General features: G+C 35.3%; 1 protein-coding gene across 1 annotated transcript; it reads right to left on the bottom strand.

The window, feature by feature from the left end:
* Positions 1 to 24,242: 24,242 nt before the first annotated feature.
* On the bottom strand, positions 24,243 to 65,543 carry LOC126808749 (synaptotagmin-5). Its single transcript, XM_050533685.2, has 5 exons — positions 64,991 to 65,543; positions 43,228 to 43,436; positions 34,712 to 35,143; positions 34,317 to 34,437; positions 24,243 to 27,908 (listed from the first exon to the last, which is right to left on the bottom strand). Exons 1-5 carry the CDS (start codon positions 65,385 to 65,387, stop codon positions 27,610 to 27,612), a joined length of 1,458 nt encoding a protein of 485 aa, XP_050389642.1. The 5' UTR covers positions 65,388 to 65,543; the 3' UTR covers positions 24,243 to 27,609.
* Between the last annotated feature and the right edge of the window lie 6,546 nt (positions 65,544 to 72,089).

Here is a 72,089-nt window from a genome sequence, read left to right as displayed (position 1 = left end):
AAACCCCATTTCATTTCATTTCTTTTCATTGTCTATTTTTATATGCCCACATTTTCATGTAGACGTGGACACTCTACAGGTCATAATTTTTATCAGATTTTGACGAAACTGGAAATAAAAGGTTCCTTTCGAAATTGGCATGTATCGGACGGTAACGTCCTTTATTATGGCCCCTGATTGTATGTCCATAGCATCTGGTCATGATTATTATCCGATTTAAAACAAAAAGTTTGAATATATTACCGTTACACCATAATGGCGGTTGAGTTCGAAATTCCTGAAAATCGGACCTAAACTGCTCGACAAAATGGCCGCTCCCGGTACGCAAATAGTGTCAAAGTATGGTATATCAAGTTTGTGGGGCCTCTAGAGGTCACGATGTTGATGAAACTTTTAAAAATATGTTTATATCACAAAGATCTCTGTTCATTCCATAATCCCACATATCGGAACGTAATTTTCGGCCCCTGATTTTTCGAAATACCGCGTTTTTAGATTCAATTTTAAAAACCGTTTAAGTATATCACTGTTACACCCTGATGATAGTTGAATTCAAATTTCGTGAAAATCCGACCGAAACTGTGCGTCAAAATGGCTGCTACTTGCAAGCAAATAGTGTAAAAGGATGTAATACCAAGGTTGTGGACCCCCTAGAAATCAATTTTTTTATCCGATTTTGATGAAACTATATGTATGTTCATAACCCAAAGATCTTGGTACTTTCGATATTCGCGCATATCGGACCGTATCTTCCTGGATTATGACCCTAGATTGTAGGAAAAACGCGTTTTTAGCTACTGGTCCTTCTAAAGGTCACAATTTTTACCCGATTTAGAAAAAAAACGCTCGAATATATCATCGTTATACCATAATGACGGTTGAGTTCGAAATTCGTGAAAATCGGACCAAAACTCCCCGACGAAATGGCGACTCCTCGTACACAAATAATGTAAAATTATGGTATTTCAGGGTTTTGGACCCTCTAGAAGTCACAATTTTTATCCGATTTTGATTAATATCTCGATTCCTGTCGATACTCGCGCATATCGGATTTTAACGTCCTGGATTATGGCCTCTGAGTGTAAGAAAAATCATGTTTTTATCTTGTGGTACCTCTAGAGGTCACAATTTTTTTCCGATTTATATATAAAAAAACGTTTAAATATATCACCGTTGCACACTAATGATCGTGAAAACCGGACCGAAACTGGCCAACATAATGGCTGCTCCTTGTACGCAAATAGTGTAAAAGTATTAATACTAAGGTTGTGTGCCCCTAGAAGTCACAATTTGTATCCGATTTTGATGAAACTTAAAATGTATGTTTACATGTATATCTAAATGATCTCGATTCCTTTTGATATTCGTAATCTCTTGCAAAATGTGGGCGTATCTTGCAACTCAACCGCTTGTTATCTTGTCGATCGTCTAGAGGTCACAACTTTTATACGATTTAAGAAAACATTTAAATATATCACTGTTAAAAATACTGACAGTTGAGTTTTTATTTCGTGAAAATCGGAGTGAAACTACCAGACAAAATGGCCGCTACATGTACGCCAACAGTGTAAAAGAGAGAGACAGGCGACCATACCCATAGTCACGTACATCCGGGGGAATCGAAACCACGCCAGTTGACTCAATGACAGACCTAATGATACAGCGCAAACGCGCTACCCCCCCCCCCCTAAAAAAACCCACTAGTATATAATGACAAGGTTGTGGAGCCTCTAGAGGTAACAATTTTGACCAGGTTTTGATGAAACTTAAAATATATTATGTTTAAATCCTAAAGATCTGGGTTCCTTTCGATATTCACGCATATCAGACTACAGCATTCAGGATTATGGTCCCTGATTGTACAAAAAATCGTTTGTTTTTTTTAAGTTTGTTCTGTCCACCTCTTGCAAATTGTGGGCATATCTTGCATGGCAACCGCTTGTTAACTATTATAGCGAGAACTGTCAACTCTTTATCTAATCTTACTTAATGCCGCTGCACCACATAGAAAATAAATATCCGCATTCAATTCCTTGTAAAATATACTGGTATTTATGATGTTATTTTAATGACCCAATATTGCAATCTGCAGTTTTCTCCCTATGACATCTTGCCATGCCGTACACAATTGACAATAATCAATTACATCTCCAAATGCAAATTAAATAATACCATTAAATTCCTTTTAAAACTGGTTAATAATTACGTTGTTTTAAAAGTTATAAGTAAAACGACAGAAAGGAAGAAACAGGCTACATTTTTTAGATTAAGGAAGGATTCACAAAAATTGTATTTAATACCAGGTCGAACTATGAAATAATATTCTTCTGTATGTAAATGTGTACTCACATCTTGACCTTTGCGTGTATTTCAAAATAAGTGTAATAAATACGAAGATCCAATGACTTTCAATCTGTCTGGCCATCTCAGAAAGTAGTTTCCTGTTGTATGACATGTTATTCATGTTTATCATGAAATCAGAGGAGTACATTTGCGCCATCTTGTCATTGCTTTCTGGCAGGGCCTGAATAGTTTGCCACCCACGGACGTGCACGTGTATCAATGTATTCCAGACTAGTAGCGGAAACGACTTTTGGAACCAGAAAATACACTGACATAGGCCATAAAAGATATATTCTATTTGTTTTTTACTATCGTTGTGGAATTGTAGAAATGATGCTTTTTTTTTTCCAAACTCCTCTTTTCGAAGAGAAACCTGAATAATTATGCCTCACCTCCTCCGCCACCATTCCTAATTATTTAGAAATTTACAAAATAATTGTGGCATTTCGTATCGCTGTTATCATTTTGAACAAATGAGAAAAAATGAAAAACAAAAAGAACTGTGCTATTTATTGTCATCATCCGTAGTAGAATTAATGTTCACAATAAAAGTGTCAAATTGTCAGGTGGTTTGGGTATTTAGAGGCAGCTGGTATTTTATGCACTTCCGGTAGCGCTGTTGAAACTTGCTGTACATTTTGTATAACGATATCCAATTATTCCTTTACAGTTTATTAAATTATCCATCGGAAAATTGCAAACCCGAGAATGGTGCAGAATAAACCCCAACGAAAACCGAACAGGGATCCTATATAACTTTGATTGGGTGGACCCGAGGTGTTACCGATATTCTTGCATGTTGGTGACAAAATAATTATACTCATTCCATTAACTAAAAAAATGAAGGGCCTGGGAGAAATGCCTGCAATGATCAGAATTAATATGACCGAAAATAAGCGATTCTAAAAATAAGTGACATTCGATCATCACTAATTTAGATACGAATAAATATTCGAGTATTTAAAGATGTCTTTCCACGTACAATCTGTGTAACTTTATGATATATTTGGACTAAATACATCTCATATTCAAATTATTTTATCTGTCAAACGTTTGATTCAAATCATCTTGCAAAACATTTTTAGCAGCCATGTTTCTCGCGTGACTTGATTTAGGGAGAATTCAATTCAAGCGTGCATTTGTCGTTACTCGCTGTCCATGTACCGTAAATATCGAAGTAAATACTTGGAATATCCTCTGCCAGATTATTTTTCCGCCGTTCAATCGCAGTGTCTGCTTCACGTTTAAGTCTGTAACATCCACTAGCCATTCAATGATAAATGCCAACTTCTTTTCCGCCGTCGAATAGCAGAGTCTGTTCTACGTTTGTCACACCCACTAGCCATTATATCACCACATACGCAGCGTCCCTGGCGTCACTCGAGCAGACAAGAAACGGACAGGTTGCTAGTCAGTGATATCATTACATTTTGTCCTGTAGGTTCCCCAGTATTTTTCTAGTAAGAGTGGGTGCCTCCAGTTTCCATATATAATTTTATCGGAAGTACTTTCGTGGGAATGCAACTTTATATCGATCGATTTGACCCAGTTTCTTGCCAGGCCCTCCGTCCAACACCACTAACAAGGGATAACAGTGTGACCTCCTGCTTAATAAGCCAACTCCTATAACTTACTGAGCCACCATGGTGCTATGCCCATTTGCTGTTTACATTATTTTTTATGGATTTAATAACCCCATGATGTTTCTTTGAGACTGAAAGCCAACTGTTTGCCTTATTTTACAAACCATTTAAATTGTTTATTTGTTAAAGGGTGCTGAATAACTTAAATAGACCCTAGGCGTGAATATATGCGGTGTAGCGAACCAAGACCTGATATTCCAAGACATCAGTATAATTTATGTGTTGACTACGTTATCTATAAACTGAAGGGATCTTGGATGGCTAATTACCATTTTTGAAACTAAAAATAGCCGTGAGCTGTATGTGTTTTCTTACTGTGCAGTGAATCAAATTTAAGATGGGGTTGATCTCCCTTAATTCAAATGACACAACTGCGCCTACAGACTGAAAATGTTCCCGATATTCTTAAACCAATCGTTGTAAAGCCACATTCAATTAACGTGGAATAGCCATTGTCTATTGCCAAACTGTATCATAATTAAAATCTCCGAAAAAAAAATAATTGTAAAAATAACTTGTCTTATCATTTAAATAATTTAAATCTAAGAGGTAACTAAGTTTACTTACAGATCTTCGCATAATAAAGGACCGTTGATCGGCGGAGGAGATAGGGGCACCCAATTCGGCATAGCACATTGATCGTATTGCAACACCAGATCCCCATCCCCTAAAGATTTTGGTTTTACGTAATATTAATGCTAAAGATGCTTAAAATTAAATTCATTGGAAATTATTATATGGCCTGTAGTACAGTGGTTGTTTAATTTTAATTTAAATCTTTGACACATCTAAGAAGTGTGTTGATTTCGGTAATAATGGTTTGTTAATTTTCCATCATCTTTAAGTCACAGGATTATATCATATAGCTTGTAATACAGGTTTATCCTACACTCATGCTTCTCCAACTATCTCCTTGAAAAAACTAAAGAATATGTATAAGGTCATTTAATGTATTTTAATGGATTGGTCAGCTATGTTATTTCAATTAGCGGTGATGCAAGCAAGCATAGGAGTGCAGAATCCGAAATGCCCTAAAAAAAAATTCGGGTTACAGACGGCGGCACCGGTCTTCTGACGGCCGCAAAGCGTTTTCCTGCTATTCCAATACAGCAACTTCAAGTTGGTCTAATTTAGACTAATTAAGATGGCCGACTCGAATTCCAATCAACCAATCAATCGTTTAGTCCACGGAAACGGGACCGTCGGGAGAAAATTTTGAAAATTTAACTGCTGCAAACGCTTTTTCCTGCTATTTCAGTCTGTGAATACAACAACTTCAGTGTGGTCCAATATAGCCTCTAAAGTTCTCTAATGGTTTTGTAATCGAAATCCCACTCTATGCCGACCTGAATTCCAACCATCCAATCACATTGTTGCAGATGCATTCACAAATAATAATCGATGCCCGAAAAATGTAGAGTGGCTGTAGACAAAATGTTTTAATCCATAGTCAATTCAGTACAAAATCGTGGTATTCAATTAAAAGAAAAGTAAAATTAGTGTTTTATTAGATTTCGGGCACTTTATTTTGTCACAACTGCCCTCCTCTGCCTCGCACGCCTATGGGTGCAAGCTCTATACGAATACATCTGTTATTCAAAAGTCACTTTGTTTACTTTGTCGAGATTGTAACATGCAAATACAAACTGTTGGTTTTATTTTAACACTAGATTATCCAACCCCCCCCCCAAAAAAAAACAAAACAAACAAACCCCAAACCAAACAGATTGCCATTCCACAACATATAAAATCCAATGAAATTGACAATTGTATTTTGCTCTACAAATCAGCGAAGTCTAGGTATTTCGATCTTCTAATAAGATCTTGACTCGCTTTCTAACGATTCACATAGCCCCACTGACAGAACTAAGCCCGTGTCTACCACAACTCATCCTTTTTAAATAACGTAAAATCAAGAATGACTAGCTATTGTGGATATTAATTGGTGATAAAATTTAGAAAATATTAATATCTAGAAATTGTGTCTAGTCGATTATAATTTTGACAATCGGGGACTTTACCTTCATTCTGGATTTCCTATGTAACAACATTACCTTTAAACCATTTAGCAAGATATATGTACATGTAACTTTCACCTTACAAATAATAGTTTTGTTTGAAACTTTCTTCGACCCTTTTGAATAATTTACGAGTCCCAATAAATGTTTACAAGCATAATCGATTTTGGGGTTCATTTGGCATGTCGTCCTTACATGCTCTATCTAAATCTAGTATCCTCGAATTCCAGATTATTTCACCATTACGCTGTTTCGCTGGGGAATTCGCTACCTTTCCCGTTAAATGCCCCATTCAAATTAAAAATACAGTTTGTCCTAATCGTAAGCCAAAACACAGCTGTGTTATTTATTGTATTATTCTGACTTAACACATGACTATCGTTAAAATCATAGTTAATAAGTTCATGAATGAAATATTTTGTGTTGTCCATACCAAAGAAGTAAACAAATGCAATTAAGTTCACATAATTTTGGTGGTGTTACATGTAACGTGTACCATGGTATAACAAGATTAATGTAAATCACGAAGATTTTTAACTCCTGGAGAGGGACAGGAACGTTCGTTGTCAACGGGATATTGTTAGTGATTCGGTTTTATTGTTATACGAAATTAAAGATGGCGGTTCTGGCTGTATCATGTTTCAAATCCTGATTGAAGACGTACATTTTCACCACAGATTAATTTCGATATTTGCAATATGATGAACTGACCCAGCACTGATGAGTAAAAACGTTTAATCATAACTAATTTTATAAAAAAAAAACAATTTCATTTGGGGTGGGGTGGAAGTTGGCATAGCACGAGCTTGTATTTTGAGAAAACAGTTTTACTCTTCGATTTTATCAGACACATAACACATGCTACCCCTTAATTGGAAAATTCAATTTACATTATTTAGTAGTATGGGAAAATAGCCCGGAGCTAAGCCCATGGTAACAGAATAGTCAGCTTTCTTATTTTCCTTCTGAAATGGAACCTTTTGTCCGAAAGTCTGCTTAAAGAAAACATAATACGTTTTGGTCGCGTTCGATAGAGGAACGTGCGATATCTTTATCCTTAAAAGCTAATGTTGTTAAGAGGGTGGATCGTTGGTCTGGTTGTTGTTTTTTAACATTGATTATTCAATTGTGGCTTGCGTCATATGCAGTCGTATAGACAGCAAGATATTTCAGAAAATATTTTGTGAATTTAATGGAATCAGTTTTAAGCCGCCCCAAACGCCACTGCGGTTATTTTGAGCAAACGAAGGCAGTCTTTCTGTAGTCTCTGAGCTAAATAAACAGGTAAAATAAAGTCCGACACCATAGTGCCAGTATTAATTAACAGGAAAAGATGCGAAGGGGTAACGGGCAAAACCGACACGATTGGACATGCGATCAAAAATGGAATTGGACACATAACGTGCAATTATGATATACCTTATACCTCACAGCGCTCGCGTTAGGCTACTGGCCCACCGAGCATACCAGCTAACGTTGGTCTAAATATGTAAGAAAAAAAAATGGGCAGTAAAAATATGTTGTTATCCGGTATGTGCTTGTGCTTTGTGCTTAAGAAGTTTTACGACGTTTCTAAACTTTAAAATAGAATTTAACCTTGTACAAGTGAACTACGTTTCTCACATATAAAGAACACATCCCTAAATATCAAGCGTTTTTATGTTTTGAAGTTAAGATTATTATCTTCATCTCAAACAAGTTATTTTATTTTTCTTATACAAATTGTTTCACGGGGGGTACTTCGCCCATTTATAGATTTAAATCTATAAACTGCACTATTAACGTACACTTGTACTAAATATCTGATTTTATTTCATTGAAAATACATTATGTTAGATTTAGTTCTTTCTATACTAGATAATAAATAGATCATGAAGCAAATGAATATATTGAAAATCTCAGTCACATTACCTTATTCTGTGCGAATTTGTTATTGTTTGATTATCAGTTTTATCTTTAAATTCTTAAATGACAGTGGTGTTCCAATCTACTTAAAATCGGGACCACCCGATGGCCTAGGGAGTTGGTTATAGGCTTCTCAAGTTAATGAATGTTTAAATAATAATTATTTAACATTTGAAGCCAGATAAAAGATCTACACTAGACAGATTTAGGTTTTACATAATTCATCTTTAATATATTATAAGATGGCGGCGTATTAAGGCTCTTCGGTCTTAAATCTTGTGTCAATATTTTGTTTAAAGGGGCTATCCCGATTTCAAGAGAGTCAGAAAAATAAAAGTCGGAGTACGTATGAAATTTAACCGTCAAAATATAGAGGAATGATGTATTTACCTTCTCTCAAAATCCCAGCTCAAAATATTGAGTCGTTTGGACGTGAACGTCAAAACTGCTTATCCGGACACGTAACCCTTTTAAGATTTCGGGTCAGTTTTTTCGTTGGTGATCTGATAATCGAGTTCCGTTCCTTGAGAGGTCTATATAGTGAATGACCCATGTGCTGTACTTGATAACGAAAGGTAAATTTCACCTACACATTATTTTTTATAAAATATTATTTTATCCAGACACCGCATAATACATCTTGGGACACTGGTCTCCATTTCCAGATGAAGACTGACGGGTTTAAGTTGTTTTAAAACGTATCACAAATATTGAGTTAGTTGCTCGGCCCTAAGGTAGAGTATTTTAAGGGATTTTAACACAAAATTAAGCAGTTTTATTCTCCAAGAAATATCGGGATTAGCCCTTTAAACAATTTGGCTTCAACCTTGTTATTGTAATTTTGTCTATATGTTGCTTCAAATTTTGTTATATTGTAATAACTTGAAAACGTTGAGAGAATACTCTTCGAAACGTCGCCTAAATACATCAGTAGCTGTTTTCCATAAGTATGTTTACAGTTTATTTATCTGCCCAGTTACTAAATGCCACTTAAAGAATATTTTAGATAAGGATTTATAAAACCGGAACTTAGTAGCCCACGATCGTGGCATCGTACTGTTCCCGTTGAGTGAATCCGAAACCCCAGCAACGACCAACGGTGTAGAATTAAATTGGGAAAAAAGCGTTTGCACGTCACTCCCATATTGGTAGGAGAGATATTTGTTGGGGGTGGGGATGGTGTTCTCTTTCAACTTTAGCATATCTTATTAAAGTTTGCAGTCATAACAAATGGGGTCGATGCCTAGATGTTTCTAATAGGCAGATAATTTCAATGTTTCCAGTCCTATAACTTTTGAGTCAATACATACGTATCAATAATGTTTCACATGACTGCGTATAAATTAACAAGACTAAAAAAACTCGGAAAACATGATGCCACTTCTTATTCGAAGATTTAAGCTAGCGAACTAGTTTTTGTTCTACTGCTGTATTTCGAGATTACTTGAGTAATATCAAGAATAACTTACTTTTGTAAGCAAAGACACTTAGGCTATAAGGCGATGATAACACCATTTTACAACAACTATCATGCGATAATACCCAAGTCTACTTTGGTCGTATGCTCTCACTAATACTGTCGTTATGTCATGTTATCGGGTTATGAGAATGGCGAAAATTACATGGCCACTTTCGGCTACCATTGTGTTGAGAAATTCTGCGTTAGAAAATCGTGAGTAGAAAATCTGAAGTAGAAAGTCGAAAGTCAAAAGCTGACAGTAGAAAGTAAAAAAAAGGGCAAAAATTGATAATAGAAAATAGAAATTTATGTTTTTGCAGATTAAGAGCATAAAGTTACAGGTTTTCACCATTAAAATACCTATTTAGATAAGAAGTTTCCCATTTACTTCAGATTTCTACTTTTGACTTTCTGCTTTTGACTTTCTGCTTTTTACTCCAGATTGCATTTTGAACACAATACCACGTCATATTCTAAAGCTACAAGTTAATAGTAATCTAGGAACACATGACCGTCATTCGTGTTGTAAAAACAAGTAAAGTATACAAAGACGTATGCATGGTTCGCAGCTTGGTATATCTACTCTTAACAATATTTGAAGTGGTCATCGTATGCTTTGATCTTGACACCAAATCCCAACAAAGTCAAGACGTTGCCCACCTTTCCTTAATAGTTTTTCGATAAAACCACTTTCGTTAAAAGGTCAAGCTAAGCTTTGTCTCATCGCGAATAGCGAATATTGACTATATAATAACAGTTTAAGAACTGGGAAACCCGGGAACGTATGTGAAATGAGGTGTAACTAATAAAAGCACCAATGACAGTAAGGGATTTTTAGTCGATAGTACAACACTGCAAAAAAAAAAAAAAAAAAAAAATCAAAAAAATCAAAAAAATCAAAAAAAAAAAAAAAAAAAAAAATCGTGGAGGTTTAAAAACCTGTTTGAACAAAAAAAAACCCTGTTAATATTTTATCGAGCGTTATCACAAATGACATCATGTGAACATACACACAATAAAACGGCTTTATCCAAAAATCTTGGTTTTCAAAAAAGAGTGATCTATCGGTATACATGAAATGAATAAAAATATAGGAGTATCATTAAATGTTATATTCTAAAACCCAAAATTGTGCATCAAAGCTTTGATGTGAAACTACAAAACAGTAGTCTTTTTTATTAATTTGAATGGTAATAGTCAGATTTACCCTGATGAAACGCACACTACACCCTTAGAGTACAAAGAGTATATATCCAAAAATTGTTCTACCTTATTTACCTTCCGATAGTGTATACGTATTTGTATTAAAATTGTCAATAGTAAAGTAAAATAAAAATTTATAACCCATGGGTAGTCTTCGAGTACGTAGTCGTATTAAGGGTAAGCATACAAGGTCTAGTGCACAACTCGTTCCATTACTTACTCTGGACAGAAGGTAACTTGTACAGAAAAACCCTTGTTTAAACAAGCGTATAGTTCATAAAATCGACTCAACTGAAGCAACGTGAAAAGAAAAAGAACCCAACGAAGCATATTGGTTTATAGGGAAATGCTTATTTATCCTAAATCAGCCTTCTTTGGTAATAAAAAAAACCGTTGTCACTATAATGAATAGCATGACTGACACCACATTTTATACAGCAAACATCTGTAACATCGTTCCTTACCAGTCGCTCAACTACCGTTTCAATGTATCTACACGTGCTATTCTTGATCCTGACAGTTTCCGATACAGCGAGAGTACAATCAAAGTCATGCCTTCAAGGTGACTCTCACAACACGCAAATCAATTTCCGTACCTTAATAACTTCCTTAAGAGAAATGGAAGTTTTGCGAGGAAGATTATTTTATTTCTCGAGTTGACATGTTGGCTTTTAGCTCAACCTGCAAGACTCTGACCCACTATCGTTAACCCATTTACATCTTTCAAAACATCTATAGCGTAGCGGTAAATCTAATTTTCTTTTCTCTTAGAAACGACGTTAACTTAAGGACAAATGGTTGCTGTTTTAAGAGTCAACGCTTTATATCACATTCTCTATATTTAATCCAAATTTGGTATGAAAATGGCACTTAGCTTCTTATTTTAGTGGAAAATTGATAAATCAATATAAAATTTCATTAAGATTTTTTATGCGTCCTATTTGTTTAACCTTTTTGTTTGAATCTATTTTTAAATAGACCCCAACAGAAGTAGGTCGGTCTATTCACATAGTAGGACCCATTGTCATATATTTTGTAGCTGGTGCCTTTGACCCACGGAAACTTCGGCTTACTAAATCATGATCCAAAACGATTGTCCAGTCAACATAGCGAAGAGTGGCATACATGAAGCTATATGCACTAACTCTTTTTAAAATACATGATACCGAATGTTGGACTAAAACCACTGAGAGATGCCCAGAATGACATTAAATATTTACTCTTTCATAGTGGAAGCTTGAAAACGGGTTGTCAGTTGTTATTGTTCTACTGAAGGTAAACTGATCTATGCTCTATAATATATACAATATTTAATAAATGTAATGAACTGATAGTAGGACGGATCTTAGTGCACTAGAATGCAAATTAATGTTTGTGAAATACCCACTTTCAAGTTCCCTTTCAATTTACACGACATAATTCAATCCCCACAATAACCCTTTCGCTTTAGTTAAAACCAGACAGGATTATCAAATCATTAAACCATAACAATATTGTCTGACAGCTTTTCATGTCATTATCGACGTTAATATTTTCTCATAAACAACTAACAGTAAATCTGACTTGTGAAAAGATGCGATAGGTCATAAAAATCAACTGCCGTGACGTTGTATTAATGGACATAGTTATAATCAAAAACGTTATGGAAGTTTTCAAAGATATGAACTATATTTCGTAACTTCAGAGGCAATGCAAATATCACCGTTAAAAGACTTAGGAATTATCTCCGGATATGACTTATAAAACTGGGGCATACTTTGGATGAAAAGGGTCAGCGGACCTGGAGTACTTCAATAGTGGTTTGTTGATTTAAAGATGAATTTCCTGAAAATCACACCCTTACAATTACCGTGAAAAATATAGCATTAACGACTAATGGAAATCATGCTGATTAGGCCCGATTCAATACACGATAGGCTTTAAAGTCAATTACTGGTTGTAACGTATAATTAGCTTTCATTAGATGATCTCTAATTTATTGTCCCTTAAACCACATAAAATTATGCAACGAGTACATGAGTCTTTCGAGGGGTGGAGTTCCCAATCATTGGCATGATTGCACTAATCAGAATAAATAGCGTCAAATTTCTCTTTAGGTTATTGTATGTACATGTAGAAACCGGTAAATACCCTCTCGCCTTCGTGTTATCGAGATGCGAAGGCGAAGTCAAGAAACCGCGAAAAATGGTCCTAATCAATGCGAAGCCAAGAAGTCGATTCACTTTTTAGCCTCGCCTTGTTCATTCCTTGCCTTCTTAACAACTGTTAACTCAAAGGAAGTGAAACCGCGACAGAGCGAGATTTTCTGCCTTCTTGCCTTCGCTATATCTATAACCGGAAGGCGACGTCACACGCCTTCATGCGACTGCGCATGACAGCGAAGTGAATTCACTTCGCGGCTTATTGTCGTCGCCTTCGGATTTATAGCGAAGCGAAGGCAAGAAATCTTGTCCCGTCCCGGTTTTAGTTCGCTACGAGTAACAGCGCGAAGTCAAGAACACAAGACATAATCACGTGCGAAGCCAGGAAATCGAGTCACATCTAAACTTTACCTTGTAGTGGGATTCGTACCATTTGTACAGAGTGATTACCTCTGACATCATGTTGTATTGAGAATTGTGCTATTGAAACAAAACAGTTTATTAGGAAGTCATGATCGAAAGAGTAAACAATATTAATATCAATTTTAAAGTGGCGATAACACTACATGATAGTTGCATATGATCAAGGGTTTACTTTATTGTCGACCGATCTGTATAAATCTGTAAATGGCAAGGGAAATGAAGAGGTCCCCGTAATCTCTTTCTTTGTAGAGCTTTCCCGTGCGATTCCAGGTACAGCAACAGAACTACTAAAACCATTGAGATATTCTACAGCTTGCTTGACACGAGTGTTTATAAGACTCTCAACTGACAATTGATACAATTTAACTAAATGAAAAATAAAAAAAAAGATCTGACACGATGCGTAATAATATTTTGTGTGAGCGTTTGCTGCGTGCGACGAATGCGTGTGCTCGTTACTGCAGTTTGATCATTCGAGCATTTGCCTTTTGCAATATTCACATAAGTAGGTTATATTTTTATTGGCACATATATTTGAGTCTTTGGACCACCCTCTAACATTAGCATTTCTAGCTTGGAGCACAATCCTTTGGGTTGATCGATCATAATCGTCCTGGTCAAAGACTTCAGAAGATGAAACTTCTGAGAACGTAAACCGAAGGCCATCAGTATCGTCATATTTCTTATCGTCAAGATATCATAGATACTTGTGATCCTAAATACATAACCATCGACTGTAAAAATATATCCAAACTGCCGGGGAAATATACTTGCTGCCAAAAACATTTTTAAGTTTTTAATAATCGTTGTGGGCATATAAGACAATTTGAGTCTGTAATACTAAGTTTCGTTTTCATTACCAATATCTTACTTTCAGATAGATAAACTCTCCGTATCGCGTTCGAAATACACGGTTTTTTTTTTTTTTAATCTAGACAAGATTAAACCAATCAATTAGACCGGATGTGATTGGGGAGATAAATCTGAAGTTTGTGGTCGAATAAATGCGAATTTTGATATGGGTATCAGTAACCCGTCGACCCGAACAGAAATGAAATGAAATGGGGTTTAACGTCCTACTGTTCTGCTCCTAACCTGGGCTAATGAAGACGGGCATACGCCATACAGTGTGCTATGAGGGAAATTTTGCCCGGACAGCGGCACTACGGCCTACTCTTATATCGAATTCCAACTGCCAAGGGATCTTTTACGTGCACGCCAATGTGTATACGGGACCTCGGTTTTTCGTCCCATCCGAACGACTAGACAGCTTTCCTTGTCAGCCCCTCCGTCCTGCATCACTGACAAGGGAGAACCACGCCGGAAAATCTGGATGAACTTTCTCGGCCAATGCAGGGATCGAACACCCGACCTCCAGGCTAGCGAGCTAGCGTCTTACCCACTTAGCCACGTGATCCCCGACCCGAACAGTTTAGGGTTTGTTCAAAATGCTTGTTTGGACTATTGGACATTTAGACACAAATACTACAATACTGTTACCACTGATACAGACACAAAACTATGAGCTTTGTCCTTGACCATTAATTTCAAAGCCAGGTCAATTTGTTGTTTTCCTGGATAAAAACTGCCAGTTGATTTGAGATTCCTTCAATTCATGGTGGTACTCGTGTAGATTTACTAAAGCCCCTAATGTGTATCGCTAACAGAAAACATAGTCTGTGACCTTTTTTCAACAGACAGTCCCATGTTGATCTAATAATATCATTCAGTGTCGGGTTTATAACCATTTTACGTCATAGAAGATGATGTTTCTTTGATTGTGTTCCCAATCTAGCAATATTTCAAGGTTAAACTTCGAAGGATGCATTGATATGGTCAATGTTTACATGTTTAGTTTATTTATAACCTTGAACAATCGATGTGAATTTTATTTTGGGAATAAGACAAACTTTAAAGCAAATCTCTTTTCTCGCAATTCAAAAGCGATATTGCACGCAGCCAGCCAATCGTTTAGAACTGAAATTCCATGCAGTATTTCACAAATGAACATTCATTTTAAAAATTTGTTAATTGTTCACGAGTAAAGCCCCTGATCTGTAAATAACAAATAAAGCACGACACGCAACCATTCCTTTAAGAGAAAAAGCACAGAAACTGTGACGACCTATAGAACGATTACAAGATTTCAATGACGGGCGATAACAAAATAGAAATACAAATGAAATAGATTTTACAGTTCAATGAATAATTTTATTTAGTTAATTACTTAAAGCTGAGAGTAACTTGGGCACCTTCTTTTAGTGATTCAGATGCATTATGTTAAGTACACAGAGTCAAATATTTTCAAGGTCCAGTTACGGTATCCTCGCTAACATTTCAGTTCAGCGGTATCCGTTTACAAAAATATGCCTACTCGCGTTGCAAATCTTTCTCGTGTGCAATACTAAGTAATAGAAAATATGACTATAAAAGTATTTATATTACTACAGAATATTTGCTATTGCCATTCTAATAATGTTATGAATTTGAACTTATAAATTAGGTCAGAACATTATCCCAAGGACACAGCTATCGGATATTCAAACCATGATTCTGTTATAGTCTGCAGATGTTATACTTCCGACGCCTTTAATAAGCGGTATTTATTTGTTGGGCAGCTCACTGTGCTTTCTTATATCCCTACTTATTAATATCACATTTCATGGTCCATTACCGAACACTTTTCGAAACAGAGTAAGCCAATACCTTCATGAAAGGGTAATTGGATCAAATAACAATTTGATAAATAGCATGAAATGGATAGAGAAATGGCATTGTTGGGCGGGGGATGTAGTGAGCTTTAATACCAGATATTGATGTCATTCAGGCTTATGATCAGACTGCCATAGTAATTGTCTCAATAGCTGTAATATCCCTTACAATTTATTTCATGAAATTATTGATGGGTGACTTATTCTTACTCATGGCTGCTTCAGTGCCATCAAAAGAATCCAAAGCTGTCCTATGATTATTTAATGCTTACTTATGCATAAAAATAATGAACAGCTTCTCCATTAACGTTTCTTTGAAGCAACACCCGATTCAATCAACGATTTTGTATGAAATCTGAAAGCTTAGAAAGATTAAAATATCAAACTAGAACTGCGATGCAGTGATGACGGGTTTCACTGGAGCCACGTCACTCTTGAATTGACGTCACTTCGCGTATTAATTGAAAACATTAAACAGATTTGCACGCGTGATATAAAATGAATGCAGAATTAGTCAATAAACCCCAGCAATATGAGGTCAATATAAACAACGCAGACTCGACAAGATGTCATCACTTCTGTTATCTACAAAATATTTAAATTGGATTATAGAAATTACCACTTCGCGTGTTCTTTGCATGACAGAAGATTGATTAAAATTTGAACAGAATAACCCTTTTTAAAGCATTCATCTTGATCTATTAGATCAACGCGTCAAATTTGAAGTTTTGGGCAAAATTACGTTAATTCCGGTACCGACAGAAAGCTTTTTAGATATGAAAAAAAAGTTGAGAATTTACACCACGGAGCACAAAGTCCAGCTTAACCGGAGAGGGGCCCTGGGCCTGACTACAATCGCGGGGCCCCTTTTGAATTGCACGCATGCGTAACACACAATTAAACGGTCTGTAATACAAGAATAATTACATAATATCTTATCACATGCGACATCTATTCAGTTCCCAATGGCATACAAGTCTAGAAGCCTAGACCGATCACGGAGTGGAACTTCACAGAGAAGGTTGAGGGATAGCTCAGTCTCCGTCCTCGGGCCGCTAAATCGATTACCGTGAAACTTTATCTGGAATTTGAATTTTTTTCGCTTTTTGCCATCGAACCGCGGGCCCCAAAACCCATGCCTAAGCTGGGCTTTGACGGGGCATATTAGCTTTTTTTATTATACAAATCAGGCAATAAATAATTAAACTAGAACCCATAAACTGAAATTAAAATGCGAAAAATCTTAAAAAGTCATCCTGAAAAAATTAGTTATTTCTCGACAGGGGAAATTGTTAGAAACACGTTTTCGATATCTTTTTGATCGTATTAAATCATTCTATTTGTTCACTAGAATAAAATTTCAAAATTTTATACGAAAAATGAATATCATTCACTTAAAAAATATTTGTTTTGGAGGTTAAAAATACAGTTTTTGCCAAAATAGCACTACTTCGGGTGATAATGAAAATGATAAATTAGTTTTATGAAATCATCAAAAGGCATTGGACATCACATGGTAAATATTTGATGAAAATCGAATAATAATTCACACTTTTATGGATCAACCTTGAAAAGTGACTTGTAGAAAATCGTCTATTTCCCCGCAACTGAACAAGTTAGAAACCATTTTGTGATATCTATATGACCGTATTTTTCTTATCTATCTGTTGATCTAAACTAAAAGTTAAAATTTTTAAAATGTGGTAATTATCAGTTGAAACAAATATCGATTTTAAACAATTAAAAAACAGTTTTATGAAAATCCAATAATAATTGTCTCTTTTGAAAGCAAAATAATATGAAGAGTGATTTATGCAAAATTGCATATTTCTCAGCAACCGCCTATATTACAAACTAATTTTGACATACATTCTCTTCGTATGGATTAATGCAACAAGTTTAAGAAAGTTTCAAAGGAATATTTTAAAATATGAAAAGTCTAAGTGGGTTGTAAATAGCGCAAATAAAAAACCGAAACTAGCAAAAATAATATTTGCTTTCGAAAAGAGGTACAGAAATGTCAGATTGGTTTTTATTTGGTAAAATTACGTCACTTCCGGTGCCGACAGGAAACTTGATCGGCATCAAAAAATTAATCTAGGACCGAAAAACTGAATTCGCCAATGGCTGCTAACACAAATTACTGACCCTTTAATCCTGTGTAAAATACCATAAAAAACTATTAATAAATAAAAAAGTTTTTTGTAAAAAATTAAACATACATTATGCAAGATATGCAAGAACTAAATATGCCTATTACAGGTATAATCAACTCTGGATGGCACCGGATAATCGAGATTTTAACTAGATAAGAACAGTTCGCCATTTAAAATTTTTATTTAAAAATGGGAAAGCGAGGCTAAGTATTGAATATAACAGTGCGCTGGTTACCACAATGCACACATCAATACACACTACAAACAGTGATAACGTGGTTCAGAATGAAGTAGTTTGAACGAAATTTTCAATATTTTCATTTTAGATTATCTACATTTTTGAGCTATTATATCTCGCCTTATATCTACGAAGATTTGCCGAAAATCAAACATTAAAATTACGGCAATATTTTTAAAAACGACAACTTCGGTGATATCGAACATTTCGAATACATGGCGGTCTACTCGTATTACGAATTAAAATGCCAAGGATTCCTTTTGTTGCACGCTAAACAGTGTGAAACCCTAATAAGATACTGTGGTAAAATGCACATTAACATCCGTTCGTCCCCGATTAAGGTTTACTTCGCTAAACTAATACATATTAAAAGTTTATACCAAGTTAAAAATATAAAATATATCGTTATCATGTTCATGTAAGGGGTGCAAAGATGCATTCGATGTAATGATAACTATACAGGTCGTTTCCTACAAAAACTGTTCTTGGTTAAAGAGAGATTTTCCCCTTGGGTCGATTTAATAACAAGAGATATAATACCATTAGCATTTCTACTGAAACAACATGTACAAAGGTTCTCAGACCCAACCAAGCTTCATGCTGATACAAGGAAATGTTTTATTTGGATGGACCTAATTTATGCCTTATGTACTTTCGAAATAAATTTTAGATTTGTTATTTAAGTTGTTTATGGTTTAGGAACCGCGCTAGAAAACGTGTTCATTTCTTTTTTCTGAATTGTTGGCTGCACATACACAAATGTTTTGGCTGTTTCTTCGTTTGTTGATAATTGTATTTGACAAATATCGGACAAGGGGGTAGGTCACGCTGCTACCTAAGGATTTTTAGCCCTACGCTTGGACAGAAAGCTGTATATTTTTGTAAATGAATAATAAAATGCTTATGTTACGTTATAATATAGAGAACTCTGCCAACACATTCAAATTATAAAACAACGTATATATTTAGTTGATTTGCAGCACTAATGAATAGCAATAATAAAATCAGAACATCGTTAGCCATTGTCACATGACATACGTAAGTCGGTTCTGTTCGTGTTCTTGTTATTCCGGCGCGGTTTCCCCTGGTCATTGGGGAAGGACTGTTTCGTTCGGGTGGGACCAAAAACCGAGACCCTTTGTGTAGACATTGACCTACACATAAAAAACCGGTTGACAAGCCCGTCCACATTATCCCAGTCGGTGCAGAAAAGTGGGATGTTAAATGCTATTTCATTTCATTTCTTGGTATTCATTTGGGTGTCATCTTTAATGTTCATGGTAGGGTGACCAAAATCACATAAATATGTGGTACAAAATATGTGTCAATAAAACACATTCATGAACCATTGTTGCAAGTTTTCACTTGTGTAGCGACTTAATAAACTGGTTGGCCTACATGATGTGAGACCACATTGGCTGTTTTCGTTTACTCTAGCCGCCCACGCTGAGATTTGGAAATGGGGGGTGTTTTCGAAACTATAATGTGGCGAAGACCGCCAACTCGCGTCGTCAAGAACGAACTTTCATCAACTATATCCACTCCCTGGCAACAGTTGGTAACAAGAGTTTATCTTCGATAAGTCGATCCGGGTTTGATAATCATATATTATTGACTTACACCGTTATCTTCTGATATAAGTGTTCAATATTTACTGTGGCAAAACGGTCCGTTTCTTTAAAACATGGTGTGCCTTGAAACCAACCTGGCAAATGGCGTATCTGACTACTTATACGACTAGCCTAACTTTTGATTGTTATTTATTTGTAAATTTTCAGAACAAGTAGTTTTTTGCTAAATTTTCCATCGAGAATATACACCTGTGTAACGAAGAGTATGGAGACTCTGCCTCCTGCATAACTATAATAAAACAACTTACAATTTTACAGTCGAAGACAAGGGGCAATTTGTAATTAAAGTACAAATTTAATATAAATTCCATTCAAATGATGTGTCAGATGTTCAAAGCAATCAGACTTAATTTACACAAAACGTAGAATGGTAGTCTGCGCATAGAGATCAACTTACAGAACTAAAGAACAACAAGGCGTTAGACAAACTACAGTAAATTCATTTATGCAAACAGTCCTTTTTACATTTGCTTGCATTTATTCGGCTACAGTTGTAGATTTTAAGAATAACACCCAATAATAGATATTTGTATTAAACTAAACACTGTCTGCATTCTATCGAGTACATTCTGGAATTGCATTAAGATTATTATTTTGACATCGATTTTTGATAGCTCTATAATCCTTTGTTATGACTATCAAGACCTTGACTCAGATGGCACTAATATAAATAAAACCACCAAATATTTCATTATTATGTCTTGAAAGATGTAAGACGATAAAAAATGATCATTTTAAATTTCAAGATATTATCATATAGATCGGATCATAACAATCCAGTCGTACATAGCTGGGAAGCCACGGTCGTATGGAAGACCAAATGGGACAATATTCATGATTCTTGTTTCTACATTCTAGTTTGAACATTTTAGACACGAACGCAACATTCTAAACTAATGATTCTTGTTTCTACATTCTTATGTCAACATTTCATGCACAAAATCAACATTTTAAACAAAAAATTGACTTTTATGTTTCATTTTCGGCGTTTTATCGGTAACTTTTATATATCATTAAATATTAAAATTAAAAAATAATTTCTTAATTTTACACCACAAAGAAATCAATTCATTGGTTTCTGAAAGTATCTAAAAAAAATCTGGAATTTTAACTCTTATGAAAATATTTTCTACGTTTCAAAAAGAAAGGCCTTTGTCCTAAATTTTTTAGCTGTTTAAATTATAGAAGTTATTTGTATTGTTATTATATCTCGGGCTTAATTTCTGTTTCAAGCAACTAATTACTGTAAACACAACAGGGGCCCACTTCCACTCGTGGAAAAGTCTACTTTTGATTTCTAATCTATAGTCTGTATCAAAGTTGTACACATACGCTAACGCCCTCTGGTGTAATAATGTTGATAATTCATTATATTATTTTTCTGGACATTTTCATTTCAAGATTTTAACTTCAAGACTTTTTGAAATGTATAAAATATTTTCATAAGAGTTCAAATTCCAGATTTTTTTTTAGATACTTTCAGAAACCAATGAATTGATTTCTTTGTCGTGTATTAAGAAATTATTTTTTAATTTTAATATTTAATGATGTATAAACATTTCTGATAAAACGCCGAAAATGAAACATAAAGTCAATTTTTTGTTTAAAATGTTGATTTTGTGCATGAAATGTTGACATAAGAATGTAGAAACAAGAATCATTAGTTTAGAATGTTGCGTTCATGTCTAAAATATTCAAACTGGAATGTAGAAACAAAAATCATGAATATTGTCCAATTTGGTCTTCCATACGGTCGCTCTGTGACTAGTGCGTTAGCCTAGAAAGTTCACCAGAATTTTCCGGCCTGGTTCCCCCTTGTCAGTGATGTAAGATGGGACGCATGGTAAGAGACAACGTATAGTCTTTCGGATGGGACGTGCACGTAAAAGGAACCTGGGCAGCTGTCCTTGGCAAAATGTTCCGCATAGCACACTGCATGGCGTATTCCCGTTTGCATTACAGTCGGAGCAGAACAGTAGGACGCTAAACCCCATTTCATTTCATTTCGTACATGAGTGTTATATTTATCAAACGAAAATTGCTACTAGTTAAGCTAGGTACAGCGCGTTTGGAGAGATCAGTTTTAACCAGAAAAGAAACTAACGTGGCAATTCCCAAGCTGGACGGAATCGTGTCAAACAATATGTTAATTTCACCTTATTTCAGTTTGTTAAATAATGAATTCCGTGACAGAGGTAATTATGTACGGACAGACGCGCTTGCTTCCAATGGAACTGTTCATAACAACCGTTATAGTTCTTGATTTCGGGGATGATTATTATACCCACTTTCCATTTCTACAGACAGCTTTAGTTCATGTCGGGAAAATACTGATTTATGTTATTTCAGGCCAAGGTTTTAGGCAGTCCGAAATATTTGACATTCTGGGCTTCTGACATATTTTAGGCCATTAATATGGGGAATATTTTCTGGTCTACATCTGTAATAAATAGCTATCATAGGCTCGAGAAAGGTTGGGCATTTCGAACTTTACGTTGATCAATTTAGGAATGGGGCATTCTAAAAATTGTTAAGCGAATCGAATCATATAAAATAATTGGTTACTGTTCAAATTCCTCTCCGTACATGGGTTCGAACACTGTGTTTGCCGAGTAAGTTTCCTGGGATTTTTCCAGCGTGGTTTCGCCCCCCCCCCACCCACCCACCGTCACTCCCCTTCTTGTAAGTGGTGCAGGGGGAGGGCCAGGTAAGGAACGGCGTCTAGTTGTTCGGATTGTATGAAAACCGAGGCCTCGTGTACACGTTGGCGTGCAAGTAAAAGGACCCTTGATACTAGAAATTCAACTTGAGTCCGGGCACGATTTCCTTCATATCACACTGTATGGCGTATGCCCGTCTTGATCAGCCCTATCTTAACATAATTCAATGTAAGACGGATAACCCCCTACTTTACAATATTCGTTCCATCCATATCACACTCTATGTCAACTTTTCGGCTAGTTTTATAAACCATCATAATCGGGTTTTTTATAGGGCACGGATTATATAATCGCCCCAACATCTAATCGCATATATATGATAGTTTCCACACTTATACGAACACGGTAGTAGTCTATTTCTTGGTGGATAACAAACAACTTTGCTAGGTTCGTGATCCACAACAAGATGACATCATTAGTTAAAGCTATTATTATTCTATTGATATAAATTAAACAGCTCATCCTGTCTTTGAGCAACTTGGCTGAATTTTCTCTTTAGTGCCCTCAGTAACGGCCAACCAAAGTGTGTTAATATAATACTCTAGCCGTTGGGACACCATATCCATCCAGTAAAATAATACAAAAGAACGACTAACATGTTTTAGCTGTGCGTTCCTCAAATGAAAATGGTGATTAGGCGTTCTAGAAGATGTAAGCATACTCCACAGCGTGCATGATAATGTGTTACTACTTGGGGGAATATTTTTTACCTGTATTTAAAGGGTTCTTCAACAGTTTCCAGACCCATTTAGAATAAATATTCCACAACCGCATATGCTAACAATAATGTCTTGCAGAAGGCCTATGATATCTTTTCTTCGGATAACAACCAACGTCTATATGGATTAGTTATATATATACGATTGGCTTCTGGAAAAATTATGTAGTCATTTTCGAATGTCAGACCCACAGCATTATTACAGACCAGTAACAGGATTTAATGTCAGTAGAAATGACAAACATTACGCCTTTTATGACTTGTAAAAAGTCTGGAAGTACCAAAAATCCTTGAACTAACAACATTAATTTTTTTTTATCATTTTTCCCTCTAGACAATCCAATTATAAATCTTTTAGTTCTAGTTTTCACTATTTAACCTTTGTTATAAAAGATATTTTCTTATGTCTAGACAAATTTAGAATTGATAAGGGTATAATTTTAATAATATTCACTATGGAATTTTATTTTTTCAAATGAATGCCACCCCAATGTTTTGAGTTTCTGAATACAATGTTAAACCATCACTCCGTTTAGCTATGGGAAGTGGTATTGGATATTCTGGCAGGAGTAAGCATACGCTGATTCGTGTCCAAATATGGGTAGACTAGATACAACTAACAATTCAATGAATTCAATGAATAGCGAAAATAAATAACAAGCACAGTTTAAAAAAAATGAAAGCCAAACATTAAACTTTATTTTACAGTCTTAGAGAATAAAACAAATGTAACAATTAATAAAATAAGAAGTATTGTTCACTGGCTATTCCATATTACGAAAATCGTGGAGATATTTAATTAAATAACACAACACCGTGAAATGATTTGCCAAATTTTATTTAACTTGACATTTGACATAATACAGATAATAGCTATTTCACAGATTAGAAAGAATAATACGCAAATATAAAATCTGGAAAAGACCCAAACTAAGGAAACATGTAATTATAATTTCAGAAAATCATTTAGGACAGATTCGATTAGCTGTATAGGTATTAAAGGAATTAAAAATAATCCCCATCGATTCACCCACAGCGTTAAGCACTTACCCTAGTGTAAGAAGTCGGAAGATAGGAATTATATATTTAATAAATGTTGACTCAAGTTGACAATTTCAAACAAATAAAATAATGCGAGGTGTTTTTTTATATAAAAATATTATTTTTTTATTGGATGAAGACAACGCGCCATTTTAAAACTGTTCGTATATATTTTTGTTTAAAGAGAAACATTCCAAAGTGTAATGAGAATAAGAACAAGCTAAACCATATCAAAGTTATTTCTTCTGTAAAGAATAATCCGTTGTAATATGCAATTAACGGCTGGAATAAAACAACAAATCCCACAGTGTTAAAATGTCGTAACCCTCACTAAAATAAACCTCCCAATTTAATGGCACTAAAACGTTATAATCTAAAATAAATGATGCCAAAGCGTTATAATCTAAAACAAATTCCCTCCTAATGTTGTTCAAGCGTTATGATATAAAACAAATTCCCTCCAAATGGTGCTAAAGAGTAATGATTTTAAATTCCCTCAAATGATGGTGTTAAAGCGTCGAATCCATTAACAAAAAACCCTCCAAATGATGCATACCTAAATAACAAAAAAAGGTTATTAAAGAACACACATGTATAGAAAATATAACAATAAAATATATTCGTGCACGTTTTGGGGTTGTTTATACAATATATTATCTACATATAAAAAATCCATAATTCACAGATATGACAAAGGGGGTCAATGTTGTACTTAGATTAACAATGTTCAATATACAACTATACATATACAAAATATATATCCTTGTTAATTATATATCTACAAATAATTACATGTATGTCTTTATATAATTACGTGTGGTCAGTGGTGCCACAATGCAAACCAAACAGTTAAATGGAATGGTGTTTAACGCTTTGTCGACACTTTCCTTTGGTCATTTTGAGACTGATATGAAGTAATTTTATTTCTGTGATATGCACAATGCGACGAAAAGAGTTGCCAGACCGCTGCCATCTCTTCTTCGAATTCGAACAATGATTGAGAAATCCAACGCGGCTTCTCCAAATCAATGGTCACTTAAGTAAAAATCTTTGATGGAATCAACTTTAAATGTCGGCACAGCTCTACAATCCTAATAAAATTTGCATTTGCTTTAATTTTATCAATATGAATATATTAATTGCTTTGGCGTTCAAGTGTTGCTCTTTAATTTTGAAACCCAAAGATGAGCACTTATGACCAGTATTTAGGAAAATCAAAACTGAAATCATATATATTTCTATTGTAATTGGTGTCTCTAGCCAAGTAGCTCTATTATCAAACTTGTTATGATGTTTCAGAACGCGAAAGGCATCTCCCTTATTTAATATAAAAAGTACACCACAACAGATTATGAGATGGAATGAAATGTGTTTAACGTCCTTATTTTCTACACCAACCGCAATATTGAAGATTGACATACGCCATGCGGTGTGCTATGAGGACAATTTTGCTTGGACAGCGACGCCACCGCCTACTCTTATATCGATTTCCAACTGCCAGTGCACACAAACGTTTTAACCCAATAGGTGCGCCCACTTATATAAAGACAATTTATCACTTATTTAGGGTTTCCATACACGAAAATATACCGTGCGAAATATACAGAGAGGACAAAATATATTACAATGATTAGTTATCTTAATTAATAAGTGATTCAACGTCCCGGTAGTGGACAGCTTTTAGTCGTATTTGGATGTCGTATTTGATGGATATCAGACTACCTGATTATACAAATTATCGATGCTCTATATTATTCACTTCAAAGTGAATAGTTCTCAAATAATTGACGGTTGAAGTATAATATTATTCCGTACTGTTTATATCAACAGCCTTTCCCATACTATTTGTATCAACAGCTTATTCGGTGATGTTTATATCATCGGCTTATTCCGTGCCATTTATATCATCAACAGTTTGTTCCGTACTGTTTATGTCAATACTTATTCTGTAAACAGAACAGGCTTAAATTACACAATATATTTGTATACGACTTTCCACCATATTTACAGATCTGTGAGTAGTGTTTCCCATTAAAAATAAGGAACCCGTGTACACTGGGTTCAAAAAAAGTATTAAAAATAAATCTAGTGACTGCGACACAAAACTTGTTAATAGAGTTTCCAGACAATCCAGGATCTAACATCCACGCACAACCCAAAGCCCTGTTATTGATGCTCTTGATCTCTAGGACTGGGATACTTTCAGGAGTGCTTTTAAACTAACTACTTTGATTAGCCAAGTTCCTGAAAACCCCGGTTTCTCTTTCTAAATAATCTCTAGTTAAATCTAATAAACAAACCCACAAACTTTTAAAGTTTATTAAACGGGTTAATCCTCGATCTCTTTTTCAAGTTTTCGAGAATTAGCGAATAAATTATATACGAAAGCTGCATTACTAGTGCTGTATTCGTATATCAGACATTATCGACTGCCAGTTTGATTTTGGCACTTCTTTTCAGATTTATGAACAAAATTAAGTGATCAATTATTGGTATTAGTTTTCATAAATCTAGAAGCCACGGTTGTTTAGCTTTTGGAGATATATAATATGATTATGGTGTCCGATAATTTAGTGAGATAATTCAGGGGAAATATGTGCTCGCAGGTCCTCTTAATAACGGAAGTCTAATTATCTTTAATTGGCTTCTGTGGCTATTATCGTAATATAGATAAGAATATGGATAATAACTTACGACCATATGAAACATATCCATTAGGAATTGCACGACCCAATAATTTTTCTAACTACTTGTTTATAGAGACGATACCATCAATCCCTAGTGTAATCAAAATGGGAAAAAAATCAAACTTACAAAATGTTAAATTATTAGTGTTCTTGTAGCTCTCTGAATACATTAACTAAGATATCTTAGGTATTTATCAACTTACCATTGATATCACCTTATTATTAGGGTACATAGGGTTGACGTTGTCGAAAATTAAAAGATCAATTTCTAGAATTGCCAATGTTCACAAAGCTATTTACGCACGGTTCTTCAACGGCCCGTGGGTTATTTTAATACAATCTTTTTAATCTAATCCCTCATTCATTAACCTGATAATCACTTATCGTGTCGATTATAAGTTTACTACGTTTTGTGTGTTTGTGTTACCTTACTTTATCATACAGCTTTGTGTGAAACAAGTGCTTATTTTGAGAGAGAATGACCAAGGTGCCCAGGAACTTATGTTTCCACTGACGAAACTTTACCAACACATAGGTGTATCAGATTTGTCGTCACAGTCACCAACCTTATGTCAGGACAGATGGTGCCATCGCGCCATAGCACATTTAGAATCCACCAAATCCTGCCAATGAGCTTTCTCATCCCCGTCTGATTCAGATGTTAATTTCACTCGCCCAAGTAACTCATCATTGCCTATTTTATTATCGTGAAACACGGCAATATCAATGCATATAGTGTCTAGTGATTCGTTCGGTAAATTAAAAACAAGTGCTTCATTCCACTCCGGGTTACAATTGATATGTGATGTGCTCGTTTTCTTCTTCTTTGCCTTTTTATTGGGTAAAATTAATGTAACTTTGGTATATGGATCTGTAAAGATAAAAGAATCAATAAGTTAATCAATCTACATCGTCAAAATTAAGAATTGTCATAGTTTGGGTGCATTGTGAAAGATGTGTTACTAGACAACCATAGATTAAATAGGTTTTCATTCCTTACATGATGCAAAATCTGATTTTTTTTTACGGAACAAATGGTGCAATAGTCATTGTGACATTTGTCAGTTTGACTTGTTCCGATGCTTATGCCATTGAACTCCAACACTGATTATCTATTTTGGAAGGAGACTTTATTTTTCGCCGAATTTCCCATAGGGATATAGTTATATCGAGTAAAATTAAAATTAAAGCTACAACGAATATAACTTCGCTATGCCACCATACACCATGACCATGTCGTACTCTAACAAATATCTGTCTTATAAGAAATTGAATTATGTTTTTGGGAGGATTCGTTTGAATGGATGGTACCGTACTTATTCAATTACATGTAGGAAATTAAAGATATTCCGTGTTCACTTGCTACTTATAACATGTTCATATAGCAGGCATTTTACTTTATCATTACTTCGATCGTTGAAGAGATGTGAACGGTAAAGAAAACCGATTGATTAATTCAAATTCAACACACATAATTAAAATAGTAATCATTCCCACCCAAAGTTCTTTCCTGTATCTGTCAACGGTTGCACCTTTGCAGTTAGCATAACCATGATGCCATTTATAAGCTTTTTGTAAACAGAGAAAATTGATTTAACTTGGGCGATTTAATCACGAGTTTACAATGGAGTGGATATGGATTACAAATCATATTCAATTTTATTTCGTTTTCTGTAAATGTCAAAGAGATAACGTCCATCCACAGAACAAACCAATCAGTGAATTGAGAATATGTATTATTGATATATTTAATAGATATACATGTACATCTATGTACTAATTAATTTTATTAATATGATTACTCCTTCAGCAGCGTGTGACATGTGACACTACTCTCTAATGAAATCAGTGCCACCATCAATAAATGTCAACTTGTCAATCAAAGGTCATCTAGCGGGGTTTTATTTGACTAAAATCATAAAACAATGATAAGTTTAATTGGTGAATCGTGTTTCATAGATTTTATAGATGCTGTTCGTGCGCCGATAAAAGTTTAAGTAATTAACTAAGTCAAGTATCGTGACTTGACAGTAATGTATTCTTTCCGCCACTCGATTATCTAATATTTCTTTTGGTACAAAACTATCTGATTTTTAGCAAAATATATGTTCCATAGCATAAATATCGAAACATAGAATTAACTCAATAGGCCGTAACATTTTTGGCATGGAACAAGAAAAGGAACCGAGCTGAATGCATCTTTAACGAAATACTTATATCATTTTGAGGTCAATAAAAGATTGTGTTTTTTTTCATTGTTACGTTTGCAATGTCACTGATTTCACTGCATTGCAATATGGCTCGTGTGGCCTTGCACACTTTTGAAATAAATTATTTTTACAACTTATGTATCCGTGATCCTATAATGACCAGAAGTCAAAGATACTAACATGACATCAAGGAAATCGTATGTGTGATATAAATATCATCTATGCCAAGTTATACAGTTTTTCTAATTTAAAAATTATTTTCGATTTTCTACTTACTATATAAAGTCAAAATATAGTTTAATATAGCTGAATCTGGAAGAACATTGAAAATTAGCGAAGAAAAATCGTGACTAAAAATTGTGGCAACATCGAATGTATACTAAGAGAAGAAGCATCATCGGTCCTCTGCAAACAATTATAGGTCTACTTTAAATTTGGAGACTCAAACTGTGCCCGTCAAAGATCCTCTCACACCGAAAGAATAACCTCAAGGTGAAGACTTACAAATTCCGGAAAACAGAATTGTCATTGATTTTAAGTCAACAAAGGGTTATAATTCGAAACATACAAGCCTAGAACTTTATCTGTGCCTTGGTTAAGTACCGTAGCATGACAATCTTCAATCAAATGTCTCAAATAATTTCAGGTATTTGAAGTCCAGTACATATTCAGTAAAAATGTTAACACGAAAAAAAGCTATATACAGCAATGTACCAAACTTCAACCAGACACCCCAAAGTTTAACCTCCAGAAAACAGAATTTTCACTGACTTTTATTAAACAGAGGCCCATTATTCGGTAAAACATTAACGAAAGCCCACAAACAAGATAAACTGATTTGCAACTCGATGCAGAGCAGTGTACTGAACTTCAGTGGAATATCGCAAAGTTTAATTTCTTAAAAGGCAATAAGAACACAATAGAGACATACATTATTTGTATTAATGCCCAGCTTAATGTACTTTTGGGCAGAAATCAGGAAATTTGATCAACCGTGGCATTATTTATTGTTACCAATTAATCCATTAAACTCCATTGGCTTTAGTATCGCGCATATAGGGTTATGAACTGTGACCTGTAGCATCCTTCGGTCACTTAATCACTATCTGGATTAATTCCATGGTACATTCAAAGTTTGTAATTCAATTCATGGCAATCCCAAGAATATATTGAATGTCTGTATAACCATTGTCTACCATGATATATTCGGGAATTTCCAGCCTTAATCATCCTATTTCTATGATTACCAGTGTCCAGTCATCCCGGTGCCCTCCCCCGGGCTTTATGTCAGTCAATAGGCTACGTCGACTTTACCCTTTGTATATGATTTATTAATCGTGAAGTAAAGCCGAGAAATAATCAAAATTATGACAAGAATGTTCCAGTTTATAATAGTACATTTGGGAATAGTATTAGAATTGCTAGCTTTGGATAAATAATTGAATGGTGACCATTTCAAAAATAATTAAGTACTATTCATCATTATCGTATTATGATTTCAACGAGATTGATTACTTTTGTAATAATATTTGGAATCCACTACAAGAGATACATCAACTGGACAAAGCAAAAATTATTAATTCAAAATAATGAATACTCTTAGGTTCCAAGCAAACTTTAAAACAACATTTATATCATTTCTTTAGTGAGGCTAATATTATTTTTTTAGTGGGGCTAACTCGTAAAATAATGCTTCTTGAAGACAAGAACTGGGGCGAGATATTCGTAAGAGTCACCTTAAATGTGGGGATAAAAGGTGCCCTAAAGACCCCCACGATGATAGTTTGCATGGTATCTTCTTGTTTATATGGTATATTTCAGGGCTCAACCGTTTTTAACTTGAAACTGCACTATGTGAAACAAAGAAAAATATGGACAAAACAAACTGAACAAAAGCATTGAATGTCAATGACAGATCTAAAGTGAAATGTCATTCAGAACATGACTCCAAAATAGTATTAGCTGCATCTGTTTTAGTTTAAGATGGAAATCTTGTCATCAATAGCCTGCCATGCCATTGGTTTGTTGTCAAAGAACCGACTGAAGCATGATGCCGTGCTTATTTTATTAGACCATAAGCTATAAATAGAGTACATTAATGCCTTTCAACTAACGAGGCACCTTTATGATCAAGCTATATTACACGATGCACCGCGTTTAAATATCCAAAGTTACTCGTATGTATCATATAACGGGCATCCTACCGTTTGCCAAAAGGCCATATACAACTATTAAGTGACTAAAACAATTAATGGCTACAATAATAAACCTGCTTTCCTCATGATAAATGGAGTTACCAAGCATCGAATCACTGATTTCCAATCAAATATAAATTGGACGTCATCTCGAAAATCTAGTTTCAAAAATCAAATTACTTCAGTAAACAATTTATTGTCCTGCTTTCAGTCCCGCATCCCATTGCTGACATCCTATCTTCATTGTTGGCATTAGTGGAAAAATTGTTCTGACAGAACTGTTCATTATGGTCCTCAATTTCCAACAGCGATTCTTCCACTTCATGATTGAAACAGCAATTAGGATGAAATTAAAAGGCAAATGATAGACTAATGAAGAGGATGAGTAGAAGCTGGTCAGAATACCAGAGTGATAAAATGGGAAGCACAAACTAGTGTCTAATTAATCTTCAAAATTTGAATACATTCAATGATAGTTCAGTCTCTTGGTTGACTATTTACAAAAGATAATAAAATAAAGTATCATCTTCTGAGACAAAAAAAACTATTTGTCTACTGATAATTGTTTTAATCATTTATTAACATCGGAGACTGATGTAATCGAGGTGTAGGGCACTAGACTAGAATGCTCAGCGTTCGAATTGGGATCTGTCATTTTTTGTCATTTCTCTCAAATTGCACATATAATGACACAATATCTCCATTCTATTTTATTCTTTAATGTTGCATAAAGTAATACTTTAAAACGAAAGTCAACCATTGGCGATAACGAGATCAATCCATTCGCTGCTGTACATTATTCGACGCGTAATGGCCATAACAATGGAAGTTCAGTGTCTACACATTTGTCTTTATAAAATTGGATCGAAGTGTATTGTTCAGAGTTATGTGATAACCCGAAGCAGCCATTAGGAGATAATGATTAAGAAAATCATATCAATGTAAATAGGAATATATACAGGGATCCAACACTGTTCGCAGGTGGTATCGACAGGTGGTATCAAATTTTATTCATTAGTCTTCTCATTAACCCTGAGGTTGAATACATATAGTTTCATTTCTTACATTACTTACGTGTTCTCATAGACAAGTCAGCATTTGATTCCGCATAATTTGTATAGCTAAAAGTCTTCTGTTATCTGATATAACCTCCAATAACCATAGTGATTATATTAATTTTAAATATTGAAGTAGTATATAATTGGGGCCCTACTAAGCACCGACAACGGCGTTTTATTTTGTCAAAATCGTCAGAAGTATTGCAAATAGTGACGGATGATTAAGATAATTATGTTATTTGTCGATTTCACTAGGGCTTAATTTTGTCAAATTGTTATGAAATATTTTAAAATTTGGATACGATGTGTAGAATATGCATATCTATAACATAATGTATTGTCGGTCCTTTTTTCAATACTTTGAAATAATTGTCAAAGTTTAAAAAGAATATTATTAGTACCATATTGACATATACAATGTGAGGATAGGAGAGAATCGGTAGCCGAATCACATGCTTTGATTTAACTATTTAACTTTTGAAAATAATTTCTTGTATGCAATTATAGTTCCATTGAAATATTGACAATTATCCCGTCAAAAATGTCCTTTGTCAATGTCATCATGTCAATCACTGTCGTCCAGACGTAAAGCTTACAACAGAAATCCATATTTTTAACAAGCCTTCAGAAATAACTAAACAATGAAGGAATGTCAATACAACAGACTTATCGGTTTGGATTGGAGCTTGTGTTATTTTTTTATTTTTTTTATTAGCGTGTTTTCGGGAATCTTCTCGCTGCCATGAGGTCGGAAAATTCGTAGAAAAGCTGCGGGTTTAAGTAGTTAAATCATCTTTATGTCTAAGTGCAATCGAGCCCATTACTACATAGATCGCATAGGTTGGCGACCATAACCTTTGTTAAAGATGATTATTCAAGAGCAAAATATGACTACTGCAAGTCTTTCTTTGGGTCTTAAATCTTATATATATTATTAATTAGACCTTATTAACACAGTAATTCCATAATCAACTCTTTAGGCCATCGGATTGCTCCGATTTTAAGTCGATTAGACCGATTTGGCCTTTTAATGATTTAATTTAAAAACGTAGAAGCTAGGCCAAGATTCAAATAACCAGTACCGTTGTTACGATACTAAACAATCAATATCTTGTCAAAACTATATACAGCGATAACTTCGCTCAGAATAAAGTAATTTAAATGAATTTATTTGTAATATATTCATTTCGCATTATCTATTTTTGAACAATTATAGCAAGAACGGCTAGCTCTTTATCTAAATCTTACATAATGCATTTTTAATCACAATTTTGTGATCAAACCCGTAGCCGTATTAATGGCACACACAAAGCGAATTGGTTTAGTTAAACTGTCAACTCCTCTACCGCAAATGACAAAAGTGCGTTTGTTTCTCATATATATGCTCAACAATGTCTAGGCTAGTCATGCTCCTTTTTGTTCCAAAATTGCTGTTTGTATAATCAAGAAGTCGCCACGGCTCGGTGAGTATGACGCTGGCTCACTTACCATTTTCAACCGTTTTTAATATCGATGTTGGCAGAGAAAGTTCCAGTCTGGTTTTCCGTTGTTAGTGGTGACTGAGAATCTGGTAGGACTAAGCATCTAGTCGATTGGAGGTCTCGTGTACGTATGGCATATGCCCGTCTTTATTACCCGGTTGGTACAGAAAAGTGAGCAGTTAATCATTTCGTTTTATTTGTATATATTAATGTATAAGAAACGACTATTACCAATAACATGAATATCGCACACAGTTCCCATGCATCCAGAAAAAGAATATACATCATGTCAATACTAGTAGTAAATCAATGTGGTTTTTTTAGTATCACCTTACCTAACGATAACTTGCCATCCTCAGGATGTCGTAAATTTCTAGCCTTTGTCACAGCGACCGTCAGCCTTTCAGCACTTTGTAGATAGGACATTGAAAACATTATATCGCCTAGGTCTTCATGCTGAAATGACAGATAAAGACGTTATTCAAACAAGGTTTTGAGCTATTAGGATCTTGGTTCTTAGTGATAAAAGGGATGTATTTCCATGGCTATAAATAGAACGCCAACATCTTAAGATAAACATCTGATAGAGTGCTCAAGTAATTTAGATCAGATATTTTTCCGAGAAGGGGAATGGTATCTTTAATAACAGATTGATGGAAACGGTATAAATGTACGTGGTTATATTCTTCTGGTGAACTATTGAAATGAAATTAATAAGAATATTCCTTACATCTTTTGGTTTGTCGGGAGGTAGTAATCCTTTCCATAAAATGATTTTTTCACTTAAATCCAAACTATCCAAATAAACCCGAAGCTGTCCAATACACTCATCTTGTGAGAACTGATCATAGTCGTACACTAAGATTTCCAGAACGGTGGATGGAAGTTTATTAGCACCAATCTCGAACATTAGATCCTCCTCAAATATAGGGTTTAATGTTTTACGATGAATTTTACTTTGTAAGTCCCCTCGGCGATCGGGAAGCAACGACACCTTGCAATAGGGGTCTAACGTACTACTACAGTCCCTGGGCACCAAGTCCTGAGCTTGTATTAAACGAACAGTCAAGATTAAAGTTTCTTTATTATATTCTAAACTAAAATGTAAATTTCCGAGGTTGTCCTCTTGAATTGATGTCACCGATGTTTGCCGAACCAAAGGCTGAAATATAAAATGAAGAAAAACATAAATGATTATCATTCGCGTGCAAAAAACAATTTTCAGAATAATCATACTGAGGGGGAAATCAACCCCATTGGCAAAACTATTGTGGTTTTTTTTTTAAAAGCCAAGTTCATATTGCACTCTCTACAGGAACTGCCGATTTACTCCAGTCAAAATATAAATAAGGCAAAAAAACTGTGTTACGTATTGTAAAGGAGTAGACAATAGGACAAAGCTATAATTTTAACTAGGTCTTAGTTGTAATTTTGTCTCCAGGACAATGATATTTCTTAAAATCCTAATATAATGGAATTTAATGTCATAGCAACCCTTCCAGACCTAATTGTTCTCACTCAATAGAAGTCAATAATTGAACAATACAATCGTTACGCAGTTGACGTATAATTATCTTGCTAAAGGGCTTTTTTGCCATAAGGACAAGCCGAGATAAAACGTACTTTCGTATCTTGATTGATGCTCAAGAAAGGAAAAAAAAACCTGACATTTTCCGTAGTCAAGCATGCGAGTCAGTTGAGTTAATACCCCGTGATTGACTCACAATAACAAGTTGTGTTTTTATTCATATGAAAAAACAACCATTGATACTCGGAATAAAAAATACAACATAAGGATTTAGTGCGTCTTACACACGGAGCTATGGCAGATCTACGCTTGCAAATATCATGAGCTAAACGCCATTACAATGAAAGGACACAACCTTTCCATTGAGAAAAGGCGGATTAGCCGCTATTCTAACCAACTAATCTGTATAGTGGTGGAAACATTTCTCTGTTAATGCCAGGGACCAGACAATACAAAAGCCAACATATACCGGTATTGCTGGACTGTTTGTCTGCAAATGTCACAAAGAACTAAGGTACATTGAGGACAGTTCCATTGTAAAGGTATCTAATTAGCTGGTAGTTCGATTGTACATTATCTTTCATGTCATATATGTCAATGGTTAATAAAATCAGAGAAAACGAAATTTTGCTGACTATATATTTTGACGGTCATATATGTTGTAAGACTTCTGTCACTAGCACATTTGCTTTAAATCAACCTTAAGGATCATAGAGATGATCTGTTTATAAATAATATATTATAATAGTAATAATAATAGGACATTTTTACAGCGTCAACAATATGTCAGTTTGTTCTGCCTATTGGCGCAATTAAATTTTGTGCAGCAGACGTTGTCAACAAATAACAACACACCGCGACCATGATGTAAAGCAGACTCGAATTACACCACGAACAAATAAACTAGTTCAGGGAGAAATAATAAATGTAAGAATGATGTATATCGAAGATGCTAACAGACTGGACACATATTTGTGCCGAACGAATCAATAGGTTTAATGGGGTTAATTTTGTAATTTTAACTAGACAAGAATATAGGCATTACGCACATATGTTGATACGGCAGTATTACACACCTTTGCAAATGATGAACACATGACTACAACTCTTACCCTATGATGACTTTGTTTGCTTGTCCTTGGAGGATAGATTAAATTAAAGGGTATTAAAATGGTAAAGATATTTTCAGCCGAGAATATGAACCAACCACGTCACCATTGTGGCCTCGGGGCATCAGCTTTTAAAGGAACCAAAATTAAAAGCAGGACAAGGAACTACGTGGAATGTTAACTAGAAATAGTTGAACATGTTTGTGGGCTCTATAACAATTTAGTACATGATTAAGAACCTCAACCAAAACATCGATTCCAGAAACTCGTCAAAATGATATTCTTAAAATAGAAATTGTGTGATTGACCACCTTATAGGCTGTAAAGCGATTTTTTATTGTACTTTTCCTGTAATGGCAGTTAATACTCTAACATTTCTCCACTATAATGACAAAAGCTACGGAGGCATTGTACGAAAGCCATTTTCCTGTTTTAATCGACTTTTCAGCTCGTCTAGTTAATATCGCTTAAAAGGAAATCAGATTTTACTGAACCCCGAACTAGAGATCGATTTATTACTGTATCAAGGACACATTTTTTCTCTTATTTTACAGTGAAAAAAGATAAAACATAGATGTGTTGAGGTTGACTTTTGATCACGATTAGATATAATTATAAACTATATTAAGCCAAACATATCTGTAACAATAATCCATATATCAATGATTATTGTCTGCCAAACTACAGTTAGTTTGATTCTTGTTATAAATTCACAACAGGAAAAACAATAAACTGTTATACCCCCGTCTTTACAGCGCTGCTAAGGCGATGGAAAATGGTCTCAGAACGCTTCAAGATGGCCATAAGCGTGCTAAATGCTGTGAGAGCGCGTCTTTTTCAAAGTTTGTAATTTTTGGGACATTTTCTCTTGTTGTGTTCACGTTTGCGGCGACCTTGTGCATTTTCTGGTCGCCGTACGATCGCAGCAGTGCAGTATGGGCGACACCCCGGTCTGACGGGGGCATTAGTTTAATTCCATTAAAACTCCTAGAGTTCTAGGTAATATCTATGAAGATAGATATATAACGCAATTTCAGGCATCCAGTGATATTGTGTAATGCATTTAAAATCGATTCCGCCCCTAGATTACTGTTTTTGTAGAAAACACCTTTAATTGAAAGTGCTTTGGGACCTAAATTTAAATTTACGATATTTTATTTTACAATTGGAGATTTATCATAATGTAGCTACATGGTATATTTTTTTTTTCAGCTTACATAATGTCAATACTTTCGCTTTGAGTCTGTTTGCCGGTCTTCTTTGGGAATATGGGTTTTATTGTACCTCTGAGCATAACTATATTATTTGGTCGTTTGATTTTTATGTGTTTTGTTGTGTGATTCTACTTTGTTTACAGTGTTTGTTTTAAGAATATCTAAAAATGAATCACGTACTTTGAAAGCACAATGATTAATAATCTGTGACATGTTGCATTGATTAAAATATTCCCAACCTAAATCGATCGAAAATTATAGTTTCAAATAATTTATTTTTATCGTATGACCATATAAGTGTAGCATGTACGGTATATGGCATGCGCGTCACTATTACTATTAGATTTAATATGGAATATTTGAATTTTGTTAGTTACTTATGATTTGGATATCAATATATTAATAATTTGTCTATGATAACTTGTATCTATTTTATTTTCCTGGTGATAGGAAATATCTAACGTTCCCCTTAAATAAGTCCAGAAACCAGCTCTATTAATATCGCAAATGCAGGGTAATGTACACATCGCCTTTTAATGCATGGAAACTCAGATGACCATCATTTTGTATTTAATAGTGCATCATACATCATTTTTAGCAATATACAACAATACAATAAGAAACCACAGACAGTCCAGAATGTGGACAAATATACAGATACTTAATACAACGAAGCAGTAACAATTCTAAAGAAATAAAGCTGGCACGGAAGTTAACGGAGCTTTTATCCCATGTTTGTTTTAATGCCGTCGGTGCTAGATTTAACTGTTTGGGATGTTGGGGTGACAGAAGCTTGGAATTAAATAACTTCAGGGGAATCTCTTCGACCATTCCAGACACCGATCAATGTAATTTTATTATTTTGACTTGTGAGGAGTGGGGGTCGACCAAACCTCCATTTATCCGCCTCCTTTCGTAGCAATTTCAACCAGAGGTCATGTCCAAGTGCCCAAGTGTATCAAATCGAGTAGCTTTAAATCTGTTGCTCCATTGGGCTTCTGAATCTTATCGGTAATCTAATGATACAAAGTTTCAATAACAACAAAGATAATATATATCATGTTATTTGTTATCTGTGACTGTCAATCAAATACAAAGCACCGAACACTGTAACGAAGTTATCGACATATCTAAATAAAACCATATCAAACGATGGCTCTTACGGAATTAATTTAGAATTCCCATTAACAAATCCCTTTATTGTTTACATGATTGTTGATGTGGGCCTAAAGTTTTGGTGACTCTACATACATCGATTTCCATCTCTTTCTCTAAGAACACGGACCATATCAATGTATAGTACATGTAGCACTACTGGGTCTTTAATGTTCACATTGTATTCTCTTCCTTGACTAAAACTACAACTACGGTTGGTTTCTTTTAATATTTTTTTGAATTAACTAGAAGCAAGTCTTAGTCAAAAATCTTCCTCGTTCTCAAATAAGTATATGGCTGATATGACAGGCTGTATGAGTTTTGGCGAAAGCTACCCCCCCCCACCACTCTCTGTTATGTTGCTTACACCGCTCATTGGTTTACGGCATAGACTGGCCACAGTCCTAAATACCTATAGTTCGATTCATGTATCATAATATCACAGATTTCCGTCGTTTCACGTGTTGTTTGGCTTGTCTAAACAATAATTAGTCAAGGTCATAATATTATTACACACACCCATTATGTTCATTAAACAGTTAGGAAATTTATCGATTTCTTGAAATGAACCAAGCACGCGTATAGTGTGCAAAGGCAGTTTTAGAAATTTGGAATTAAAGCAAGCTTATGTATAAAAAAAAACTAAATGTCGACTGATAGCATCTGATTTGTAATGTTAATTGGTGAAACTGTAGGCTCTATGCGATTAAATCATCGTTTTACGGAAGCATTATGTTACTTATTTTATATGTCCACATTTTCATGTGGACGTATTATGCCATCGTTCATGTCCGTCCGTGTGTCTGTCTGTTCAGTTTGGGTGTGGACCCTCTACAGGACACAATTTTTATTCGATTTTAACGAAACGTGAAATATAGGTTTATATCCTAAAGATCGCGGTTCCTTTCGATATTGACAGGTATCAGACCGTAACTTCATGGATTATAGCCCTGGTTTTACGAACAATAACGTTTTTAACTTGTTGACATTCTAGAGGTCACTGTTTTATCTGATTTTGATGAAACTTTAAATGTATGTTTATTACACAAAGATATCAATTCCAATAGCTTTTGCCACGCATCGGACCGTAACTTCCGGTATTATGTCCCCTGATTATACGAAACGAAAAATGACGTTTTTTAGCTTGTGGACCGTCAAGAGGTCACAATATTTTGGATTTTATAAACCATTTAACTATAATCATCGTTACACCATAATGATGGTTGGGGTAGAATTTCTTGAAAATGGAAAGAAGACTTCCCGTCAAAATGGCTGCTCTCGGTTACGCAAAAAATGTAAAAGCATCCTATACGTTGTGACCCTGTAGTGGTAACAATTTTTCGATATTTGCATGTATCGAACCGTAACTTCGTGGATTATGACCATTTTGGATTTTATAAACCATTTAACTATAATCACCGTTACACCATAATGATGGTAGGGGTAGAATTTCTTGAAAATCGAACGAAAAGTTCCCGTCAAAATGGCTGCTCTCTGTTACGCAAACAAATGTGAAAGCATCTTATACGTTGTGGCAATCTAGTGGTAACAATTTTTCGATATTTGCATGTATCGGACCGTAACTTCATGGACTATGACCACTGATTGTACGGAAAATCATGTTTTAAGCTTGTGGGCACTTTAAAGGGCACAATTTTGATCCGAATTTAAAATGTGTGTTTGTTTATAACCCAAAGATATCAGCTCCTGTCGATATTTGCGAATATCCGACTGTAACTTCTTAGATTGTGGCTCCTCATTGTACGAAAAATCGCGTTTTAGTTTGTGGACCCAAGGATCTCGATTTCTTTAGATATTAACGCATGTCGGACTATAACATCCTGGCTAACGGCCCCGGGTTGTACGAAAAATCGCTTCCTTAGCTTGTTCTCTGCCCATCTCTTGCAAAATGTGGGCTTATCTTGCATAGCAACGGTTTGTTAGTTTAGTTTTCGACTTAATGATCGTTGAAACAAATATACGTTATTTCTACACCATAACTGAATTTACTGTATCAAATAATCAAATGAAATTTAACGTCCTACAATTCTGGACCGACTGGGTTAATGAAGACGGGCATAGTGTGCTATGAGGGAAAATTTACCCGAAAGCTGTTGCTACGGCCTAGTTGCTACGGCTTAGTCGAATTTCAACTGTTAAGGTTTTTCATCCCATCCGAACAATTAGAAATATGTCCAAATCAAGAAGCAGGACATCGCTTCTAATATAACCGATTCAAAGCGGTTGTATTCTTTTAATTTTGTGGTAAAGATTATATCAGCTTTTATTGCCTGAAATCTTCCAACAAGTACGGAGACCATTGGGGTCAATCCAATAATAAAATATTCTGAATACCTCGTCCAACCTCGTGGGTTTTCTCTGGGTCATCCGGTTTCCTCCCACTGCTAAAGACCCCTGCCCGCAAGAACATTATTGAAATAGAATTAAACCGTATATTAGTCCGAAAATGACCTTAAACCCCATGTCTCTCTTTAAAAATGATTCAATTAGGTTCAGTAATTACGAGATAATCAGAATTATTTTTTTTATTATTTCACTGACCCCAGTGGTCTTCCGTAAACAATATACCATTCGTTAGATGTAAAAGATTTGGATTTCCATCTCATTTGGTACTGACACAATACTAGAATGCAGGGTTTGTGGCAGGAAAACGACAAGCCATTATTTGCCTGTGAATATTTAGTACGAAGATAAAAAACAAGCTTCAGCATTATAAGATAAGTTGGAATTATGGTGCCAAGAAAATATAAGCTGATTATTTTGAAAAATTTGTATATAATTGCCGTCTGGGCAATTTATGAATGAACGATGCATTATCTACATTAGAAAGTAACTACTCTGTCACTGGATTAAAACTAGAGTATATAGTGTAAACAGCAAAAAATATGTTTTTCATGCGGTTCTAAGCTCTTCACGTATTACTTTTTCCAGATTACCAAATAACTAATTTTTGCTTATTATTGTCATTTAATTATCAATATGCGATAATTACAAGTAAAATTGGCCAGACCAGGTTGACCTTATGAACACCAAAGGCTCACAAGAATATACAACGTTATGATGCAAGGCGTGCGGTGTAACAATATCCTTAATTAGATTTACCACAAAACTACAATAAATTACTGGTTTGAAATCCTTAGAGATTTTCTGCAAAAGGTTTATAAAATCTCGACCTCTTTGAAATACAATTATCAAAAGTTCAATGTGAAACGATATAACGGAAAAGTGTTTAAATCTAATTGAGATGACATTTTGAAAATGTCATCGCTATTTTAGTTTGTAAATGGATAATTTTGAATGAACCCTGTCAAATATTTGGCGCCATGTGGTTTGTTGAATTAAATAATTCATGTCCTATTCAAAGAAATACGGAAAATTAAAGTTGGAATCATAATGCATTATACCAATTTTGTATCTAAATGAAAATAAAATGGTATTTTCAGCAATTTTTTCTGGTGATGGGTTCTGATTAGTGGAAAATATGATAACTGAATCGATTAATACCAAAGAAACAAAATTTGGATTTGATAGATTCGTCAAATAATCATTACTATATGGTAGATTCACGGGTAATACTTCTCGGTTTACAGATTAACGTCAAATTTTGCGTCCATTCAGCAGTTGCATTTCCAGAATATAGTAATGGTGTTTGTTATATCGGCATTGCGCACTTTAGGAGTGGGAATGGGAGAAATAGCAAAACCAATATAGACATATACACAGTTTGTCAGACACCCTAATATGTCCATCAGCAGCAAAGGTAAAATGAAATGAGGTTTAACGCTCTAATTTTCTGCACTGACTGTGATAATGAAGAAGGGTGCAGCGATGACCGCTAATCACACCGATTCCACCATATTCTCCAATAAACAATCCCACTCGGACAATCCAGTTGCCCTGGATTACGTTCACAAGTGAGAATATGGCGTTTACAAGATTTCATAAATCTGAACGTAAATAGGATGAAAACTGCAAAATTTGCCATTTCGAGTTCACAAGAAATTTTGGACCGATTGACGACAGACGGAATTGACGACATTAAACATCTTCGGTAACTGTGGACGTATTAAAGCCAAGAGCTTGGGTGAGTATATTTTGTTACATGCAACCGTTGGTTTGGGCTAGGGCTACGACAGCAGTAGCCTGAAACTGAAAACGCAAGATTTGGACCATTAGTCTAACGAAATCTTCCCGATCCCGTTTATTGCTTTTACTGTACCTTTTTCTCATAAAGCCTTGCATCTATTTTGGTTAAGTCAATAGCATCATGCATCGAAGCTCGCCTTCTAGAAGTATAAGCAGGAGGCGGCGTAGATGGTAACCCATCCACACTCATAATGGGGGTGACAATCTTTTCTGTGGGAAAATTGAAGCTGAATTCACGTAATCCCGGAATGGACGCGGGTGTACATACTCCCGAACTAATTTCTGAAAGAAAAGATAAACATCATTAAACGTTTGTTCATTTCAAGTGTATTTTTTATGGCATATATATGTCTGACTATAGACTATAATTAGTCGTTCCAGGTAAAGGAATATGTATTAAAATAGCTAAGTCTCTAACTCAATATCATCAAAAATCTTCAACATTGAAAACACGAATTATTTGTCAATTCAAATCAACATTGGTCTTGTGATCTTACAGGGAAAAGATGGGCTTCTGATATCCAATATTCAAGACAAAATAAACATTTTACCATTGGTACACGAATCGTGTACCATATGGCGTTTCAGCGCCATTTGGAATAAGGGACTCAAAGAACGAAGCTAGACATATTCCACAAGTCATGTCAAATGGTGACGCTATATTCTTATCTGGAGAGCATGCGCAATAAATACCATCGGTGTAAACTGGAATAACCAGACACTAAAGATTGACATTTAATTGAGACTTTGGCGCATTTCGCCGAACATAACTGATTAGAAATTACAGTAAAAACAGAAACGTTTGAATGTAAATCAGTTTATATACATTCATATTACTTTATTATATGCGTTGCGTCCTATTTGTGTCAATTTCTAGGTTCCAAACATTAACGATTTAGCTCCTTTAAATGGCGTTCTCGTTCAGGGGTATGTTCGCGTGCAGTCTAGCGTGTGGTATTACAAGATATTGACCATTTGATACTCGGCCAATGTACTAAGAACTGTTAATTGGGTGCCAATTACAAGCAGTCGACGTAAGGATGATCCTGATGTAAATATAGCAATCAATAATTTGCGTATACAATATTATGTATCATTATTAATACTATGGCAACCAAGTGACTTATGGAGACCGAGGTTGTGTTTACGTTAACCAGATTGTAACGGCTTGCTACATGTTAGTCTAAGACTCTATTAATTAGATTAGGAATGATAAGAGATCCATATTAAATCCGCTTGATAATACTATTTTACCATATAAAAATCAGTTTACAGAAAATATATAGAATAAGTTTGGTCTCCAACAGCTTAACAGGCTGCTAACAAGACTAAATGGATTTTAATACAAGCTTTTTCAGCGATTGGAGCAACGTTGAAGTAATATTTTGCTTGGAACTTTACAGCTTCTCGCCAACACTCGCCAGTAATTTATTTCCACTACTCTCTCTAAATCAAAAGTCAGAAGAGTATGCTTTTTAACGATTGTATAGATACATGTAAAAATATATGCTATTTAACGATTTTATTGATACAAGTAAAAGTATATGAATAGAGGTGGCGGGGGGGGGGGGGGTTCCAACAAATATTCTGGGAGCAAAGCTGTCTGTACGGTGCTTAAAATATGTGGAGGAGTATCAAAATTAATAATAAAAATGAGGCCTAAATGAATGAGTACGTATAAAAAACGGCACATCCTTTGTTAAATGCATTACATAGACCTATCAAAGGTTTGTGTGGGTGGGGTGGGGTAATACAAATTTCGTAATAATATCAGGTGTTTCGAGAATAAAAGGTATACTCTGCCCTCGGCGGGAGACATGCCACTGTTGTAATAATGTGCAAATATCAGTGATTGTGAAATAGATCTTAAATCTAAGATAATCAGGCAATTAATGAGTTATCATTGAGTCCATTTAATTGAATTTGTTTGAGATGAAATTTGAAATGGGTATAAAATGTTGAGAAGGGTCGGATTAACTATTAAATATTGCGGTGACCTGAACTGGGATATCTAAATATTTGGATAACTGAAGAGGATCTGTATTGGAATAAAGACATTATCAGGGGATTAGCGACACATTTTAAAGTTTTGTAAAAAGAAAATCCTTTTGGTGATTTCCATTGGAAGTTTCCATTGGGTGCACTGTAATACACTTTTAAGTTTAAAGTTACATTATAAATCATATAAGTGTATGATCTTAGACATTTGTATACTTATCCCAGGTTGAAAACCCAATTTCTTGATTAAAATAGGGAAGATGTGGGATGCATTATACCTATTTGTAGGTTTTAAACCCATCGATATAACGGATGGTGTCTTTATTTCCAATTTGAATCCGTTGCGCCTATCAAAATTAATACATTGAGTTTTGTGGAAATTATTAACCTGATAAAAAGAGAAAAAGTTCTAAAGTTCAGTTTTGGCAAGAGAAATCATTTGTGCAATGACTCTTCCATGCTTTCTTCGCAATAATATTAATTTTTCCACGTAACATCAACATTGTTGGGCACATCTTGTTAAGCTAGAATAAATATTGTGATATCTAGACCAAGTCTTTCCATTTAATTTTCAATTGATCCACGAAGTCAGTAAATAATATTCCAGTAACATGACAAATATAAAAATGTCTTGCAAAGAATCGCCATTATTGAACGCAAATAACACAGCAATTATTTTGATCGAAAACGTCGGTTCCAATTTACTGCATTGACGAACATGAGGTAAGAATATTGACAATAAAAAAATCACTTGAAGACGTTCTCGATAATGGTTTAAAAGTGTTTAAGCCCACGAATTGAAATGTTCTACAATGTCAAAACTGGTAGAAATTTCTAATTATCTCCAACGGGAGGTTAGCATAATAACAGCGAATAAGATGACTTAATTTATCTCGAGGTTGGTATAAATACACCAGTTTAAGAACACATTGTTCAGCAAGTACCCAAAGAAACGATATGTATAAATATGGCACAGTTTAAGAGCACACTGTTCAGCAAGTGTTTCAAGAAACGCTATGTATAAATACGACACAGTTTAATTACACATTGCTCAGCGAGTGCCTTAAGAAGTGATACGTATAAATATGCCCCTGTTTAAGAGCACATTGCCAAACAAGTGCCTCGGGTAGAGATGCGTATAAGTATGGTTCTGTTTAAGAACACATTGCCCAGCAAAAGCTTCAAAAATGGATATGTATATATACGACTCTGTTTAAGAGCACATTGCCCAGCAAGTGGTTCAAGTCGAGATGGGTATACATATTGCTCAGTTAAAGAAAACATTACTCAACAAGTGTCTCAAATAAATGAAATGAAATGGGATTTAACGTTCTACTGTTCTGCCCCGACTCGACTAATGAAGACGGGCCTCAGAAAAGATGGACATACATATGGTTCTGTTTAAGAGCACATTACTCGGAAAGTGTCTCAAGTAGAGCCAAGCAAGTTGGTAAAAACAAATATTGTCCGTTCGCATGCATTGTATCTAAATTCATAGTTTCAGCAATGTTATGTCAATGTAAATGCATGGTCGAAACACACTCCTCAACTATATCAAAAGTATATTTGAAGTTAAGATAATGGTCGTTGAATTGTAGTCATGTTTTATATATATTCTGTTTTAGGCCTTAGTTTATGGTCGTTAAGCATAAGCAAGACAACAATACCACACGCACGCAATTTCCTCCTAAGTGTGGGGGTGATTTTTTAATCCACCGTTTTTCAAACACCGTTAAGCCAATATGTGTATTTCTCTGATTATGTATTAAATAAGCATGGCACACATTGTTTATAAAATGCATTTGCCAATTAACTTTAGCTATCGACGGATTTCTCGCGCCCAAATTAATTAGTTGGTTTGTTGAACTATTTACATCTTTTTATTTCCAGGCTAAATTTCTATAACGTTCTTTTTTCTTGTATAAACGTATTACGTACGAACCATCGCCTCCTGACTGCATCGATGCTGCTTGAAGCGTGCCAAGGATTGTCGGGAATAAGCGCGCATACTCGCTTGATGTCAATGTGGGAATTTCAGGCAAATGGCCATTTAATGTCAAGAGTAATACATTTCATTCTTTAAAATGTGCAGATTTGTATAGACTAAAACCACCAGTATATATTCGAATACTTCATGATCGTCAAATTTAGTTGCCAACACTGTTGTCTATTCAATTCATCAAATAGATTTTACATTGCTGAGTTCCTGAATAATATCGGTCAAACTAGTGTGACAAATTAGTTACGTCGGCGGGCAGCTAAATTGACATCGGTAAGATGCCCTAAGCAGTTAAATAGTGAGCACATAGTTGTCTAAGCTATCAAATCCTTTAATGAGAGGCGTCGTGAACAGATCTCCTGTCATATTTTACACCGTAATTGGTTTCTATAGCGAAGCGTGAATTTGTTTTATTTGTCTGAAAATTGATCTACCCATGGTCATGCCAAAAACACGGGTAGAAGTGTAGGGATGGCTTCTGCCTTTCAACATGTGACATGATGTACAAGAATACAGAAGTCCTTTCATGATTAATCGATACAATCTTTAATATACCCTATGATTTCCCATAACTCGTTTTCCAAAATTCTTGAAATCTTCCCTTTCTTTTGCACTGAAGCTCCAAAGTCCATTCAAGCTGAATAGATAAAACTTTTATCCTTTTCTTTTTTTCCCAACTAGCGGAAATCTTTTGTTAAATTACCATCAACTAGTGAAGGTAGAGTATTTAGCACCATATCACATAATGTGGATTTTATATCTATCATTTCCCATTTGAAATATTTCATCTCGACTTGCATTTTCTAAGATGTTGAAATTCGTCGTATACAGTATGTGTGTATTACATTAGAGTACTGTGAAAAATATAACCCTTGTGAAATAAATGTCACAATTTCGTGGAATATAATGAAATGTTTCTATTTTATTTAATAATAATACTGAAATAAAACATCTCAAGGGAATTTGAAGCTTTTGAAATGTTTAGTGCCCTCGTCTCCCACATAATTTTGTTCGCAATCTTCATTAAACCTCTATTATACGCTTTCGCAAGTCATCCAAAAGTTTTTAATACCGTTATGTTATAAGGTGATATAACATTTTCCATTTACTAATCATAAATATATATGTATAGTTCCCTGGAGGGAAGTGTATTAAAAGGCCTAGCTCAAGTTTGAGATGTCAGTATGTTGTTTTTAATCAATTCAACAATTTTTCTGAGACAAATGAGACAAGTAAATATGGATAAGGAATGGAAGACTTCATGATGCACAAATAAGTATTTCATACAAATTAAGCTCGCGTCATTAGTCTGAATACCGTACAGTAACGTGTCCGCCAGGATCACTTTGTCAATCCAAAGACCGGTAACATGGGAAATGTGACATATGTGGCTTAAAACAAAAGACACGAAAAAGACAAAAAAATAATGAGCTTTTCTTAAAATTGGCTGGATTAATAATCCGCTATAATATAACCCTCTTTACGTTCAACTGTCCTTATTAAGGTACGCCAAATTTGGAAGCAAAGAAGATAAAGTACTATGTTATTCCGAAATGCAAGGGTTCAATAATCTTCAGTTCTAACCTTACTTATAGCTTACTGGTCTAATCTGTTCTATATCGGGATATAAGTAGCAGAAACAGCTGGGGACTGATAATATATGAAAATTTATTACAAATTAAACTTGGCCAATACGCCCAGGTGTTCAAACCACAAAGATCTTTTCATTACAACTATTATAAGTGTATAGTTTTGACTCTTTCCTGAAACACAGACAGGATTGTAAAAGAAGAAGAAAAAGCCAGAAGGGATAAAAATCTAAACCACATACTGACCCCAAATACGAAATGTCCTGAATTTTGATAGCTCTCCCTCTCTCTTTCGTCCTCTCTTATGTCCATATGAACATCTCACCAAGATATAAGGAGTTTCACCTGGAACTTTATCCCGCATCGGATCAAATTGTGTTGCTTACACTGCAAAACACGCTTTTTTTTCAAAATTTAGGATCTGAACATTTTACGATTCCATAGAGATCTTCTTTATGACCAAATGAGTCCACTTCTCTGTATTACGTTCAAAATATTTCCAATCGGAAAATATTGAATTGCGTTAAAGTTCTTCCTTATAAGTAAATTATAACGGAATTTTAAAATTTGAAACGGTTGTCCTAGAGCCATATATTATGTATAGGATAAAGCACGAGACTGAGGTTATGCTGGGGAAAGAAAGACTGAATAAAAAAACCCGAGAAAAAGAAAAACCGAGGCCGGCAGGCAGAGGTTTTTCTGTCGATGTTTTTTTCTGATGTCTTTCTTCCCCTGCATAACCGAAGTCGAGGACTTTATCTTGCTTATAAACCGTCTGTTTGCATGTCCGCAAGATGAGAATATCCTAGAATTCCCGCAAGAAAAACCATATATCATGTTTTCTTATGGAAAAAACTACCCTGGAAGAATAACCTGTTACAGGTTTAAAGAAAAACTTTCAGAAGAATAACCCCAAATTTCCCTGCAAATATCCAAAACCTCCCCTGACTTTCAGACCGCAAGTTACTCTGGGCATAGAATATACCCCAAAGACCAGAGAGATTTACCGTTACAGGTTTATAAATACAGAGAATCTGACCAACTGCGGTTATTATCTAATCACAGTTGAGACAATAGTTGTCCAAATTCTCTACAGGTGTAGCTCTGGGTTACCATATCTCTAGACAGAATGCGGTTATTTGTCCCCGTCAATGTGTTAATGGATGGTGTTTTTGATGTGTTAACCACCTACACCAACTTTTTCGAGCACGACAATCGTTAGCAATAAAGTAATTGAATATTTCAAATGTCTAGGAGTCATACAATAAAAATTGTGGCAGAATGAATCAGCTTTCGTGTATTTGTTATTTCCTTATTCTGAAATAGCTTTTAGATTAAACTTTCTCCGAACTAAACCTGTTTTTAATTGTTGAAAGACCACGAAAATTTGTACAAAATCTCTAATATTAGATGTTAACGTCTGCTTCGAAGCTTTGCAAATCTGTGAGTTTCCTTGTTTTCAAGAAGGGCTTATATAAATAAAATTCCTGCTTAAATGCTAGTTTTCCATTGGTGTAAGATCACCATGACTGGTTAAGAGCAGTAGAATACCGTCTAGACTCGACTTATGTCATGTTAATATAAATCTAAGACTGGAATAATTTCATGTATATTTACTGACCGTCAGAATACACTGAACCGAATCTACTAAATTATTGTCAACATTCACATTATACACTCCATGTAAAGATGGCTATTTTATAGACAGACAGATCTCTACTGATAAAAACATATTTCATATACCTTCTTTCTTTTAAATAATTACTAGGCTTCTGTATGGAAGTATACTAAATATAATGACTCTCTTGCATATCATCAAACCCAATTTCTTCTTTTTCCATCTTTTGATTGTTAACTTATGATTTTTACACAGTGTTTCTGGCATCAAATGAAAATACGTACGAGATGTATTTCTATATATTCAATGCTTAAAAATTAAAAGTTGCAACCCTTGGGACGCTGATATTGAAGTGAAGTGGGGTTTAAACTCCTACTTTTCGGCACCATGCACCAGTGTCACCGAACCACTTACATGTCAGAACAATGAAGTACGTTACGTTTATGACGTATTCGCGACTGTTCGTCCACCATTTAATGCGGGCGTCACACTGTAACGAAAGTGACACCAGATGGCCATACGAATATGGAATTTTGAATTTCGCAAGAAGATGGCCCCGAACTTGGTTAACATCAAAAGCAAGTGTGATGCCTGCAGTAGGTCACACGATGGCACACGAAGGTAACACGACCTCCCGATGGTACAAGACCTTTGGCTGACTGTGAGAAATTCAATTGCTGATTAGAGATTATTAAGAGCAGAAAACACAGTACATTTCAACATTATTTCAAATTTAATTAAACTTTAATTCAACTTTATATGTCCACGTTACCATGACACATGGGAAACGCTCGAGTTACTCAAATTCGGCTGTCTTCGCTCACACAGTGGACTCATCTCGATGCCATCGCACTTAGCATGTATTAAATACGATGGCTACACGGCGGAATTGCGACAGCTTCGGGTAGTCGTGTTGCCTTCCCAAGACATTTGGGCAGATTCTTGTTTACTTTGTATTATCTTCGTTAAAAGACAAATGCTCAATGATATCGATGACCACACGTAGTAAAGATGACACGATTTGACAAGATGGCATTATGAGGGCAAAATGGACACACGAATGCAACACGAAAGGTATTGCTAGCGTTCAAGGAGTTGCTGCCGTAGCCTGAGGAACCTCACAAGCGGTCAGACGATGGCTTAAGATGCCCGCACCATGATCAGCGCTGAATTAGAACATTTACTTTATAGTGTGTCCATCTGGTGTCAATTTCTGGACAATGTGACGGCCGCATAAGCAAAGAGGTTATACCTATTTAAGCAAATAATCGTGAAACTGGGTCACATCGGGATTGCTATTGATAACACTATAGACGGTTTCCGACATGAACAAGTCTATCTGAAATATTTATGTTTACCATTTCAAAATTACAATAAAAACTGTCTGCTTTATGAACACTGCAAGTTTAAGGGAAATGATATCACCTAACTCAAACATGGCCGACAGGCCGATACTAACTGCTAATGAAAGGGACAACTTGAACATGGATTATTTCAGAAGCCAAAGATACTTTGGAGAAGTTAGCACGACTAATTATAGCTAATTTGAGCGACACAATGGGCTTTGTGGAATATGAAGTGAACACGTCAACACAATAATTTGGCCAGTTTGAGACTAAACTATTGTAATTTCAGTTCCGTTGTCACGAATGTTCAGGAAAGGGGTGGGCCATATGCGGTTTAATTCTAAACGGCAGTACCTCGTTTTACGTACCATCGGAATCACTCGGGATACTTTCCTTGTCAGATCTTGGATGATATCCAAGGTTCTCTCGGCCCACGCCATAATTCAAACACATGAGACATTCTAGTCATGGCCCTAAGACTGAACTACCTGTTAAAATCCTAGCCTGTTTATATAGTTTTGTATGTTAATGCACACATGCAATAAACGTTAGACAAATGCTTATATCTTTACAAACAAATCATTAAGACCACTTTAAGTATCAGTTTCCTATTAATCAAATAATAGTCCATGAGTATCAAACATATTTTGTTTACTCCCCAAAACCGCTGTTTTCACTATATAGCATACAGTTTACGTCGATAACCTTTTAGTAAAAGTAATATCGGTTCGTATTTCATTTATATTTTGTAATAAAACAATAAATATATTGTAAGATTATAAGAGATAATTGTTCGAGTCTCCTGAAATCAAAGTGGAAACTATAGCTCCAGTTTGTGATAAGTAGTATGAAGTTTTGAAGCCCATTTTGTCTCGCAAAATCTTATCAATAGTGTATTAAATAATTATTATAAGAGTATAATGAGGGTTATTTGTTGTGTAAGCGCCATAATGCGTGACATATGGTATCGGGTGTTCTGGAAAGATAAGAGTTAACACACTTTATCTTGTGCACAACTCGTGTCGCTACTATATTACTGCTAAATAATAAAATGGAAGCTTCGGTAAGTATGAACCAGGAGGTTCTCGAAATAATCTAGTCTGAGTTCCACCTGATGAAGCGCGTTAATGAGCCCTGAGATTACATGTTGTATCTTGAAATAAGAGTAGGCCGTACCGCGGCTGTCCGTGCAAATTTATTTCTCATAGACCACTGCATGGTGCCCGTATTCATTAACACGGTGCATAAACCTAAGAAGTTAGGTTCTATTTCTGTTTATTTTTCAGAGCTAAATAAACAATGGATTCATTTTGGCTTTTATAAACAAAATCTATTCGCAGCAATGAATTACGTCAATACAAAGTACAACACAAAGCCATGGTTTTGTGAACTTCATACATACATTGATTTGTGCAGGGTACGCGTCACTTGTTATAGCTAAATGTGTTTACTTTGATTTCTGAAGCCAAAGCTACTTGGTAAAATGTATATTCGGTGCTACAAACAAACAGAGTCACAAAACAAATTGTTTACAAAAGTACAAAGAAAATGAGAATGAGTGACACTTGGAATTATTAACTATACACAAGTAATGGATAAAGATATCCAGTAGCCCAATTAAAAATATAACATTGAAATAAATCAACTATTGCCTGGCATTCGCTTGGGCTACGAACCGCCCGAATAGTGGCGAATCGAAATTCGTGGCGATTCGGCAAAAATATCAAAAATATCGTAGAGAATCTAGAGTTGCTGCGAAGTAGTTACGAATAATTTACGAAATAGTTACGATAATTCGTGGGTAATCGGCTGATAAATATGCCGGATGTCAAGGCAGCGTTCTACGAAATGAAAGAAACATCTATACGAACTAAAGCGATTCAGTTGCGAATGTGTTCCGGATATGCCGAATACAGCTACGAATACACTACGATAAAGCTACGATATTTGGCACTATTCGTTAAAGAATCGTATAGGAAGCTGTTATGGGCGATAAGAAAGGACTACGAATGGGTTACGATACGTCTACGAAGAATCTGAAATTTGTAGACCGTCCATGAAAGTTTTTGACAAACAAAAACTTTCGTGGCCGAACTACGAACAATACGAATGTGTAAGAACCAAATAAAAATCACTCACGAACTTCACAAAAACTGTCTACGAATCGGAAAAACTTTGGATTGGGGACAATTAGGGACGATTCGTTGCATTCGTAGCCCATATGAAAGCTAGCAACGAAAGATTTTGTTCCAAAAATAAATTACGAACTTCAAGAATCAACTACAATTTATCTACGAATTGGAAAAAGTTAGGATTCGGGGCGATTCGTAGTCCACGTGAAACAAGGGCATAAACAGTTCGTGCGTATACTAAAATAGACTTATGACAGGTCCCTACTGTCGTGCGATGCCTTACGATCGAATTATCCCTATTGAGTCCACGATCTGCTACTTGCACATACGTTCGGATACGTTTCGATAAGGTCAACACGATTGCTACGACTGACCTCAATATATGATAAGACCTGAGAGGATCACCACGATTACTCCAGGATTAAAACCACGATTTTAATTGTAGCACGAATCATGATAGTGGGAACATAGCTTTATGATATGTGTGATTTCTAGAAAATCCCACAAGCATCAACGATCCACATAATATAGGCTATTTGAACAAGTCTTCGGTTCAAATAGCCTTAATTTTGAACAGCACAACCCAATTATATCAGGCAATGGTTGTCTCAGTTGTACGAAAGGTACACAATCAACCGGAGCTTGGGGCTGCCTGAATGATACTCTTAAAATGATTTTGATAAAAATAAAATCGAACAGTCGTGCTTACAACAATTTGAAGTTAATCTGTCGGGATGCAATGCAAACATTCATAAGCCTCAAATAGCTCCGAGTTGTGACTTTCGAGCGTTTTAATTTTTTAATTTCAATTCCCTAACTCCACTATAATATTGGCATTCACTTCTGAAATTTGCCACGGCCACTGCAGTTGGGTGCGATATTCATACAATATCTTATTTAAAATAAAATCCTCCTCTATTAGGATTACGAGGATCATTGCAAGCTATTCTAAATGGGCTGATTTGTATTCCAGTCATACAAACTGTGTTTTCAAATGTCATTAACCTCGAACTTCCAATTAACTACTAGCACACTTTTTCTGCAGAGATACACTTCTTCAAATGCGTTGGACAGAATTAGCCAACTTATTTTCTTATTTGATCTCTCAAAGATAAGCTAGAAATATACGAGTTTTATGAAATAGGCTTACGAAATGAAATGAAATGGGGTTTAACGTCCTACTGTTCTGCTCCTATACTGAGCTAACGAAGACGGGCATATGCCATACAGTGTGCTAAGAGGGAAATTTTGCCCGGGCAGCGGCACTGTCGCCTACTCTTATATCGAATTCCAACTGCCAGGGGATCTTTTACGTGCATTCCAATATATACACGGGACCGTGGTTTTCGTCTTATCCGAAGGACTAGATAGCTGTCCTTGTCAGGCCCTCCGTCCTGCATCACTGACAAGGTGAAACCATGTCGGAAAAAAGGCTAACCCCACCAACATCAAGTAATAACCAGAAATAAGACGAACGAAAATGGGGTTGAACATCTGCGTTTTTGTCTACTATGAATCAAATTCCATTTGTCAAGGGGTCTTTTACGTACACACAAGTAAGAGTAACAAGTGTATAGCTTCATGTACGACGGACTATAATGCTAACTGTCTTGAAGGTGCACCACCCTTTTACATTTATTTGGGAAATTCACACCGAAACTCATGTCTAAATGTCCCCTTTAAAAATATATTATGAAAGATATAGTCAAAGAGCTGACCGTTCTCAAATGAATTGAACGCTTTAGTCAAATTACTTTATTCTGAGTGAGGTTATGAATGTTTGAAGTTTTGACAAAAACATCGTACGATATTATTTTCCATTTTAGCGTTAACCGATTAAATGTATTCTAATCAAATTAATATCCAGCCTTCTGATGACCTAGAGAGTTGATGAAAGGCTTGTCAAGTAAATAAATAAATTTATATAACATTTGAAGCTAGAAAAAGACCTTCAATAGATCTTATATAATTTATCTTTAAACGGACTGTTGTACACAATGCGACTTTAAACAGACTGTTGTACATAACTAACTATATAACAAAACATGTGTCATGTTGTATATTTTGGTATTTTACTCTCTTTATGGTGTCAAATTATCCTCAACGAATTGAAGAGTGAACAGATGTTCATGTTCCTGTGGTATACATATCTGTGCACAAAATTACATGTAACATGTTGCTTAAATAAACATACATTCAATCAATACACTTATTATAAAATATGATTTTCGAATTATAATATAATCTTTTAGACAACTTGTTCTATTGAGTATGTTACAGTCAATAAAGGGAATAATTGTTGTAGGATACATGTACGCGTGTAACTATAGCGCTGACTCATAAGTAGGTCCTTGGTTTTGTGCCGGTGTTATCCGAGAAAGTTTCCTATAATTTGCCAACACGATTGCACCTTGTCAGTGACGGAGGACGGACAAAGCAAAGCGGCTAGTTTTTCGGTTGGATCGACCCCCCCCCCCCCCCCACCTCGAACACACCTGGCAGTTGGAAATCGAAGTACATGTAATGGTAGGCCATAGCGCCGCTGTCAGATAAAAATATCCTTGATACTACACTGCCCCGCTGTTGTAGTAACGTAAGACAAGCAACATATAGAGAGCTATATGTAGCAAATCAGTGCTTGTGCTCCAAATCAATCAATGATTAATACTACTTTGCCCTAAACAACGCATAGCTTCTTGTTTAATACTACTTTGCCCTAAACAACGCATAGCTTCTTGTTTGGTGTATTGAAACTGTATAGCTCGAACTTTACTATAAACTATCATTATAATAATATACTCTTCAAAAATGTAGGCGATATTGAAATGCAAATACATATGCAGGTTGTGATATGATAAATAGTCATGGACATTTGACATGCTTTGAGATTATGTTCACAGATAAAGAACTTATTACCCCAAGAGAACCACTGAGCTGCATGTGCGACACGCAATAGCACCATGCATGTGGGAGGGGTTCATTGACAAATTTGACACTTCAAGGAAGGGTTGATGAAAACTGCCGCTTGCTGGTTTATCCTATCCATGTTTGCTTTCCTATCGGTTCTTGCATAAGATTTACTGTTTAGCGTATCTTTGCTTTAGTGTGTTACGTTTAATTTGATTGGGAGACGTGTTCGTCGACGTCAACGTCAACCGACAACACTGCAAGAATTGGCCGTGGCACTGCAATAGGAGTGGGTCAAATTGCCTCAAATCGTGATTGGACGGTTGATTAAGAGCATGCCACGACGAATTGCTGAATGTCTGAGGAGTGGTGGAGCAATTACTCATTATTAAGACAAAAATTAAACACGTCTATTTTCACTTTTGACAGTGTATCTCTTTGCGAGTGAAATGGGACCGTTAGATAAGCCGCCTATATGAACTGTTTATGTTCATGTGTAGGCAATTGGCCTGTTATTTACACTGGTTACCTCTAATAAAACTACAGTGCATTTCCGCAGTTTTGTATTGTTTCTGAATCTCCCCTACTTTTTTGAAGAGTATAGTAAGACGACCACTTCCATGTACCGCCCGTCTTCATTACCCCAGTTCGGAGCAAAACAGTAGGACGTTAAACTCCATTTCATTTCCATGTACCGTTTTTACTTCCATAAAAATATTTAAAGTTTAATGATGGCATCGTGTTCTACCTACGTACTCATGCGTGGGTAGCGTCCACGTCGCACAAAAGTTCTGTTTCCATCTGGGACTGAGTATTTAGTTTTAAGAAATTTTTCATTATATACATTATCCATTCTGTCTTTCGTTTTGACATTTATAATCATGCTTAAATCTCATAGTAATCTTGGTAAGGCGTCGACGAGGCGTTAAATTTTAATTCCATTTCTTTTTATATCACACCCTTAACAAAGGCATGGTACGTTATGGTGCAGTTACTGATTTAGTAGGATGTAATTTTAGACAATATATAAATGCATGGTACAGACACAATCTCCAGTCACGCAAAGTTCGATTTAGCTACTACGCCAGTTTCAAAAAGCTCCATTTGACGATTTGTCTCAATTAAGAGGCAGATACTCTTAAAAGCAATTTGACGATCTGACAATTATCCTTAGTACATGATAATAAGACAATTTCACCATCTCCAGTAAACTCGTAGCTAAATATAGCTCCGGTCACTTTACGGACAAAAATCAGAGCTACACACAACCATCTTAGCTGTTATTTATCACTCGAAACAATTGATTTTATCTCCTGCTGACCATTAGCTGAAAGGATGTAGAAAAACACCCAGGAATATAACATTATTGACGTTTCTTCAGTGCTCGTTGGATTCCAAAAAAGCTTTCTATGAGAGAGAGGGGGAGAGAGATCAGAAAATGCGAACAAAAGCAATAAATCCGAGTCCAGAACAAGTAAACCACCCTCGGTATACGAAATCACTCTTGTTTGAGAATCACAGAGGTTTACATACAATACACAAGTTATTATCGCTTAAATAAAGTGATGCTATTGTTCCAACAAGAAATGTTGTAATGACAAATTGATTAATGTAGAGTAACTGGTCGATGATGCCACCAAACTAATATCTCCACCCATTTCATATCACTGTGTTCTTTCAGCAAAAAACAATGGATGTTATAAGCATTCAAGTCATTCACTATTTTATGTTTAAATAGACAATACTATTTCCGGTACACACCAAGGGTAATCAAAAGCAAGAAAAAAAATAGATCTGTTTGTAAGTCATTAGATTATATTGCAGGGATAACACGTTTCAGGAATAAACTTGTCGACAATGTTCATATAACAATGTTTAAAACTCATTGAAATTCGGCCCTTTTTAATAACTAAGTGCTACATTAGACATTCTATAGACATTTTGTTCTTTAGAGATTGGACTAACAGAATGTTAAACAGCTTTTTGTGTAACCTTTGTTTGATGCTATATTAATAGATACAGCTGTAACAAATGTTCTGGGGTCCAGGAAATAGTGCGACTTGTACTTAACAACACTCGTGTAGACACACTAAGCTTGCAATTCGCCAATAACACATCCCTTAATTGTCGCTGATGTTGTCATTTCTTGACTTATAATCAATATCATATTTAAAGAAACAGCCATTCTTGCACTTAATGGCTTATTCAGTTGGGAATTGTTTATTTCGACGGGTCTGTTTTAGTGAAGATATACCTATTAATAGTTTTACTCTACGAAAAGAGACACGGTATGATTAGGATCAAACAATCCTGTATTAGTTAATAATTATCTATGATCAAATACGAAAATAGTGTGGAATATATTGAGGCGAGTGTATAAAAATCCCCTGTATATATTATATAAAAAACACGACACAATTTATATAGAAAACAATCACTGGTTTGTACACATATAATAGCCCGACCTTTCCACAAATGCTGCTTGATACTTAGCGAAACGTCGTGATATATGTGTATAAACCAGTGATTGGTTGTTTTCTATATAAATTGTGTATTATTGTGCTCAATCGCTAAATGCCACACAAGGATTATGTATGTATTATGTTCTGCGGTAAAGCATATTTTGCTTGACCACTGACACTACCGTTTACCGGTAATAGGGTTTCAACTATCGACAATTGGTAGCTGACATGGGCTTGGAGAGGTACAGAAGGAACTGCGTGCCAAGAAGCGACTGGTTAAGCTAGACATGAAATCTTGCGTCTATTACTGAGTCTATTAAATCATCGGCATATCTGCCGTTCTTTATAAATCTTGATTGGTTCCTGTATACTAATATAATATGGCAATAATGGCAGACTTGATTTAACAGGTTATTGTGAGAGTGAATAGCGTGATTATCAAGGCTTAGAATTAAGTGCTAAAGTTAGGGTAGTCAGAATTCCATCATTAATAAAGAGAAGTAAATAGCCGCCATAATCTGAAGGGAAAGATTGATGTGAGAGATTAAGGGACGAACATCACAATAAATCGGCGATAACCTTGATCAGACAAGTGTCTTAGTGCTAACCCACGCTTTGTCCTCATCAGCCAACCTTCTCTTCTGGCGATTTGGCACAGCGAGCTTCGAGTTTTAAAACCCTTTATAATCGGAATTCAGACTGAAAATTAAACTGAAACTTAATTGATATGTTAATTAAACTGGGATAGGTATATATTTTCATACTTTTTTGGTTTATCAGTCGTTATATAACATCTGGCAATTGGATCTGCCTAAAAACGACCAAAATTGCTTATGTGACTTTAGCAAAAATCAATTTTCAGTACAAGGAATCCTTATCAGGTTTCCAATTAAGAAGAAGAAGTCTCAGCTGATGGACTAGATATCAAAATGTGCAAGGGTAACCGAAGAGTTGGTACAATCCCCTAGGAAATATCAAAACATTATAACTTGACATTGAGTTTCTCTAATACCTACATTAGTTTGCCATTTTTAAAGATACGTTATTATTGGGTAATTCGTTTGTTCCTGGAGTTTTACGCCCACTTTCACCAAGGGTGATATCGTAGACAATTGTAATTGGAGTGATAAATATCCTTATGAACTTATATTTCATATATATTTAATCATGAACATAGTTAACCGTTAACTAGGTGAATAGTACTAATAATGATACATTCTATAATCCTTTGTTTGCTTAAGTTTTTACATCTCTCCGCGATAACTCCGTTTGATTCGTGGCATTGCGAGATTAAACCCATCAGACAGACTCAATGTCAAATTATAAAGTTTTGATATTTCCTAGGGGATTATACCAACTCTACAGTTTCCCAGGACCAAATATCAAAATGTACAATGGAAACTGTAGGAAAATATAAAACATTATAAATTGACATTATAAACTAGGATAGCACACGTGACAAGGTATTGATCCTGATTAGCACTTTATAATTTGAATAGATCGCAATCGTTCTTAAAAAAGGCAACATCATGATCTGAATCGGTAAGCCCGCAATCAACACGTCTTGTTAAGTATAACACGATTTCATCTTTTCTAATTTTAACTTTGCATAATATCTAGACTTTTGATCTACAAAATGATTAAAGAAACCCTATCAATCAACCAGGATCTAATACAACTTAAAGGGAAGTCATCCTTTATTTTTTTATCATTTACGATCTAAGTTCTTTTGAACTCTTTAAATACTATCGCCCTGGACAGTTTTCTATAGGCAAGTTACTTTCTCGTGTTAGGTTAAATAACTACCATTATCACACTTAAATTGCAAAGTTAACTCTCAGAAAACACTTTGATGCCCACTGCGTGTTTCTGTGTAGAACAAATGTAGACGTGAATAACAAGCCGAATTGCAATCCCCAAGTGGTTTGGAAGAGGGTCGAACTTTCGTTTAGTCATAGATTGATAACTGCTTTTTAGTCACAGACTGATAATGTTTTGGGAAGCATTCATGAAACTGAATCGGGCTCTTTAAAGTACAAGTAATCTGTTTATAAATAAAATCACTATGCGTATCAAAAGATTCGTTAATCCGTCTTAGCCTCGATATTTCTTTTCAGAACGACCTCGATATTTTTATTCGACTGAAATCTGTATATGCCAGTATAACATCATAATCTTACATAAATGCATTAAATTCCCATTTTGAACTGTCAGTAACTCTCGCTTTTCATAGACGATACCTCGTCTGTGCATAAATTCTTCTGTTAAATTAACATGGCAAACAAAATGAAAGTCTAATCTGTACTAGCCTCCAAAGTAGATTGTCAAAACAGAAATAAAAGTGACCAGTAATAGATTATTCTTGACATCTATATGTATTGAATACTGAAACGTTTCTTGACTGATTTTAGAGCATTTAGGGTTAGACTACTTTTTTTATACATTTCATCGATATGGTTACTTCAAATACTTGTAAAGTTGAATTTTACTACATGTGTAGCATATAGCAGATCATGACTCATGCTGGAATTGCACAATGGTTTCTTTGGGTTGTATTACTGATTGTTTTCAAATTTGAGTGAAATCTGTGTCACTACAGACTCGGGACTGTACAGCGCAGTGGACGCTTACGGCTAGCCCCTGGATCCATTCACTTTATTTGAATTTTCTGTCTGTGTTTTCCTGAGTATAATGTCTTGTCCGCGTAGTTGTTTTTGTGTAAATTTTGTGTGGTGCAGTCCCCCTGCACTTACTATTAAAGTATCTTTTAGTTTTCTTCATTTTATTATGACATAAATTGGTATGGTTTTCCACTTAGATTCATTGAGGGAAATTGGTTCGATCCCGATGTTTGCCGAGAAAGTTGCTCCGGACAGAGGGCATGTCAATGACAAAGTCTAGTCTTTCGAATGAAACGTCAACACCGCGGTCCACCCGTGCACTTGTTTGCGTACACGTGAAATATTCATTGATACTTGGAATTGTAGGCAAAGACCTCGCTGCCCTGAACACTATTCCAGTATCCATATACCACCAGTCTCCATTAGCCAGAAAAAGATTGCGTTAAATCGTATTTCATTTCGTAAAGAATTCTGATATTAATAAAGCTATAAAAATCAGCACTGTGTACGTAATTTAATTGAGCTTCATCGTGATCTCTATTATCACGATAAAAACATCAAAGTTTATTTATCTCTGTCGAAATCATATAAAACTTGACAGGGATTTATTTGATGTATGTGTAACCTTTTTAAATTCTTAATTGTGTAACAAATTACAGCTAATTATTACACCTCAAATGGTTTCTGATGTGATAAATAACAATTATTGCGAGGTACACAAAAGCTCTCATTCAAAAAAGATGCATCACGATTTCCCTGACCGAACTTACATTGTGACAACGACCTCTAAAATTAGAAGGGTATCAGATGATTTGCAAAGATTTCTGGGTCAATCCTGCTTTCAAAAGATCCGACATTATTTAGGAAGATGAAGAGTTTATTAAAGTGCCACACGATAAACATTTACACATTATCATTATTCAATTAAAAACTTGATTTAAAAGAACATTGCCCGACCATAGTGGTCTATGGGACACTAGATATAGCTATACATTTCTAAAATACAGATGTATTAAATAAAACATCATAATTATTATAAAATAATACCATATATCTTTTAAAAACTGGGACCTCCTTTGAAACAAGTCAAATAATAAAATTGAATATTGTGCTGAAGTTGATATCACTAGAACAAATGCTAAGACGTATAGAAATTTACACCCACCTGTCTCATGCATTTCTTTAAAAGGTCCATAACGGAGGTCGGAATACATTTTGTATTCAATTAAAAGATGGGATTCTGTCTCAATTTCTTAGCAGAAGGGACATAATCGACAAATTGGGGTGGGGGGCTGTATCTTAGTTTTTCGATCATAAGGTCAGAGCTTCTACTGCATGCGTAACAACGACGTAGCTTTAAGTACATGGCGTGGGAGACAATTAATTAAAACATGAGGTTCGGGTTTCAAATCCTTTAAAACCAAACGATGGTTTGTTTTATTTTTAATTTGTTGCTATTAGGTGTTTCCCTGTCATTCAATAAGTCTTGGAACCATTTACTCCCATCAGTTTGGAATGGGTGACGTTTTAAAGCTTTTAAATCGCTACTTATTTATAGATTCGACATTAGATATATGACTAATTTTGAGAATTTTTATCAGGGCGTGAAAATTCTTTTCCCAAGATTTAGCCATGATCAATTTCTAATAATAACAGATAATCTGCTACTAGATAAACTTTTCAAATGACAAAATAATCTCAGTACTTCTGTTCTCTGTTTCTTCAAGCACGAAGTCCATCCCATATCACCTCTAGCTGCTACATTTCGGCTGTTTGGTTTAAGACTTAGCATGCTCGAATTTGGACACGGTTCAATTTAAGGTGCTCAATAATTCCCTAAATCCCCGCCCTTAGAGTGATGGGTTGAAATAAAGATTAGAAGTATCTAGTAAATTTACCACAAATCCTCATGTCTGGAAGTGTTTTGAACAAAGGGCGACTAGAGCTCTGCTTGCTGATTTGGATAGCTCATTAACACATAATTTAAAATTCAGATGCTCATGCAGTCATAATCCCAAGTACATATAGCTTTTACAATAATCAATATTAAATTTCCAATAGTAAATATTCTATCCGATAATTGCCATGTAGATGCTCTAAAATGTACAATTTTAATCTTTGACTGATTTACAAACACCATTTGTAGCAACAGGAGTTAATTTCATTTAGTATGGTTTGCAATTTGTCTTCTGACGGTGCAATTAAAGCGATGTCGTAAAATTCCAACATTGCAAGTATCAATATCAACGCCACATTTTAATTATTCAACCTCTTTGGCTGATAGAGTCGGTCCGCGGTATGTACATTTCCATAAAAACAAAAGTATGGTATACATTTCCCAACAAAAAGACAAGTGATTTAGCGTACGTAACTAAATGGTAGCTAGCCTGTTATCCTCTCCGCAGGTAGCGTGTCTTTAATGTTCAGAATGGCGATTTAGACCACTAAACTGTAATACAATTATGTTTCGATGAGCGTATTTTAACCATAACCAATTAGCTCACAATAACACCAATTAGCACCCACTTAACATCTTCTGTGTATGTATACAAATGTATGTAATTTCTGATCTTTTAGAGGCATTTAGTAACTGGATAGAGCAATAAACTATAACACATACTTATGGAAGAACAATTACTGATTTATTTCTGTAACATCATCGAGGTTGCTGTTAATTTGCATTCTTTTAAAGCCGATGTCGACAAAATAAACCAAAAATTAAAATAAAATTGGTGAGTATAGAATTTTTCTCAATCACTGATCGAAATAACGCACCATATCAACCCACGGTTATACCTTATTTTGTCCCAACCAGAGGAGTTTAGATCCTTGAAATCAAAATTAAACAGTTAAAAAAAAAGGTTGATACATTCATTCCCATCTCATATTGCCACTCTCTATATATTTATTAGGACATAAGTACGCCCCTAGTAAAACTTCACACATAAAATATTTTGATACAATCATACAAGTCACATATTCTTACATAAATATTGTTGCTCATACAAAGTCAGCAAAATACTTTTCCGTGTGAAATCTGACATCCAAGATATGATTTCAAAGGACATTGTCTAAATTATTTTGTTTTTTTAAAATTATTGAAAATGAAATTTGAACCATTTATAATAAAACAACAAATAAGACCTTTAAGTTTAAAGCCTTACCTTCATCGGAATCCTGTCTTGAAAGTGATGGCACCAAACTTTGTGCTCGTTTACGTTCCAAAACAGCAGGAGGAACCCAAAACTTTTCACTTGTATCATTTGTCGGAGAGCTGGGACTTGATCCCATTTTTTTCACGTAAATCATCCATTCAGTCTTTAAGCTACTAGATCTCATTCCACGACCTTTTCCTGACATCAGGCCAGCCTTTGACCCTTCTGACAAGAGCGGTCCCAGAGTTCCGTTGTCATATTCCTCAAGCAATGTCTTTTGGTACCAATTGAGACGATGTCGCTTAGTACAATAGATGTATAGTAGTAGTACGGCGAGTAGGATCACCACAGCTGGCACGACAATATACACAGCTATAAGATAGCCAGAAGTTGACGAACGGCTCATTTTGATTATCGAATTACCTCCCCTCACAACAAGCGCCGCCTCTTGAAGCTTCCTTAGTAACACCTATCGTGTGTTCAATGTGACATTATTAATAGAACATTCAATTATTAATTTTATGAAAAGTTTTAGGTGTTGATAACGAAGTTTACCCCGCCTATGATAACTTATGGTATCTGCATTCCTAATGGCTTTCTCTTAAATTTTCTTGTGCATAGTAATCTTCATTGACATCCATAAGACGAACTGTATTCCTGGAATTTGAAGAGATAAGAAAACATTGACGAATGTGATAACTTAAAAACAAAACAGCACACAACAAACATTTACTCGTAATTTTTAACAAATACGCTTGATTTAACAGCTTAAAAAAATCATTTTCTGTATTTTTTTTAGATGCCGAAACCTGTAATCCTGTTTAAGCTGGCTTGGTGTAATACATGTTATTGCGAATGTATATATCATTTGTAATAAAAGGGTTAAGTATCTAGTAGGACATTAATAGTTCGCTGGTTTTCCTAATTTGAAGGGAAGGTCATATAAGACATAGTTTATTATCATTATCTGTGATCAAATTTATAGCCCACCTTCGATACGAGCTTGAAATTATTAAGACATGCGAGTCATTATACCATAAATTCACCCATGGCTTTAGTAATCGGGAAACGTTCCTGGCTTTGATGACAAGAGACTTTGAGAATCTTCTCATATTATTCTGAAATAATGACTAGCCATTATGAGCACACAGTCTATAATTAGTGGACAAACTGACAATGGCTCAGAAAACTAGATGATAATCAAGCTTGAAAGAGACCTGGCAGATTTTCGTGGTTCTTTTCTTGTCTTTAAATAGCCCGGGAATTGATTTTTGTGTCGTCAAGAACGTGTTAGCTTCATGTGCTTATTAGGGCTGACAACGTGTTCTTAAGTGGAAAGCGTTTCGCAGTTCATCATAGCCACATTAACCCTGCCTATAAAAAAATCTATAAATTTTACGCTTTCTTTGGCCGTGTTCCTGAGTCGTTAATTGTGATGTTGGTTCAGTGAACAGTCAAGTTATTATCCTCACTATATTATCTCCCCTTTTCGATCAGTGGTAACGTATCCAGATTTCTGTCATTTTCAGTTTGCTTTTCAGTGGTAGTTCCTCAGCTATGTATATTGAACTGGAATGTTACTCATATTACCCGTTAGGGAGCCGCGGTAATCCAGGGTTGCCGTGATTCCAGAAAAATCGGAGTCTCTTGGAAGGGACATACATCAGAACGTTTGCGTGCATGTAAAATAACCGTTGACAAGTGGAATTCGTTAAACCCCATTTCATTTTCAGTGGAATTCGATATAAAAAAAGAGAGTAGGCGCTACAACACTGCCCGACCATCATTATTTATCCCCCTTAGCATTGTAAACGGTATGTTAGTCTCAAAATGATGGAAGTATTTTGTTGACGAGAAATGAAATCCCATTCCCTTCCTTACCCTTAGGTTAAATGACTAAAAGAGGTTTGTACCAAACCAAGTTTTTTGCTACAAATTTCTTTCACTGAATTTGAAATATGGGTGATTGGGCATTGTTGAAATTTGTCACTCATAGGGTATGCTTAAATGGATGTTAGGAATTGTTGATCTTTGAAAACGAAATCCAGAGATTCGTATACTTAAAATGTTATAGCTTTCTGAAATATTCTAAGCTTACAATTGAGTAGGAACGATGTACCGCGAGATTAAGACTTTAAATATCGGTCTGGTCATAGTCCCAAAACTTTATGTTTGGTCTCACAATTGAAAGTGTTTAAACTTGTTTGTAAGAGAGGGGTTTTAAGTCGGTTCACCAATATCACATTCAGATAGCCTGAATAAAAATATTGTTAAAAAAAGTTCTTCAACACATCACAGGTAAAAACCGAATATTCGATGTTTCGATTTTTTTTTATATCTAAGTTCTCCAACCCTTTCACTATATAACTAACTCATTCAATAATTTACACTTTTTAGAAATTCTATAATACACAAAATGGGCCGATATTTTAACATTATACTCTGGATTTCGTTTATTTTAAGCATACACAACTTTTGAAAAATATAAGACAGTTTGTGATACAGTGTTCTCGAATGAGTACCGGTAAAACTGAAAATTTGTTGCACAATATACATTGTGTAGTGACCGGATCATAATTTATATTGTATATCTTCAGAAACGCGTATAAATCGAATACCGAGCTGGCATGAACATATTAAAAGAAATGTTAATTATATATAAATGAAGGGTATTTAAGATTATTTTAGGTTTTAATCCTAATCGTAGCTGCCTTGAGTCAGGGAGTAAAGCGATGGTTCACTAACCAGGTGGTACGATGCTCGATCTGGGCGTTGGCCGAGAAATTTCAGTGGAATTTCCCAGCATGGTCGTCTTGGAAATGAGTCATGTCTAGTCGTTCGGTGGGACGAAAAAATAAACGAGGTCCGGTGTACACATAAAAAAAACCTTTGACAGCTGGTATTCGAAATAAGAGCCGTAGAGTCTCTGTTCGTCCATATCGTCGGTGCAGAAAAGTAGGTTGTTAGACCCCATTTCATATTTCAATCAAAATCTATAGGTTTTGTTTGGACTGGCGACGTTGATGTGTTTTTTTTAACCTGAAAGACATGTCGTCTTTAAAACAGCACTTGGAATATCTTTCGGCAAAATGGGTGAAACAACAAAGTTAATGGCCTGTGAAATAATCTGGAAACTGGTGGTAGTCCCAAGACGCCACGGTACTTAATATCGAACAGCGTAACTTTGCGATATGACTAAAGTGGGTCTTTATGGCTAAGATTATATAAGTAAAAACTATAATCAATTATATTACCGAGAAAATCTATAAACTATTCTTCTTACAAAACAATGCGTATTAATGATTCACACTTATCAGTAGTGTCTATTCGCTAGGCCGCTACAATTACTGAGAGGGATGACATCGGTGCGGCTTAATGAGCTCGCGATATTAACTGTTTTCCATCTGTAAATTAAATTCTAAAACATTTTTTTTGAAGTATTAGTAAAATAAATAAAGGTGTTTGAAGTATATTTAGATAAAAGAATATTTCCTATTTAGTGTAAGTGGGTATATAAAATGTGTAAAGGCACCATTCTGCCCCGACCTATTAACGCAACACCGTCTTATGTAAGCAATGCATTGGCTATAGAGTCAATGATGGAGGCCTCGTGATAAGACGTCACCTGTAGAAGGCATACTTGCACTTGTAAAGGTCAGTCACCTAATACAGAGGTATAAGAAGGCTTTAACAATACCTCTATGAAACAGATTGACTATGAGTCTCTAGAAACTATTAAACATTTTAATGTTTTAATCATGACAGACGCAATAGCTGACATTAAGTTACAGCCGACATCCATCCCTGATCACTCTATGTTGATCTGGGAGATATAAATTAAACCAACATGATGTAATATGTCCTGGTTATAGTGTAAAACGGTACCAACTCCGTGATATCTCAGATGACTTTCTATCATTCAGAAACATGGACCCATTATTGTAGGAAAAGATAACAGAAATAGAGGATAACCGGCAATGCCAGAAAGATGTCCAGCGTGCTCATAGTGACTTTCTGGAATTGATAAAAACCGAAATGGATAACAGAATACCTTGTAAGAAAACATTCGCCCCCAATTGTGCTATCAAGACAAACAAACGAGCTAGAAAGCCTTGATGGAATGACGAACTTGCTGCACAGTGGAATCATGCGCAGAACTGTGTCAAGTTGTGGTTAAAATCAAATTCTCACGTTAATAAAGGGAAATTAAAATCGGAATTTTGTCAAGCTAGGAAGTGTTTTGATCAATTACATAGAAAAGTAATGAGATAATATCGCCAAAAGCTACAAGATGAGCTATTTGAGTGTACCAATAGTTCAGAATTTTGGAAGACAATCTGTCAAATAGGTATCTCAAATTAAAGACAGAACAAGATACCCTGGGCGGTTATTAATGAGGATGGTAGACTCGTTACTGATAAGGAAAGTGTCCTAAATAGGTGGCAAGCAGACTTTAATACTATCCTAAATAATAGACCTACTGATACAACATCCCCCGATACCACAAAATTCGCTGCGGATCTCTCCCCATTACCGTTATGCGACAGAAAATGTGTTTTAATGACACATTTGCGCTATTTAACTTATTTGCTATAGTGATACCCTGGATGGAAATATTCAGTTGACGATTAATAGTTCCCGAAACAAAATACTACCGATGCTCGTAGGGCCAGTTATCTTCTAAAAAATTAGAGCATAAAAGTAGAGATAATAAGGGAATAGTGACAAAACTTGACCAGTTGACAATTCTAACACTGTTGTCTTATGATTTCTTTTTCTTATATCGCTTCAAAAATATTATAACCCTTCAACAATAGATGTAAAAAAACAGCGGCTGCCAATCAGAAAGTTATTGTCTGAAATACGCAAATAACAAAAGGGACTGGGATTTCTGGAATATAAAGAGATGTTTTAAGTTTCATCAAAATCGGATAAAAATTGTGACCTCTAGCGTGGGGGGGGGGGGGGGCTTCCAATATCGCCGACTCACCAGAATTTGGAATGTCGACCGCGGCACTCTTTGATGGGTTAACAACGGATTAAAAGCGTTGGTGAGGCAAGGACCAATCATTATTGATATAATTCACTTAAATTGATTTTTATCAGAATTCAACTCACACACTAATTAATAAAAGGAATATAGTTCACTTAAATTACATCAACTTGAATTTTGTCAGAATTCAACTCACTCATTAATTAGTAAAATAATAGGCTACAGTTCAACATGAAACTGGCAGGTGATCGAAATTCAGTTCATTGTGATTATTTCTCATAATAAGTAATACGTAAATCATTCCAGGACATTTCATATTCATTTCTTTCTACGATGGCTAATGCACAGTTACAATCTAAGTTTATTCCAAAACAGCAAAAGAGAAATAATAACGACTTAGTGATATGGCAGTGCTGTGAAAATGACAAATATAGACAACTGGCCGTCTATATAGTTACGCAATGGTTAGGCGGCCAATGTACACAAATACAATGGAACCACCACCAAACCACGCGAAGAACCAACAACTCTTTAGAGGGGTGGCACGGACGCCTAAAAATTTAATTGGAAAAGCTCATCCTAATATATTTGAAGTAATGGCACTTTGCAAGAAAAACAAATGGCGATTGAAATTCAGTTATTGCCAGCGACAACCACCTAAAAAGAAAAAATACACCGATATCAACAGGAAGATTGAAGATTCGAAACATGGATATGAACAAGGAAGAATGAATTTGTTAGAATTTTTGGACTATGTTGGATACTTTATGCGTGCACATAGTTAAAATTTAACTGTTATAAATTTTAAAAAAATAAATGCTCCCAAAATTATCTGCTTAATTAGTTTTATCCTTCAGCTTGGGTCTATTGTTCTTGGCCACTCAACCCCTTAACGCCGGCCCAAATTTTTCCCCTAAAACTCGGAGAGTCGGCGATATGGGGAATGAACCCCTCTAGGTATACGTAATTTAGGGGCATCTCTGGTTGGTCAGCATTAACTAAGTATTGTTGTGAACATGTATATATTGTCTTGTTATATTTTCATATTTTATCATTACTTGATAATGACTAGAGAAGCCTAGTCTAAACGTCGCTCAGTAATAAGCAGTAATTGTATTCCATAGAATTGTGACCCGTATACTCCAGTTCAATTACTAAATGCCATTGAAACAATTCATATGATCAGGATAGATCTTTACCGCGAGCTTGGTGAAAATGAAGAAGTACGCCGTCTGCCATTTCATATTCTTTGGCTGTATTTACGACAAATTTGATCTTGTTATCATCATCCGAAAGTTTTTTATCTTGCAGAAATTCAATCATCATCTTCAATTCGGGATCATTGTGTAAGGATTGCAATGCCTGGCTGGTTCTTGGTAACCTTGTTTTCATCTGTCACTCCATCTAGTGCTGATATACTTGTATTTTGACAAGTTTCGTCATACATCAACTCGACCTTTAAATAGTGATCAGTACATTCTCTACTGAATTGACAGCTGTAGTGGCATATAATTCTGGAAATTACATCGGCGTTTTGGTTGTTCTTACCTGCGCGATATTCTATTGTGTATTGGTATTATTGAATTTTCAAAGACCATCTATGAAGCCGAGCTGTTGTATGTTTGATCGTTGTTTATAGACGCCCACATCAGAATGTATGGGCCGCCCATAAAGGTTTAGCGATACGTTTATAGATAAAAATAGAGCTATCAAGTGATCAAAGGCAACAACCCGTGAAGTAATTACCTATAGTTGTAACAATTTCGAGTGCTAATATAAACAAAGCTTAGAAGTCAATAAGATGATAAAGTAGCCACAAGAGCGGACACCAGACTTCTCCAATCTGGGGGGAAACTATGCAAGTAATTATCGTTGAAAAAGCAATAGGGTCCCTCTACTTATGAAATTTTAATCTGCAAAGAATTAGCCTATCAATCGGATTGGCACATAACAATATAGTATTTAAATGTGGCATATAAGGATCACTGTATCCCTTTTTAACAAGGGCAAATGACTTGACCAGATTACTGGTGGCGTTCACTAAACACGCTTCTAGGCCTATCCATCAAAAGATTTAATGAATAAATAAGACCGAAAGTTTCGTAGCAATAAAAC

The sequence above is a fragment of the Patella vulgata genome, chromosome 1 (genome assembly GCF_932274485.2).
Source record: "Patella vulgata chromosome 1, xgPatVulg1.2, whole genome shotgun sequence".
Classification (NCBI taxonomy): domain Eukaryota; kingdom Metazoa; phylum Mollusca; class Gastropoda; family Patellidae; genus Patella; species Patella vulgata.
This window is presented reverse-complemented; position numbering and strand designations above follow the sequence as displayed.

What these genes read in the sequence shown, in the direction of transcription:
- LOC126808749 (XM_050533685.2), bottom strand. Translation starts at nt 65,387, where the DNA reads ATGAGCCGTTCGTCAACTTCTGGCTATCTTATAGCTGTGTATATTGTC. An exon ending in CTCCCGACAAACCAAAAGAT is followed by an intron (nt 34,438 to 34,711) that starts GTAAGGAATATT and finishes CTGTCATTTCAG; the next exon opens with CATGAAGACCTAGGCGATAT. An exon ending in GGATGGCAAGTTATCGTTAG is followed by an intron (nt 27,909 to 34,316) that starts GTAAGGTGATAC and finishes TTATCTTTACAG; the next exon opens with ATCCATATACCAAAGTTACA.